Source organism: Silene latifolia, chromosome 11 (genome assembly GCF_048544455.1).
Source record: "Silene latifolia isolate original U9 population chromosome 11, ASM4854445v1, whole genome shotgun sequence".
Classification (NCBI taxonomy): domain Eukaryota; kingdom Viridiplantae; phylum Streptophyta; class Magnoliopsida; order Caryophyllales; family Caryophyllaceae; genus Silene; species Silene latifolia.
In genome coordinates, this window is record NC_133536.1 from 67,847,349 (window position 1) to 67,919,437 (window position 72,089).

The 72,089-nt window shown below is 38.5% G+C and overlaps 1 protein-coding gene across 1 annotated transcript; it reads left to right on the forward strand.

Moving 5' to 3' along the window:
* The first annotated feature begins 11,013 nt into the window (after positions 1 to 11,013).
* On the forward strand, positions 11,014 to 26,876 carry LOC141613514 (uncharacterized). Its single transcript, XM_074432253.1, has 6 exons — positions 11,014 to 11,209; positions 11,327 to 11,380; positions 14,487 to 14,733; positions 14,918 to 16,733; positions 16,832 to 17,613; positions 26,732 to 26,876. The coding sequence occupies exons 1-6, from the start codon at positions 11,014 to 11,016 to the stop codon at positions 26,874 to 26,876; spliced, it is 3,240 nt and encodes a 1,079-aa protein (XP_074288354.1).
* Positions 26,877 to 72,089: the final 45,213 nt, after the last annotated feature.

Sequence of the window (72,089 nt, forward strand, 5' to 3'; positions counted from 1 at the left end):
ACTCGATCGAGTAGCCTTGGGTACTCGATCGAGTAGCCGGTTTTACGGGGAGTTTTCTCGGGTTTTGTTAATTATGCGATTAAGGTATATAAGCTTTGTCGTCATTATTCTAAATCACTTTTGCAAAACCTAAATTACTGTTTAAGAGAGAAAGCAAGCAAGTTCTCCATCCTAATCGCATTATTAGCAATACCCGGAGTTTGGAAGGTCAGTTCTGAGCGTTGATTATACCGTTGAGTTCCTTGCGTCGAGGGTAAGATCTATGTACTCTTTTTATTGCCTTTCGTCAAGTTTCGTTAAACCCTAATTTTGGGATTGGGGGTTTTGTTGTAGATAATGATTGGTAGTGATTATGTATATGTATGATAGGAGAAGGATTTGTAGAAGAGGCTTTTTTTATACACATTTGTTGAGACCGTCGATTGTGTTCTTTGTTCGGGTAGGATTTCCTACTCAAAGTATTAGTCCCATAATGGGATGATTGTTGATGTGTTGAGATTGATTGTTTGATATAGTAATTGTATTGTGACGGTTGTGATTGTGATTGTGATTGTGATTGTGATTGTGGTCTCTGGTTCTCGAAGCGTGTCCTCGGCTGAGTGGGGTCACTTGCGGGAGTGGCTTCACGCCCTAGTTTCGCCTTCTGTGGAACCCGCCACAGAAGGGATGTGCACATTAATGGACAGGGTTATCGCTCACTATGTGGAGCGGGGATTTGGTGGGTACGGCTGCGGTCCCCCACTGGCAGGGCTGGTCCAGTGGACAGTCAGTGATTGAGACGATTGGAATTGGTTGGTTGTGTGTGTGACAGTTAAGCTGTCTGTGTATCTTATTGTTGATATATTGAGTTGTGTGATTAGTCTTCGACCCCGTTTAAATGTTTTAAAATGTGGTGATCCATTCGGGGGTGGTGAGCAGTTATTGAGCAGGTATGATATGACGCGTATGGGATAGCTGGGATGAGTCATCACGTGGCAGTTAGAAGTCTTCCGCTGTGTCAGACGATGTTTTATAGCTTTGATAGTTTTAGCAGTAGACCGTCTGAGAATCTTGTATTTCTTTTTATCAGTTTGGTATTGCTGTGTAATCACTTTAAACTTTATTTTCTTCTAAAGTTGTTTCGTTATTGTCTTATGAATATCACGCCTCGGGTAACCGAGATGGTGGCATTCATAATCTTGTGAATGAGAGGCTTGTAGTCCTGGGCATTAAGCCTGGTAGTCTTGATGGGTACCCCTAGATTTCTGAAAGGCAAATTGCCTTCAACTAGCCCAGAAACATGAAAAATATCAGACCTTATAGCTTCAATCACCCCATTAAAATAAACATTAGACTTTCCCGTACTCATCTTGAGTCCTGAAGTAGCTGAAAAAGTAGAGAAAGTCCTTATAAGTGTCATCATAGAAGATGCATCTCCCTTGCTAAAGAGGAGCAGGTCATCTGCAAACATAAGATGTGAGAGCCTCATAGGTTTGCAGAGGGGATGGAACTTGAATCTCAGGTTAGAGGTAGAACAATTTAGCAATCTGATATTCCATAGAAATGGTAATTAGCAGAGTAGATAGTGGGTTCCCCTGTCTCAACCCTATTTGTCCCTTATAAAAACAAAACATGTTCCCATTTAAATTAAGAGAATAGGTAGCAGTAGTGACACACTGCATTATCCACCCTCTGAAAATAGCTGGTAAATTAAGAGCCTGTAACATTTGATCAAGAAAATTCCATTCTATGGTGCCATATGCTTTCTGAAGGTCCATCTTGATCATACATCTTGGAGATACTTCCTATTTCTCATACATTCTAATAAGATCTTGGCATATGAGAATATTTTCCATAATGCTTATCCCTTAAATAAACCCACCTTGATTCTGAGAAATGATATAAGGTAGGACAAGGGCTAGTCTATTGCAAAGTAATTTAGATATACACTTATATATTATATTACAACATACTATCGATCTGTACTCTAGAATAGTAGTGGGTCTTGTCACTTTAGCAATGAGGGTGAGAAGAGTAGTATTGATATGTTTAAGTATTTGGCCTAATTGAAAAAAATCAGAGATAACATGAAAAACCTCATCTCCAACAATATCCTAAGAGTCTTTAAAAATCTAACTAGAGTACCCATCAGGGTCTGGAGCCTTATCATTGGGAATATGGAACATTACCAATTTAATCTCATTATGAGTTATAGGACTTAGGAGCTTATGAAAATGAGCCTCAGAACAAACCTTTCCTTTGTGAACCACATCCTTCTTAACATTGAGAACCTGAGTTTTGGACCCCAATAGCATATTATAGTACTTCAGGAGAGCCACCTGAATACCAGCTTCATCTGTACATAGCTTATCATTGTGGTCTTTAGTTTGTTAGATATAATTCTTACATTTCCTGGCCTTGATTATTCCATGAAAATAAGATGAATTAGATTCTCCCTCATTCATCTAGTGGGCTTTTGCCTTCTGCTGTAAAAATTTCATCATGGCTTTTTATATATATAAAAAAAAAACAGGAACTTGTTATGTGCTTCATATTCTTGTCTTACTAGTTCCTCATCTCCTGGGTATTGCACCAGCTGTTTCTGATTTTGAATCAGTTCAGTCTGAGCTATGTCTGACTTGTATTCTATATCACAAAACTGACTCCTATTGATATAATTTAAAAGACGTTTCAACAATTTAAATTTTCTAACCACCCCATACATCTTTGTCCCTCTTATATTCTGAGTCCAACAGTTAGTGACACAATCATTAAACCCAGGGGCTTTACTCCACATATTATAATTAATTAGTGATCAGTGTATGTAGTATGAGTGAATAATGGGTGATAATAATGGGTTTTGTGTATAATAGTGTAGGATATATTTGTGATAGTATTGTGTGGTTTGTATAGGATGAGACGGTTTCATAAGTCGGAATTGGGTCGTATTTAAGTAACTTTTAGAGATATGCTAAAATGTAGGTTTATCCAACATGGTTTAAATAATGTGTGTGTATATTTATGTGTCATTTACATCATTTGCATATTATGAGTTGTATTGCATCACATGGTAATGTTTGAGGATCTTTGCGAGTCTCTTATGTTGTCGAAAATGCATTATAACATGATATTGGCTTATGAGGACTCAAAAAGTCGGAATAACTGTGTAATAGAGGTCCATGACATGTTGAAGAGTGTTTCATACTTAGTCTAACTTTGGTGTGTTATTTTGCATATTATGTCATTATGGTTGTTGTTGTATATGTTGAGGACGTGATGTTGTTGAGGAGATGTAAGATGGTTGGGAGAGCGTCTTAAGCTTGAGTTGCCTCTTGGAGGTTCCCACTTCAAGAGGGATATGCACATTAATGACTTTAGTACGGAGGGACTCGTGTGGTTGAGGCACGACGTCTTATATAGGATCTGGTTGGCTTCCGGACCCAGTACGTCTGGGCGTGTCCCGGTACCTATTTGTGAGGTATGGTGTCGTTGGCGTGTCCTTGGCCCCAGTGGTTGTAGGTACGTCTGGGCGTGTTCCGGTACCAGTGTGGTAATTGTGTAATCGTTTCTCATTCATATCATTGCCATGTATATTTATCAATCATTTTATGTCTCATGTTTATTTATATGTTTAATTATTGAAACTGATGTGTTGTGTGTCTGTGTAAATTTTCGCCTATTTCCGGGGTGGTATGAGTCGATCCATATGATTTTCGATCATATGGGGAGCAGGTTAGTACAAGTTTATTTGATGTCACACGGGAGACGGGATGCGCGTTGGACTTGGAGTGGACCTACCTAGTTAGATGACTTAGATGGTAGACAAGTTGTATCAGGTCTAGTTCACATGTATCATTCACTTATTGATTCATTTGAAAATCACTAAACTTATTATTTATTTAAGTTGTTTCTTAATTGCAAATTCGATTCACCGCTTCCGGAAACCGAGATGGTAACATCCTCCCATTACCTCGCCCGGGTAAGAAGGGGGTATTAGAAAGTGGTATCAGACCGACTATTTTTGAATCTAAACCAATGAGCCAAAATGAACCTAGGTGTGTCTATAAAATGAACCAAACATGAGTACAATAGGAGGTTGGTTTTGGATGAGTAGGCGCCCTCATAGCAAAACTAGTGCCTATTAACTCGGTTGGTCACTACGTGGTGGTTATGAGTATGGGAGAACTTTATGTGGAACGTTTCAGGATTGTATGAGTATGTGATTAGCGTTAAGTTTCTTGCATAATAAAGTTGTTCAAATGATGTGTGAATATGAACTGAAGTTAGATGCTTGGATTAATGTACGTAGCATGTTTTGGGAATGATTAACATGTGTTTGTATGAGGATAATGATTCCGTTCTTTGGATTGATATTGCGTGCTAATTGAGTGTTTGTTAGTATTGTCGATAGTGTATGATTAGTAATGGATGTTGGTAGAGTACCTACTAGTTCTACGGTAGAGTATCAAAGACGGTAAGGGTGACGAATGGACTAACTCGGGTTAGTCGCCGATAGCCGGTGGACTCCCAAACCTTCTCTTCATGTTGTAGGGATATCATCATCCTAATTCAATCCGAAATTGCACGCCGTAAGGAGTCACTCGAGTGAGTTCGAGCCAGCACTCGACTGAGTGGCATGTCACTTGACCGAGTGGACCGTTCTACTTGACCGAGTTGGTTCAATCAAGGGTCTGAAAAAATTCTGGGATTGAGCACTCGACCGAGTGGACTCGGACTCGACCGAGTGCCTACTCGAGCTGAGAGATTACACGGGTTTAACCCTTTTCCTCATTTCTTATCTTATTCATCTTCTTATTTCACCTCACAACTTCTACTTCAAAACTCCCCAAAAATCATTTTAGCAAGCTCATTCTCCTCCTTTGTGCTTAGACTCAAGATCCTTACTTCATTTCACCTCCTTAATTCTTACCAATACAACAATGTAGGTGGTTATTCTTTCACTAGTTTATTTTCCCCAAATTGATTTTTCTAGATCTACACTAAATTACTCAAGTTTTATGAATTGTTTGCATTTTTTGGGTTAATTCATGTTAGTAATTAGCATTTCACATCATTATTGTTACTAGAAATTAAATTTTTAGGTTGAAACCTTGTACGCCATCGAAGAACTCGAAAATGCATATTGGAGTCCAAATTTGATTTTCTTGTGTCGTTGTTGGGTTTAGTTGGACAACAAAAGCCTAACCTTTATTGTTAAGGTTGGATGTTACGTTATATGTGAAACTTTCGTCTTAAAAATTTCCAAATATGACGACTACCTTGTTCATGCCCAAATTTTGATTTTTCATGTATAAAACTTGGTTTAATTGTACTATAAGACTACCTTCTTTGTTGATAAAGCTATGCAGAGTCTTAAAACAGAAATTTCGTCTCAAAATCTTGACAAATATTTCGAAATTCACTATGTATATGACCAAATTTGATTTTATATCTAAACACGGTTTAATTATGTCATTAAACTATAATCTTATAAGTATTGCTATGGAATGTTTTGAGACAAAGATTTTCTCATCTAAAAGGGGATATATATATATATTTTCGAAAACGGTAATGCAAATGTTAAAACTTTGATTTTTGTGTTCAACATGGTCTAAATGTTTCATGTAAATATTAAATTCTTCACCATGACGTCTTGTGTAGTCTTACAATGAGAAATTTTCCGTCACAAGACCCTTGAATTTTCGAAAATGGGTATTAAGTGTACCTGGATTTTTATTTTCATACTTAAATTCACACCTGAAGATTGTCTACTGGTTCTTCCTTCTTGCTAATAATGTGTTGCATTGATTTGATATAGAAAATTTGCCTTAAGATTTTCTTATTTCCGATATATGGAAGCATGCCAAATAATTTTGACTCCTATGTTCATCTTTGAAGTAATGGTATTAAGGTCAATAAAAAGCTTTCACCATTTATTTGTTTGGAATGTGACATAATTTACCCAAGACTTCATTTTTTTGGGAAAAACTTATTTTAGGTGAACCTTAATTGGATGAAAAGTTAAAAATATTATGTCAAACTTATTTTTAAGTGTTAGTTATCAACTTATTTTCAGGGGGAAAATTTCTATTCATTTCCAAATTATTCTGATGCTTACCCTTCCTATTCTATATCGTGTTGCGTGATCTCATTGTGTAGCATGTCAAGGAACACAAGAAATACGCGTGGAAGGAATGCTCGCCAAGAACTGGATGCACCACCCGCCATCACGGCTCCGGGATACCCGGGGATACATTTTGAGAGTGAGGTCCACAAGAATACCTTCATTGCTTTGGCCAGTGTACGGATGGTAGCTACTAGATGCACTTTGAGCACTTTGGAAATCGAGAATGAGGTACACGATATCTTTAGTGTGCTTGGTCTAGAAGGGTTATACAATTTGAGAGAGATAAGTTACCGTAATGATGTGACTCTTAATAGCGCACATTTAGTCCCCTAATTGAGCCTATTTTGCATACTATTATAACATTCCATACCCATTTTATTCGTCAAATGCTTTCTATTTTGCTTTCCTAGTGCATTTCGTATGTTTTGTAGGAAAGAAGATAATTAGGCGGAAATTTCTGTCTCCCGTGCATATTTAGAAGCTTTTTGACGATAATGGATGGACTAGTATGAAGAGAAGGCAAGAATGATGACCAAGGATGTAGGAATAAAGAGTATATAGAAGGATCATAGGCTTAAAAGCAAGGATGACGAGAAGGAAGCCATTACATAAAGAAATTGCTCGGGACCCAAACGAAGAGTTGCTCCTTTGGCTCTGAAAATATGCTAGATGAAACGGCGTTGAAAAATCAAGTGGTCTAGGCTTTTGAATCACTCCAATAGGACTCCGGATGAGGAAATGACGCCCGTTTTACGATCAGAGCTCAAATAGACAAGCTGTCCGCCAATCTGCGCGTCCTGAGACTCAAGACGCTCGTCCCTTGACTCAAGACGAGCGTCTCCCCTTCAAGACACTCGTCTTCCTTTCCTACTATCCGAGCGTCCCGCAGCCAAGACGCCCGTCTTGCAGCCAGACAATCCGAGCGTCTCATCCACGATCCGCTCGGATCACGAGACAGGACCTCCGTGCCAAGACTCCAGACGCGCGGGATGAGCATATTGTGGCAGGACTAGCAACGTGATATGCGCATCTCCTTCGAGAGGAGAATTTTCCTACTCAACACTTAGCAATGTTATTTACTAATCTACCCTTGCTTAACCTAATGATGTACCACTATATATACTCCATTTGTAATAATCAAAGGATCAAGTTTTCTTAGATTAATTCAAGTTCCCATAGTAGAAAGTTCTCTTAGATTAGATTAGGAGTATATTAGAATAGACTCATCTCAATCATTCCACAAAATTACACATTAATCTTTCCTTAATCATTGTTCAAGTTTATTTTTATTGGGTAATTGAAGATTATTGGGTTATTATTGAAGAATTGACAACTCTTCATCAATCAATCAAGTTCGATCTCTTCTCTTATTCTTTGCTTTATTATTTGGATCATCTCAAGTTTGGTATAATTCTTTTACCCTTTCTCTTTATTGTTTATTTCCTCAATCTCTTATCATGTTTACACTTGTTGTGATGATTGACACCATTAATGACATGTTTCCCATGATAATGAGTGAGTAGTTTCCTTAGATAGGGTTAATGGGTAATTAGGGGAAACAAACATGGGGAATGATTCATGCTTAATCTAATATGTCTTCATAATTAAATTGCTTGCTTGTTGTGATTTCAACTTATGCACATGTTATGTTTGATGAATTGCTAAGCCTATGAATCCTTGCATTTCTTACCCATCACCCATCTTTTCAATGAGACTTATAAGACATAAACCAACTCGAGTCTCATTAGACCATGCATATAGTTGAATAGGAAGGACTAAGTCGACTTGTAGATGTTGTACAATCTAATCGATTCGGCTCCGGGACCCAAACCTTCTTAGGGATTGTAAGACATACACCAACTCGATCTCATCACAACAATAAGTGCTTGCATCTAGTAGAGAACATGTTTGCATGATCAACTCCCATGAATCTCCTATGAACCCATGACACCCTAGTGCTTTTAATAAATTGTTTACATCTTTCCTTTTATTGTTTATTTTACTTTAATACTTTCATTAGTCTAGAACACAACTACAAACCCAAACAAATTGTGACACTAGCATAAATTGAGATAGATAGACTTAGAACCCAAAGCACACCGTCCCATGGATCCACCTCGACTTAACCACTAACTAGTTGTTTGTTGAGAATATAAATGTGTTTGATTGGGAGACACGACGACAATCTCACCCGATCACGTAACCTTACCCTCAATTTCTTAAGTTCCTGCATGTACCATAAGGCAGATCATTCCGTGAGCTTTAGGCTCAAGAACACTCCTTTTCAGTTGATTAGTGATGAGTTCGCAGATCACTTAAGTGTGGGGAAGAGGACCGCCTGCACCCATGATAAGGTGAGGAAGAGTATGAAAGCCACAAAGTTCTTTGGCCTCTACATTAGCAACAACCGTGCCTTAGTGAGTGCCATGAAAGTGAATGACGTAGAACACCCCGTTTTGAGGATTTTCCTACGCCTCATAACCATTCTTCTCTTTGGGAGGGACTACCCAAGCAAGATTAACTCCACCAAGGTATTACTTTTGAGTTCTTATCTCAACCTCGTTTATGAGCTGCACTTTTAATTTAGTGTCGTGTCCCTTGTGAGCTTAGCCTTTGAAAGAATGACTAAGCCAGAGAAATGCTCCTTGGATTATGGTGCGTTAGTTACTAGGTTGGCGAGGAGTTTGTTGAACTATGAGCCCGGGAAGTGGATAAACCTAGTGTAATACTACGGTTTTATGTGTTGTTGGATACTCTATCGAGTAGGGCTTACTCTGTCGAGTAAGGGAGTTTTGCATGCGAAACAGTGTTATGTCTGATAGGTACTCGATCAAGGAGGGGCCACTCGATCGAGTAAGCATTTACTCGATCGAGTAAGTTGGTTTTACGGGTTGTTTTGCCGGGTTTTGATAACAACGTGAGAATGATACAAAAACATATTGCGTCAGTTTCTTTTCACTTTTACCCTACTCTAACTTTCACAAAGATAAAAACAAAGTTACGTTGCTCTCATCTCTCTTATTGCTATAAAATCTTAAGGCTTGTGTCGTCGGAATCAAGGGTTCTTTACGCCGTTGAGACCGTCGCGTTGTGGGTAAGATCCTAGTATAGTTTTTATATTGTTTCATTGATTTTGGTTGAGACCCTAATTGCATAATTTAGGGGTTTTGGGAGTATTTTGATATTAGATGGTGATTGTATGATTGTATGATTGATAGGAGGTGATTTCGAAGAGGAACGTTTCTGATTTGCTGATTGTGATGATATTGGTGAATGCATTTCCAGGTAGGGTTTCCCTACTCAGTTATTGTTTACATGTATATTGGATAATTGGTTGGTTGTGATGGTTGATTAATGTGATTGATCTATATCTTATTGAATTGGTAGTTGTTGATGTTGTATTTGGTTGTTGTTGTTTGTCTGTGGTTCACGAGGTGCGCCCTCGGCTTAGTGGAGTCACTTGCGGGAGTGACTTCACGCCCTTGATTCGCCCCTTGTGGAACCCACCATAAGAGGGGATGTGCACATTAAGGAAAATGGGTTTGCGCTCGGTATTGATGAGCGGGGCTTAGGTAGGAGCGGTTGTGGTCCCCCCTGGCGGTGTGGATTACTCGTTGCGGCCGTAATATGGCAGGACTAGACCTTCAGGCTAGTCAGGTGATTGGTGATGTGACGGTGTTGGAGGATTGTATGTATTATTTATATTGCTTTATCTTGTGTAATCAGTAAATGACCTCGTTTAATTTTTTTAAAAAACTATGGTTATTCGTTTGGGGACGGTGAGCAGGTATGATATGGATGCACGAGGGATAGTTGGGATTGAGTCACCACGAGTCATTTAGAGTCTTCCGCTGTGTTATCAAACTTTACATTTCATTTAGTTGGTTTTGGATTTGAAACTGTTGTATTTCTTTTGACAGTTTTGGTTTTGGTTATGTATCACTTTAAACTTATCTATTAAAGTACGTTTTTTTATGGTCCTTTTGAAATACATTGCCTCGTGTGACCGAGATGGTAGCACTTTCATGTATTAGGTGGTCTTGGTAAGGCACCTTGGTGTATGAGAGTGTTACAAAGTGGTATCAGAGCGACGATTTTGGAACTTGTAACTAATGAATCTAATGAACCTAGGGAGTCAAACTAAAATGAACCCGGGTCGGAGTTGTTAGGAGCTAATGGAAAGACTTGGGAGACGTCCTAAAGTCGCGAACTCGACCTACAACTTTGAACCGGTCACTATGGGGTGTCATGGGATCACTATGTGTTTACTAATGTTCAATTGAATATGTTGGATGAGTATGTAATATGAAAATGTTTGATGAATGATTATGGTGGAATGGAAAATGTGGTGGAAAAGGTGAAGTAGATGTATATGATAAATGTTGTGGGAAAGCATGTTGCATGATGGAAGATTTATAATGTGGCATAATAGTAACATGTGAATAATATGTTTGCGTTTGTTGTATACGTATATATTTTGTTGCGAAAAGTTATTAAGTTAAGGCATGCGGGTAGTTAAAAAAGTTGGCATGACTCGATCGAGTGTGGGATACTCGATCGAGTAGGGTGGACTCGATCGAGTGGGCTAAGCTCGATCGAGTGGGTATATGCCAACGTTGGGCAGTAGCTGCTGTTTTGGGGAACTCGATCGAGTAAGAGGCATACTAGATCGAGTGGGGGCTACTCGATTGAGTACGTATGTAACTCGATCTAGTGCGTTTTGTTGTACGTTTTGGTCAGGTTCTGGAGTTGAGGTACTCGATCAAGTAAGTGGGCAACTCAGTCGAGTGACCTCTACTCGATCAAGTGGAATAGTTACTCGATCGAGTAGGTGTTGTACGGGTCGTATATGCTTTGAGTCGTTGGCTATGTGTTTACGTTTATCTCTCCTCATATAGCTCAAAGATATGCCGCCAAAGAGATCTGCCATGTATGCTAGGGCGCAAAAGATGAGTGTGGATGATATTGCCAAGATGCTTGAGTATCAGGATGCGCTTACTGAGGCCCTAAAGAGGTTTAAGAAAGACAAAGGTGCCGGGGTAGACTTTGCCAAGATGAGCACTATGATATCCCGCTTCAACCCAAAGGAATACATGGGTACTGGTGCGCCAATTTTGCTCGACAATTGGCATAGGGAGATGGAGAACATCTTGGGAGTGGTTCATTGTTCCGAGGACTTCAAAGTGTAACAATCTGCGTTCTACTTGAGAGATGCTGCAGGGGAATGGTGGGACAAGGTAAGGGAAAGTGCCCTAGATGTTTACTTGAATCAGGGTAAGTCAACTATACCATGGGTTGAGTTCTGGTACAGTTCGAAACTTTGTCGTCTAAGCTAACCAACCAAAACAATATTTATAAACTAAATAAACTACTCTTAGTAGAGTGGCAAGTAAAGGTCGGATCCCAAAGGATGAGTATTAAATTAAGTTATCGGTTGAAGAGAGCTATGTCTTAGGGTGTCATAAATTGGGTTGAGATATGAGATATCAAACTAAACTACTTAACAATGAAATGTAAGGAAATGAAAGTAAAACAAGTAAGTAAAATAGGGGTTTGTAAACAATAGTTTAAGGCACTAGGGTGTCATGGGTTCATAGGGGATTCATGGTGGTGATCATACAAACATGTTTACATAGTTGCAAGCAAATTATTGTTGTAGTAGAATCGAGTTAGTTTATCTCTTACAATTCCTAGGAAGATTTGGGTCCCGGAGCCGAGTCGGTCAAGACTGTACAACACCTACAAGTCGACTTAGTTTCTTCCTATTCAACTTTTATGCATGGTCTAATAAGACTCGAGTTAGTTTATATCTTACAAGTCTTGTTGAATAGATAAGAGATATATGCATACAAGGTTTTTAATCAAGCAATTTATCAAGCATAACATGTGCATAAGTTGAAACTACAACAAGCAAGCAATCTTATGAAAACATATTAGATTAAGTATGGATCTACCCCCATATTTTAGTTCCCCTAATCCCCCACTAACCCTAGCTAGGAGACTACTCACTCATGATTATTGTAAACATGCTAATAAAGGTGTCAATCATATTAGCAAAGTTAAACATGATGAATGAGTAAAGCAATAATTAAGCAAGGGTAAAAGGGATTATACCAAATTAAGGATGATCCAAATAATAAGTAAAGAATAATAGAAGAACACTTGATGAATTATGAAGAGTTGTCAAGTCTTCAATAAACCCAAATAGTCTTCAAATTATCCAACTAAAACTAAGAACACTTGAATGATTCAAGAGGAATTAAGATTTGATTAATATTGAATTGAGTGAATACAACATGATTAGTAATATCAAAAATTGATTAATGCTAAATTATAACTTGGTGATTAATCCCCTAACACAATGGGGTATTTATACTAAGTACAAGTATTAGGGTAACTAAGGGCTTAAATGACGATTAGGTCCCTAAGAAGAAGATTAGTGCTTTGCAAGTCTCATAAAGAGCCACCTGACTTGGCCTTGAAACAAGCTTGTGCTGCCCAGGGATCTGCTCGACCTGACTGTGAGACGCCCGGATTGAGGCTTGAGACGCCCGGCCTGAGTTCGGGACGTCCAGATCTTTGATCAGCTCTTCTTCTTCTTCTTTGACTACCTAAGGATCCGTGGGGATCGTTGGGAGGTCGTGGGGGTCTTCATCATTGCCCATTCTACTTCATTTATTCACTTAAGCCTTTAGTAATAATGATCTCCTCTTTGATGCTTGGTGATTAGATGCACTCCATTTAGCTCCACTTCGCTCCATAAATGCAAGGCTAGCAATCCTCTCCTACCAAGGACACAAAACCTCAAAGAATATGCGAAGTAGGGAACTAAAGATAAGAAACGACGCTAATAAGCACTAGAAAGCATAGGAACGAGGCTAGTTCGGGGACTAAATGTGCACAAATATGGGTCACATCAAATATCCCCAAACCGAACCTTTGCTCGTCCCTAGTAAAGAGGTGACTAAAACTATTACCCTTATTAATACTACTAGCCGATGTGAAACAATTAGCGGGTCTCACTCCGCCCTTTCAACTCACAACAAGACACCTATGAGGTAAGATGCCTTCTTACAAGGCAAGGTGGAGCTTGCCAAAATGGCGATACATCCAAACATTAAGCACATAAGACAAGTAATGGATGCATCTACAAAAGAATAGCCACTTTCCTCATCTAAGTGGCGGAAATCATCTAAAGGGGAAGCAATCTAAGGGTACACATTCCATTGTAGATATCATTTCTCCAAGCTACTAAGTCTAAAAGGATACAAACAAATCACCTCCAAGTTATGTCAAACTAGGGTACTTTTATCCCAAATCGCTAAATGTTGTTGTCAAGAGTAGGTTCCTTATGGTGTTAAAAACACTGTAGGATCGCGGAATTCTCCCTCTTGCCTAGACAAGAAGAAGGGTCGTCCCCTCTCCACCATGCAACAAATAAAGGATCAACAATGGATAAAAGGGATCAATATGCTTTGAGTTTCATAATGGTAGTTTTCTTTTGTTTTGTTTTTCCCCCAATTCCTTGTGGTTATTCGACTTTTGAGAACATTTGTTTACCATTTTTTTGATGTTTGGCAATTGCATACTTGGCAATTTCTTTGCATTCTTTTTGAACATTTTCAAAGTAACCCCATTTTGTAGCAAGGGCACTTTTATTGAAGCATATGCGTCTATTTTTGCTCCTCTTTTCATTGATGCAATTTTGCAAACTTTTTTGATTTTCACTTTGGTACTTGAACTCAAATTGGAGATTTTTGTGCCCATTCCCTTTGTATTGGTAAAACATGATGATAGAAATGAAAGAACGGTTGCATGGCATCAAGGGTCACCTTGGAATAAACGGTTTTCAAGGAGTCATCACACCACAAGGTACTCTTGACTAAGACTTAGTCCATGGGTCAAAAGATACTAGTATGACACATCCTAGTGTTTTGAGGGTATTCTAGCAAAAAAAGTCTCAAGGAGAAAAATTATCTACAAGGGCCTATACACACTTGCCAAGCTTCCCAACTACACATTTTCATAAAATGTTTCCTATTATACAACTACATGCCATGATGCAACTAGCATTTATACAACCTAATGCAAATGCTACTATCACTAGTATGCCATAAAATCTAAATGCAACTCCTATAATCACATTGGTTTGTACCGCATCAAACAAAAAGAAGACACATTGTCATTAACATATAAGAAGAAAAAGAAGGTTTGGAAATATCATACCATGTTAGGGTTGATGTTAAAAAGGTACAAAAGGTTTGGAGGCCAAAGGCAAAACCACAGGCCAAACCAGTTGTCTCTAGCACCAAAAATGCCCAGCCAACTCAGACACCTATTGCAAAACCTGTAACTAAACCTGTGTCTCCTTCTGTTACAGTGGTCACACCTATGGTGGAGCCAGTTGCAACAACGGAGACTCCAGTTATAGGTCAGGAAAGGATTGTGGATGGTCAATCAATGTCGAGGAGATTGATAAGTAAACTGCTGAGGAATGACTCTGGGGAGCCTAGACTATTTACTCCAAGAGGCATTACCTTCATGGATGCTTTGAATCTATCTATGCAAAAAGCAAGAACTGAAAGTAGAAGTAAACCGGGGTTTCAAGTCACTAGCTCTGAAAATGGGTAGCTTGGGATTTTGGAATGTGCGTGGTATAAATTACCTAAATAAACAACAAGATATTAGATGGTTTATTCATCAGAATAATTTAGGGTTATTTGGCTTATTAGAAACAAAAATAAAGGAAAGTAAGTGGCATACTGTTAGGACTAATATTTGTAGTGATTGGTCTCTTTGCACAAATAATAGTCACCATCCTGGTGGGCGTGTGTGGTTGTTATGGGATCCTACTCTCTATCAGGTGGATGTCCTTAATATTACTGAGCAGTGTATTCACTCTAAAGTGTATGATAAAATGAAGAAGGATTATTTCTGGTTCACTTTAATGTATGGGTTTAACAAGTTATTGGAAAGGGAAAGTCTCTGGGAGAGCATTAAAGTATATGGTCTAACTGTTGATGGCCCTTGGTTAGTCTGTGGGGACTTTAATAGTATAACTTCTGTGGATGAAAGAATTGGAGGTGTTGATGTCACTTGGGCTGAGATTGCACCAATGAGAGATATGATGAATGTCTGTAATTTGCATGTGCTTAAGGTGACTGGGTCTTTCTACACTTGGAATAACAAGCATGAAAGTGATACTAAAGTTTATAGTAGATTGGATAGGGTGATTGTTTATGATGAATGGCTCATTTTCTATCCTGTTTCAATGGCTCAATTTCTTCCTGAAGGTCTTTTTGACCATTGCCCGTGTGTTATTACACTGAATGAGACTCATATGAGGAAGAAGCCTGCATTTAAATATTTTAACATGTGGTCCATGGCTGCAAATTTTTCTGATGTGGTGAAAGATGGGTGGAACATTGATGTGCAGGGGACACCCATGTATAGAATTGTGAAGAAATTGAAGGGGCTGAAGCATCAGTTAAAGAAGTTGGATAAGGAGCAGTTCAGTGACATTGAGAACCTCACTCATGTTACTGAGCTCTCCCTAAAGTTTTTCCAGGATCAGCTAACCAGGGATCCTATGAATCCTGACCTCTGTAAAGCTGCAAGAGAATGTGCCCAGGATCTGGTTAACTTAACTAAGGCCAGGAATTCTTTTGTGGCTCAAAGAGCAAAAGAGAATTGGGTGAAAAATGGGGATGAGAATACTGCATTTTTTCATGCTAGTATTAAGAGAAGATGGGCTCATAATAGGGTGTATCAAATCAAGGATAATGAGGGGACCTTGTGTACAACACCTCAGGGGATTAAAACAGCTTTTGAGGAGTATTATATTGGCTTGTTAGGTTCTTCACGGAAGGTGACTTCTGTTCATAAGGGAGTAATTAGGTCTGGGAAGTGTCTTACCTCTCAGCATAAGGAGATACTTACCAGATATGTCACTGATGATGAGATTAGGACAACAATGTTTTCTATTCCTGGTACTAAAGCCCCTGGGCCTGATGGCTATAGTAGCCAGTTTTTTAAAGATTCATGGCCTATAGTAGGTAAAGAGATATGTGATGCAGTCAGGAATATGATAAGTTCTGGGAAAGTGTTGAAGGAAGCCAATAATACCATCCTCACGTTGGTTCCAAAAGTTGATGTCCTTGAAAATGTTACTCAGTTCAGGTCAATAGCCTGTTGTAACACAATCTACAAATGTATGGCTAAAGTTCTATGCTCAAGGCTAAGTGGCATCTTACCTGATATCATTCATCCATCTCAGAGTGCATTCGTTGCTGGACGGGATATTGTGGGAAATATTCTTATATGTCAGGATCTTATTAAGATGTACAACATGAAAACTTGTTCCCCTAGAATCCTGATGAAGATAGATCTCCAAAAGGCGTATGATTCAATTGAATGGAATTTCTTGCAAGAAATGCTACTTCATCTTCAATTCCCTACTAGTAGCATTAATCTCATCATGCAATGTGTGTCTTCCCCTTCTTACTCTCTGTCTCTGAATGGGGAAGTTTCTGGATTTTTTAAAGGGAGAAGAGGGTTAAGGCAAGGGGACCCTTTGTCCTCTTTGTTGTTTGCTATCTGTTTGGATTACTTGAGCAGGCTGCTTGGAGTGCTGCATCGTTTTCATGGCTTTAAGCTCCACCCTTTATGTGCTAAACTCAGTTTGAACCATCTGTCCTTTGCATATGATCTGCTGTTGTTTAGCAGAGGGACTTAACCTCTATTTCTCTCAAGTTGAGAGCTTTTGGCACTTTCTCCCTTGCTTCTGGACTGCATATGAATAATAGAAAATCTAACTTCTACTGCAATGGGGTAGGTGATACTATAGTGCAGGCTATAGAGATAGCTACTGGTATGAGGATAGCTAGCATCCCTTTCAAATACTTGGGGATAAAAATCATGCCTAAAAGATTGGGGGTCCTTGATTGTCAATGCTTAGTAGATAAGGTCACTGAGAGGATACAGAGGTTAGGGGCTAGGAAAATCTCTTATGCAGGGAGAGTAGTCCTTATATCCTCTGTTCTCAGCTCATTACATAGCTACTGGGCCATGATCTTCATGCTTCCTAAAATGGTCCTGAAGAAGATTGAATCAGTTTGCAGGGCTTTTCTATGGTATGGTAATGAGAATAAAGAACGTCCTTATTTGGTAGCTTGGAACCAGATATATCAGCCAAAGAGGAAAGGAGGACTTGGATTGAAAAACCTGTATCAGTGGAATATTGCTCTCATTTCAAAGTATGTGTGGTGGGTGGAAAAGAAAGCAGACCACTTATGGGTTCGATGGGTGCATGATATTTATATAAAAGATAGAGTATGGAAGGACTATGAACCTTCTATATGCTCTAGATGGGCCTGGAAACGTGTAATTGAGGTTAAAAACAGATTCAAGCATTTAATTTTTAATGAGACCTGGAGGGGGACTGATAAGGAGTATTCTGTTCATATGGGCTACTCTTGGTTGGCAGAGGAAGTTGCTGATGTTCCCTGGTGTTGGAATAAGTGTCCTCCGACAATAATGCGATCACAACTGTCGATCATGATGATCACATGTTTAAATCTCATTTTAAGAATAAATGTGGGATGTAATATTTTACAGTCAACTGGTCCACACATATCGGTAATGATTGGCTGACTAGAGTTTGACATTACTGTCGTGCGACGGTGGTGATCAGTTGATCCCCTTAGGTCATACCTATAAGGAAATACTCTTAATTGATTATTTAATTAATCGTATGCCGATACGAGTTAATTAAATTGCTTAAAATTGACGGATGATTTTGTGAGTAAAGTTAACGTGTCTTATTGTAATTTGATTAAATGAGATACGGTCTAAGTAATCGAATTGTTTTATTACTTAGATAAAATTATTGTTTACGAAACAATTGAAATTAAATGAATAATTTATTATAAATACAAGACGTTGTAATTTATAATTTTATAAACCATTTTGGTACAAGTGATTACGAATTACTAGTGGATTTTGTATATGACATATTTTATGAGTATGTTGATTTTTAATAGGTTAAAAATACATTACAAATTCACATGTCAAGTAACATGTCACATATGTCACAATTGACAAATGACAAAATAAAATGGACCTTCCATTTTATTTTGTATGTACCGAAATATTGGAGGGATTATTAGTGGATAAATTGTGTTGATTATTTTAATAAGAAAAAACATAATGATTAAAGCCCTATAGTAGCCATGCAAACCTATTTTTGTTGGGAAGAAAATGAGCATCATACATTGGCTCCCCTCCACCCAAGCCAACCGATTTTCTAAGAGAAAGGTTAGAGGGTTTTTTCCTCTATTATTCATTCACAACTTAATACATGTTTTTCTAGTGTAAGAAAATAAAATTCTCTCTACAATTTGTTGAAATACTTAGAGAAATAAAATCTCAAAAATCTCTTCTCTCTTGACCGAAATAAGAGAGAACAAATTAATATTTTGTGTCATTTTTAAGTAAGACTAATATTGTTACTAGATCATAATAATATTGGTTATTAAGGGTATTCCTTGGGTATATGCTTTTGGGAGAGGTTCTAATTTGAACCTTGTTCATCCATTGTTGGAAAGCTCAAGAACTAACAAGAAGGAGATCTTGTTAGTGCCCAAATGGCCGAAAATAAGATGGTGAGAAATTGATTTTTCCATCTCCATTTATTAAGTTTGCATGCATAAGATCTTGTATTTATTTTATGACCAACTAAATTGATTCATATATGAATATGTAAACTAATGAGATTATTGATTTCTAACAAGTGGTATCAGAGCCTTAGGTTGTTTGCATGCAAATCGGTTTATGGTTTTTCCGAGTTATAAGATTAACATACAAAACTAATTAATTTGGATTTATGAAGATAAACCTATAAATAACTTTGCATGTTAAAAGTTTCTGGTCCTAAGTGATTTTTGGGATATTTTGGTTTATTTATGGATTTTATTGTTCATTTTATATATTATTGGCATTAAAATGTGATTTTTATGATAAAAATGTCATTTTTGGACGAAAAAGAGATAAACTTCGAATTTTTCAGTGGTTTTTGGATATGTTTTCACATATATTATCTACTGATGGCCTGTAAATGTTCATGTTAAAATAAGTTGTTTTGCTCAAAATATGAATTTTATAATTTAAAATCGTATTTAAATGGGTAAATAGGTTAATATGAGTTATATTTCGAATCTGGTCATAGAAATTTAGTATGTTGTCACATGTAATTTTACAAGATGTGTGTAAAATATTTGGCTATAATGAAGTCTTTTTGCATGATTTATGAATTTTTGATGAAAAATCACATAAATAGTGACTATAATTAGTAATAATGCTAAAACATACTTCATGACTAAGGGAAAAACGCCACATATTGAATTTTATCATATATTTCAGATCTAAAAGTGAAAAGTTGATGAAAATAATTTTTCTCGTATTTTTATGGTCATATTTGTTAAAACCGATAAACCGCAACATTGTTTTTCTCGATAATTTTTCGAAATTTTTAACCTACGTTTTGAACATTATGAGTGTCATGGTATTTTTCCAGAATGTTCATGAGTTTAAATTTCAAATTTTGAAATTATTTAAAATTTTTATGATTTAATTTGAAGTTTATAGCATAAATTTTATATTTTTGGTCCATAATGAACAATATTAAGAAATCAAGTTGAGTTATTGTCAAAATATTAGTGAAGACTAATTTTTGAGTCCTAAGATGGTTAGGGTAATTAACTTGTACATAAATATGAATTTATGTAATTATTGTGATTTTAATAAGTTAAATCACGCAAATCCGTAAAAACCGATTAATATACGATATTGGCTCTTTAAAGGCGATTTAGCATAAAATTAAGCATGTTCATACATATTATAATGCTGCATTTTATTTATGATTGTCATATTTTAATTTCATGTAATTTTTGAATTATGTAAATTTTACTTAGTATGGCCTTAGTTTTAATTGGTATTACCCGAAATGTATGGGAATATCGATTCGGTTGTAATTATTGTGATCTCGTATCACCGTTTTGTAATTTAATAGATTTATTTTATTTTAATTACAAATGTATAATAGGAAATTATGTAATTTGTTATGTAATTTATTTATTCCGGAGATCCTTGAAGACGGTGCCACTTAAGAAGGCGATCCATTAAAGATGGTGTTACCTCGAGATACGTGCCAAAACCGAAGTTCAAGGGACCAATGGAGTTGGTTTCCGAATTTGTAATAGTTTATTAGATTTACTATTTTAGGAAGGCCATACTAGGATTTTATTTTTATGCTTTGCATTTTCTTTATATGTTTGCATGCATCGCTAAATCTCCATAACTAAACATGCATTTTTATAAATCGAGTTTATCGACCGTGTCAATTAAAATTATCGTAGTTCACCTCTTTAGTTCACTTAAAACGTGATAGATAATAAATTGACATGACCTCTCGCTAAAAATAAACAATTGAGACTTAGCCTTACCAAAAAGTAGAAACAATGAAAACCTATTTCATGAGGGAGTGCGCTCGGCCACACCGGGGTACAAACCTTGTTACGTAGGGGAAGTGGGTGATAAATGTGTATCCACCGAATTCATGTTGATAAGGGATGAATCGGCTACACCGTGCCCAAGTTAATGTGAATTTGGATCATGGACACATTTATTCGAAATTTGGGTTGAACTCAACAAAAGTATTCTCGACCATAACCGGATGTGTTTTGGGCTAAAGATAAATATTAATGTAATTTTATCGACCAAGAGTTCTAAAAGTAGAATCGATTAAAGAGTTAATCCACCGAGTTATATTGATAAGGGATGAATCGGCTACACCGTGCCCAAGTTAATATGAATTTGGATCTTGGAATCATTTATCATAGTTGGGTAGAGGTCACTATGTAAATGCTTTACTTGTTAAATTATTTACAAGTATTATTATAACGATGAATGTTTTGTTTTCATTATTCCGTTATCATATTGTTCTATTTCTTTACCTCAATTTATACGATATCATTTCGATTTTAATTCAAATCTCCATTAAAACGTTGTAACTAAAGACAAATTTGAAATTTTCTTCTAAAAACCTCGTATTATCCATTGCAAGGATCTCTTGTGAAGACTATAGATAAAAGTTATTCGTGATCAAAAGGGTTTTTGATTCTTGACTAACATATCTACTTATAATAAATTGTTTCTCATATGCTTAATTGAGTTAAGTACTTTGAAACGTTAAATCATTTTGGTAACTAGATTTGTTGGAAATCAAAATTGACCAAAATATCGCAACCACTTCAATGAAAGTTTTAAGACTAAACGAATGAATTGAAGAGTAGTCTTCATGAAATTCAATTTTGCTTCTCTAAGCAAAGACTCATTGAAATGAGTGGGAGCATTCTCTTAAACCGTTAAGAAAAGGATGAGGTTTAAAGAAGTAAAACTAGAATGGAATTGATACAAGGTAATGGTAAAAGTAAAGTTATTGAGAATAACGATACTAAACCTATCAATCCCGACCGATAAAGTTTCCATTGTCTTAATTGTTGGACGCTAGAAAGGAAACTACCCCCAAATTATTGAAGAATCAACAAGTTAGTTGTGGGACATCTAATGGGACCTTCTTCTTTAAATGTTTATTTGATTGACATAAATTTTGCTAGTACTACTTCGTCAATATTAGAAACCGGTGGTGGTTTTCATTATTGTATTTGATACATAGGATGATTAGAATATAACGACTAGCAACAATGATGTTGAGAGATAGAGTCATTGTGTACTCAATCTAGTTTTTGGGTTTAAAGTTGTACTTAAATATGACTATTTAAGTGCATTAACTCTAAATAAGAATATAAACTTGTTAAGATACAAAAGAGGTTTCACTTTTGTGACCCTATACACCATGATTTGATGTATGGCTAGCCCATTATCAAGGTGATTATATTCTAAACCAAACTAGAATGACATATCATGTAGATGATACAAGACTCAAATTGGTAACTAAAGATTAAACCTTAAATTATGGAATGATGAACGCAAAGAGTTATCGAGTACTCTTGGAACCATTAGATTGTTAATCTTATGGTATATGCGTATCTTGTATTCAAAGCAAGATGTCTCGTGCTTTTGGTTGAAAAGGAGATCGAGGTTGTAAATCATTGATCCAGAATAGGTTAATCATTTTCTTTTACCAACAATTTAAGTTGACACTAATGTGTTCACTTAATAAGGTAAATAGAGAAATCTTTGAAGAAGTTCAAAGAGTTCCATAAATCACGATCTTGTCGTGATGGGATTATCAAAGTGAAGACTTTGATATAAGCCAAATGAAATGTGATATAGTATCACAAGTTAATCTCTCTTAGCACACATTATGGGATACTGTGTGGTTGGATAAAGAAATCAAACCCTATTCGATATAGTTTGAACTTTAATCAAGTTACTTTGAGTTACTTGATCCTTTTGGGGATTTTATCATTTTGTCTAAATTATTTTTCCACTAAATCTAAAACGAATCATATGAGATATGAAATGGTAGGGTACCATGCTTGTAAGTTTTCACAAGAAACAAATGCTCATTTTTTCTTACAATAATCACGAGTACAACGGGTTTGTGGCTCGTGAAGCTGTCTTTCTAGAATAAAAGTTTATTTCTAGAAGACAGAGTGGGAGAAAATATTCAAGAGCCACAAAAGAATTGTGTCAAAAATTGTATGAAAGAGCCACAAAAGAATTGTGTCAAAAATTGTATGAAATTGTATGTCGCAAGAAACTGTATTTTCTTGGCTACATGACGTTGTTTCTTCGAAACCTAGGAGGTTAAATTCATCACTTGTTGAAGATGATGAATTCATGTTACTTTTAAGAAAGTAAAGAGCTTACAACTTACAAAGAAATTGTTTGATTCAAGTTACTTCTGGAATGTAATGAATATATGACTTACATGAGAGTGTTTAAGTCACAACTCAATACAAGGCTTAGAGCCATGAAAATCCGAAATAAATTCCAAGTGAATTGTTAGATATCAAAGATTGATTGGTGGCAAAGGGTTTTGCATTAGTTGAAATGCTTAAGTCTATTTGGATCTTCTTAGGGATTGTGTTTCATTATGAGATATATAGTGAGTGAATCTAAAACCCACTTCTTCAATTAGAAAGTATGTATTCAATACATATCTTGAGTTTTGTAGATTCTTGCAATCCTAAGATAATGTGAAACTTAAGAGAAGGTCTTAAGTAGGACATCAATTAGTTGGAATCAATGTTTTGATCATGTTATAAAACTTTTCTCGATAAGTCGAGAAGTTGTATTTATACATAGAGTTTAGTGGGAGTTACGGTAATTTTAATTAGTCTTATATGTGGATGACATATTGATCATTGGGAATGATTTAAGACTTTTGGAGTATTATAACACATCTTTAATATCCGGATTTATGGAGATAAATCTACATGATATTAGCGTCAAATAAGAAGTCTTATGTTGATAAGATTCATGATTAGTTCAATCGAGTTGAACATATTTGATTGATTCCATTTGCTTTCGCTGCCGGATCAATTAAATGAGTAATGATGTATAACGCTTCATATACTTTGAGTATGATGAATTGTTTCAAAATCGAATTTAAGTAATAGTTACCAAATAGCCATATAGATTATCCTTAAGTGCTTGGAGAAGCATTAAGGGTGTAAAGTTAAGTGTTTTGATGCAATTCACTAATTTGTGTAAGGGCTTACACTAATGACTGTTGAGATTGTATAAGGTTTCGGACAAAAACCGTATTCAAAACACCTAAAGATGGTTAAGGAACCATTGTGGCTATGTTATTTAAGAAATGGATTTGTTAGAATCGTTCTAGGCAATAAAGAACAATGAGAGATGCTTACAACGGAAATTGAGTACAATTTCAATCATGAGATGTGCAAGAGGATGGATCTCGCACACTGTGAAAACAGTGGGAGCTATTCTAAGGCTAGAGAGCTTATGTCTAGATTGGATCTAGACACGTACTCAGAAAGTTTTGTAATGCAAATGTATACATTACAAAAGAAAACGAGTATGTAGTAAGGTTGAGTTACGTACAAGAAGTTGATAAAACCTACTAACCAAAGCCTTCTCATGGGCTTAACATGATGAGTCATGTCATATGTCATTTCAATTACATTGAGATGAACAACTACATATAAGATGAAAATAGATTATAAAAATATGAAGTAGTAATCAGGTATTGACTATTCATATGTGATAATCACATTTGTCGTTCGAGTTTTTAAATCTGAAAACTCCTTTTATACTTTGTTACATCCAAACGGGTTGTAGAGACAATATTGAACCCCATTAAAGTGAACCCGGATTAACATGGTATTCGCCCATAGTCACTTGTATGAGGTGACGTCTCGAAGTGACTAGAGTGTGATGTGATTGATGGCAAGTTCAAGTGCCATAGAGTCATGTGAGATGACTAGTCGATCACATAGCGGATATTAGGAACACTTTGTCGGGCCTTATGACCGCTTATAGAGTTCTGGCAAATTTATATAGCCTGGTCGTGGCGAGAGCTACTATATTATTCTAATGAGTCGATTCTTTTGACTAAAGACTGTTCGCCTAAGGTGGCACAGTTTCAGATTAACTTTGATTTATGTTACTACGACCTTCGTAAATGGGGTCAAATGGGCATATTTTGGATTATGATGGTTGTGGCTAGTCGAAGGGAATAGTGCGATAGGAATTGTCCACCCCCTTGTCAGGGTTAAAACAATATTTCAGGCCACTCAAGGAGTAATGAACTGGAAATGCGTGGCCACGCTCGGAAGGTATCTATGGTATATAACTCCGGTCAATAAGTTATTCTCCAGATCGAGGAAACCACTCTAGATATGTTCACTTGCAAGTACGACCTGAAAGACACCTTGCATTGAGTGGGAGATAGTAATAGGATAAGAGAATTGGTGACGCACACTTGTCGAGGACAAGTGGGAGATTGTTGGAATAAGTGTCCTCCGACAATAATGCGATCACAACTGTCGATCATGATGATCAGATGTTTAAATCTCATTTTAAGAATACATGTGGGATGTAATATTTTACAGTCAACTGGTCCACACATATCGGTAATGATTGGCTGACTAGAGTTTGACATTATTGTCGTGCGACAATGGTGATAAGTTGATCCCCTTAGGTCATACCTATAGGGAAATACTCTTAATTGATTTTTTAATTAATCGTATGACGATACGAGTTAATTAGATTGCTTAAAATTGACGGATGATTTTGTGAGTAAAGTTAACGTGTCTTATTGTAATTTGATTAAATGAGATACGATCTAAGTAATCGAATTGTTTTATTACTTAGATAAAATTATTGTTTACGAAACAATTGAAATTGAATGAATAATTTATTATAAATACAAGACGTTGTAATTTATAATTTAATAAACCATTTTGGTACAAGTGATTACGAATTACTAGTGGATTTGTATATGACATATTTTATGAGTATGTTGATTTTTAATATGTTAAAAATACATTACAAATTCACATGTCAAGTAACATGTCACATATGTCACAATTGACAAATCACAAAATAAAATGGACCTTCCATTTTATTTTGTATGTACCGAAATATTGGAGGGAGTATTAGTGGATAAATTGTGTTGATTATTTTAATAAGAAAAAACACAATGATTAAAGCCTAATAGTAGCCATGCAAACCTATTTTTGTTGGGAAGAAAATGAGCATCATACATTGGCTCCCCTCCACCCAAGCCAACCGGTTTTCTAAGAGAAAGGTTAGAGGGTTTTTTCCTCTATTATTCATTCACAACTTAATACATGTTTTTCTAGTGTAAGAAAATAAAATTCTCTCTACAATTTGTTGAAATACTTAGAGAAATAAAATCTCACAAATCTCTTCTCTCTTGACCGAAATAAGAGAGAACAAATTAATATTTTGTGTCATTTTTAAGTAAGACTAATATTGTTACTAGATTATAATAATATTGGTTATTAAGGGTATTCCTTCGGTATATGCTTTTGGGAGAGGTTCTAATTTGAACCTTGTTCATCCATTGTTGGAAAGCTCAAGAACTAACAAGAAGGAGATCTTGTTGGTGCCCAAATGGCCGAAAATAAGATGGTGAGAAATTGATTTTTCCATCTCCTTTTATTAAGTTTGCATGCATAAGATCTTGTATTTATTTTATGAGCAAATAAATTGATTCATATATGAATATGTAAACTAATGAGATTATTGATTTCTAACACCTGGAACCCTTGGATTCAAAATAGGATAATTCTCCCCAAGCATGCGTTTTTTATATGGCTGGTTGCTCAGAATAGATTGTTAACCCAAGATAGACTGATGAAAATGAATATTGTTCAAGGAAATTGCTGTTTTCTGTGTGGTGTAGCTGAGGAATCCATTGATCATCTTTTTTTTTGTATGTCCTTTCAGTCAGCATTGCAAGCATTAGATGGCAGCATGGTTAGATTGCCCTATCCCTAACCAGTCCGTGATTTCTTGGTGGATAGGATACAGAGACCGGTCCCTGTTAAGGAAGCACATAATTGTAGCTTGTATGGCTCATGTCATGTATAGCATCTGGTATGCTAGGAATAGATGTCGACTTGATCATGTATTACCTTTACCTGCTGTTGTTATAAAGCAGGTGAAGATACTCTTCATTTTGCAACTGAAGTCTAGCTGTATAGGATCCAGTAATAGGAGCGTCCAGTTGTGGATAACACAGTTGGAATGAGTCATGTATTGAGCTAGAGAGGATATCTTTGGCTGTAATTGTTTGTTGGGCATTAATATATCACTTACATTTCCCAAAAAAAAAAAAAAAAAAAAAAATTTCATACCATGCGGTCTTCATATTCCTCATGCCTCGAATGTGGCGTAGTCGGTCCAATGTGATAAGAGTGAACAACAAACAACAAATATATACAATATATACATTTCTACACTACAAAAGGGAAGAACATGTTTTTGGATTTTTGAAAATTTTCAAATATTTATCATTTTAGAATTTTTGAGTTAGATAGTGTTAGAATTCCCCATCCCCACACCTAAAATGTGAAAAGATTCTTAACCCTCTAATTAAACTCTTTTAATTATTGATCTAAATTTCTCATAGTTTAGATGTTGATCTAGTACATGCATAACATAATATAAATAGAAAAGAAAGAATAAAGTTCCCTACATTGTTGAAATCGATTTTAGGGCACAAGTGAGGACTCCTTCTCACTTCTTCTTGAGCTACAAGTTAATGGATGATCCTCCAAAATCCCAATAGTAGAGATTCTCCTCTTGATGGCACCAAGACTTCCCCTTAAATCTAATAGTATATTAACTAAATATATTATTAGAACCCTTAAAATATAATCTAATATAATTTTATTACTACTTTAGTAATCTAAATAAATTAGATTTTGAACAATATTATTTTAAAACTTATTTTAGAGGGATGGGAGAAGTAAGAGAGATTTTCTAAAAATGTAAGAATGACATTAAGAGAATAAGAACAATTCTTATTATTTTCTAAAAATCTCATTTAATCGCATTACAATAAGATTCATATTCTTACTCACATATGTAAATTGTTCAATTTTAAGGAATTAATCAATCTGTATCAATATACATTTAATTAATTTATCTATTAAGAGAATCGTCCTTTAGGTGTGACCTTAAGGGATCAACTGATCACCACCGTCAAATGACAGTAATGTCAAACTCTAGTCAGCCAATCATTACCGATTAATGTTGACCAGTTGACGTATAAAAATTGAATCATCCCTTCATGTATTCTTATCATGAGTTTTAATAATGTGATCGCACTATTGTTGAGGACACATACTCCAACAAAATGGACATTGTTCTCAATGGACAAAAATATAGGGAATTGTGCAAATGCAATGAATGAAGGATGCACGATTCTATACTAGATACAAACTATATGTGAAATATTTACATGTGATAAGTATATACTAGTGATGCAAACTAAACTAAACTGTATGATGCATGCTTTATATTGTTCGGAGAGCTAATTTGAATTAACTCGCATTCCTTATGACTGAACTTCCCCAAACCAGACAAAACACTATTGCTAGTGCAAAAAGAAAGGGAAGTTCATTCACAAGGCATGAAATGCAATGCATGAATGAAGATTCTCATTTTAGATTCTTATAGTGGGAGAAAAAAGATAAACACCTCAATGTGACCGAGGTGGGAGTCCTTTGAGTGGTGCTAGGACTCCAAACTCAAAAATACCAAGAGTCCAAAGTGACTCTCGAAAAGATACAAGTTAAATATTATACAAGTCAAGGAAACATGAGACAAAAACAAAGCAAAAAGAGGGGTAGGAGACTTACAATGGAATAGGTCAATACTAGCATAAGTTATCAACCCCACATTGTAGTGCCCTCCTTCAAGCTTTGGCAACCATCAATTGTCGCTCATCGCGACATCATCGTCATCGTCTACCTCCATTGATCCGGAGGTTTCACCATCATCTTCTTCATTTGAACTTGAACCTTGCTCTTCTTCCTCATCATCTTGGCAAGACCCACTACCTTCCCTACTCTTATCATCAACTTCCTCCTCTATCCTTGTTTCCTGGTCATCCCTTCTTCATCTTGAGAAGCATTAGGAAAGAACATTTTCCTATCCACCCAATTTGGCAAAGAACTCGAAGGATCAAGGAGTCCTTGCCTAGAAAGATGGTAAAGGGGTGGATATTGGGGTAGTAGGCATACACCCGATCACTGTATGGTTCTTTATGCAGATGTTGCATTAGTTGGGTCAAGTAGTCATTGCCCGCCATAGCATTACTTGATTTGAACTCGTGGTAGGCAAAGGGATATGGTGGTGTAACAATGGAGGAGGAGGGCTCTTCTCTTAGATTTCGTTGTTGTTTGATGATGGTCTTGGCTTGCTCGGAAACGGGAATAAGGTAGTTGGTTCGGTGGGTGGAGATGTGACAAATCTTGCTTGGTACGACAATGGAATTGGCATTCTTGATGAGCCATTCATAAGTATGGTCTAAGATATCATGCATGACCCATTGAAATTTGGGGATCAAATTGCTCATATCAAGAAGGTGGCTTCCTTTAACTGATTTATAAGTGTTATCCTTGTTGAAATACGGGTTAAATGCCTTGCCAATCTCCTCACCAAGCCTCCGTTAACAATGAAAGCCGCGCCATATTTCCCATTTTTAATATCCAACCATCTCTTGATCAATAGTTGAAGAACATTGTACTCACTTTTGGACTTCCCACTAACATTCAAGAAGGACTCAAGGTAAACGAAGTCTAATTCCGTCAACTGATTGGCTTCTTTTCTAGCAATCAAAGTGTTAGCCACGAACTTAGCCAATACCTTATACCTAGAAGATGAATGTACAAGGTATGGCACTCCTTGAAAGTAGTGAACTCACGACCGGAGATAGCTTGCCAAAGTGGTTTAGCGTCAAACTCCAAAGGTTTCTTGTTGAATCGGTCATGGTTCTTAAGCCCAAACACTTTACCAAAATCACTTTTGTGCATTGTTCTAGTCTTGTTTTCATAATCTCGAGCCTCAATTTATACCCCCTCAAGGAACTAATGAATTCCAATGTCAAATAGGGGTATGTCAATTCATTCATTTCAAAGAGGGTGGTTAACCCCATATACTCGAAGAATGCCTTTGTTTGCTCAAGGACACCCAATTTACTCAAAGCATATTGACATATAAATTTTGTAGCTAGAATATTTTTCTTGGCTAGGGATTCGAATACAAGCCTATGCTTATCGGATATGAAAGTTACCTCCGGATAATTCTTCAATTGTTCCACCTTCGGGATAGAAGTAGTAGCTTCCTCGATAGCATTGATGGTTGATGGAGCTTGCTCCCTTTGTTGAATCAAGACCAATGCTTTTGATGCTAGAACTTGTTGTCTTTTGGAGAAAGTTGGTGTTTTTGTTGCCTTGATGCCTCCTTTAGTCCTTGCCATTGCTATTCTCCTTTCAAGTTGGTATCAACGAACCAAGTTTATGCTTGAATGCTCCTTTCTTCTTCAAGTTTCAATTGAATGCCCAATCAATTTGGGGATTTTCGGATTTCTCCTAACCCTAGAGAAATTGATTGATTTTGTGAAGAAATTGTTGTTTGAATGGTCTTATTGTTGATAAAGGAGTGGTTTGTTTTTTATTTGAGCAAGTTTGGACTTGATTGTGGTGACTTTGTATGAGGGAATGTTATTTTTGGATGAGGGTTTGAAGGTTTAAGTGAGGGAGATTATGGTGTTTTGTGTTTGAAGAAAGGAAATGAAATGAAGAAGGGGGGTGAGTCCTGTGTTTTGTTGATGTAGCAGATAGGGACGGGTAAAGGTGGAGTCGGGCGGATTTTCATCCAGTGAAAAATCAACAATCTGCTTGGCTTTAGAGACAGGCGTCTTGAAGGCAAGTCGGGCGGATTTCTGTCTGGCTCGCTCGACTGGAGGCTGAGACAGGCAGATTGTCGTCCAGTTATGGACATAGCCACCTGCACGACCAACCAAGTTGTGGGCATGCAACAGTCTCTTTCAAAGCCACACTTGGCGGCGTAAAAAATGCTTTCGACCGGATTGTTTTATATCGGTCGGTTTCGTCTCGGCAAGGGTCTCAAAATGATGCAAGAGATGTTTGGAGCGCCACCAAGCATTTGTGGGATGCTTGGAAGCCGTTCGAATCCACTTTATACCTAGGTCAACCAAGGCAAAAAGCGGTGTTTGACATAGGTACTAAAGATGAGGAATCGTCCTTCTTTAGCATCCTATCTCTAAAATGACTCTCGTACGCCCTGGATAAGGTCGTCCACAATCCAAAGTTTCTGAGTAAGAGGAGAAGGTACGTATTGGGAAGCCCTTTAATCGGACACCCAATCCCGTCCGCGGTAGCGGCCTCTACTAATCGATCTTGGTTGGTTAAATGCAAAAATTGATAAACCGGGTAAATGCATGAATGCGCATCCACAAGTTTGAACCTAACATGTGACCTTTCTATGTCGGTTGTTTAATCCAAGTATCAAGTATTTGATGTCAAGTTGGATTTAATGTTGATTTGTATGCAAGACGGAACTTAAACATCCATTTACCAAGTTAGGTTTATGGTGCATAACGTGATCCACTTGTCTTAGTGATGTGACTCATATTTGAGCACATTTAGTCCCCGAATTAACCTCGTTCCCATGATTTCTAGCATATATTAGGGTCATTTCTTATATTTAGTTTCCCATTTTGCATATTCTTTGAGGTTTTGTGTCCTTGGTAGGAGAGGATCGCTAACCTTGTATTTATGGAGCTAAATGGATCGCATCTAATGATCAAGCATCAAAGAGGAGACGAACACTAGAGGCCTAAGCAAATAAATGAAGTGAAATGGGCAATGATGAAAATATCCTTGCATCCCCAACACAATCCCCGCGTATTGTTAAGGAGCCAAACAAGAGGAGAACCCTGTGCCACGATCCGAGCAGCCTGAGCTCAGGACGAGCGTCCCAGTGCCAGGATCCGAGCGTCTTTAGCACGGGACGAGCGGACCGAAGAGCCAGGATCCGAGCGTCTCCAAACCAGCCCAAGCGGATCCTCTTACAGGACAGGCCATGCTTCAGGCAAGGACGAGCGGATCTTGGTGGGAGTTGCAAGAACGATCCGTGCATGTCCCTCGGGAGGAGCAAAATTACCAAGTTTCTCTTAGGGTCTTTATAGTCATTTAAGCCCTTAGTAACCCTAATCCTTGTACTTAATTTTAGTATAAATACCCCATTGTACTACCTAGATTAGTATGTCATCTTAACCATCTCTTAATCAATCTCAATCAACTCTTAATCTTACTCTTAATTTAGTTGTAATACACATTTCAATATTAATCACATCTTAATCTTTCATTAATCTCTCAGTTGATCTTAGTTTAGTTGGGTAATTAGAAGATTATTTGGGTTTATTGGAGGATTGACAACCTTCCATCAATCATCAAGTTTACTTCTATTATTCTTTGATTTATTATTTGGATCATCTCCATAGGTATAATCTCTTTTACCCTTGTTTAATTATTGTTAATCACATCATTTATTCATCATGTTTTGCTTTGTTAGTATGATTGACAACCTTATTAGCATGTTAAACTTTATCATGAGTGAGTAATCCTTTAGCTAGGGTTAATGGGGAATTAGGGGAAACAAACATGGGGATTGATATATGCTTAATCTAATATGTTTTCATAATTAATTTGCTTGCTTGTTGTGATTTCAACCTATGCACATGTTATGTTTGATGAAATTCTAGACTATGAAACCTTGCATTTTTTTACCATCCGTTATCTTTTCAATGAGGCTTGTAAGACATAAACCAACTCGAGCCTTGTTAGACCATGCATAGAGTTGAATAGGAGGAGACTAAGTCGACTTGTAGGTGTTGTACAGTCAAGACGACTCGGCTCCGGGACCTAAATCTTCCTAGGGATTGTAAGATATACACTAACTTGATCCCATCACAACAATAAGTGCTTGCTTTTAATTGAGAACATGTTTGTATGATCTATTTCCATGAATCCCCTATGAACCCATGACACCCTAGTGATTTTAATCAATTGTTTACAAACCCCTTTAATTACTTTACCTTGTTTTCATTAGTTTACATTCATCTTGTTGATTAGTTTAGATTACACCTCATCTCAACCCAATTTGTGACACCCTAAGAAATAGCTATTTACAATTGAAATCCTAAATTAATACCTGTCCCTTGGGATCCGACCTTTACTTACCTCTTTACTAAGAGTGTTTTGTGAAGTTATAAATATTGTTTTGGTGGATAGCTTTGACGACAAGATTATCACGCACCAAAAATGGCGCCGTTGCCGGGGTCGGTGTTCAATTTATTTGATTTTCGTTAATTGTTTTTAGTTGTGTTTTTCTTTACCTTAGGGAAGTCAATCTCCTCAAGGTTGTTCTAATTGCTTTCGAGTTGTTTGATATTTTGCATGACTAGGAGATCACAAGGTAATTTATTACCTATTGATTTCGAGATTGAAAGGACCTTAACCAATAGAAGAGTTGCTAGAGGTACTTCAAGAGTTGTAGGTATTGGTGAGATTGTGGACATACAACCAAATAACATTGAGTTTGTCAACCCTTTTGCAAGAGAAGGAGAGAATAATCCAATTCAAAACCAACCACAAAATCAACCCACAATGCCTATATTTTCATCTCATTCCGTACCAACCGAGAAGAACCTACTAAACGGTACTCCTACACCACCACATTTAACCGGTAATTTCATTGCCAAATCCGCATTCATACAACTAGTTGAGAGAAGTCAATTTGGAGGGATGCCTAGTGAAGACCCTCATTCACATATGGAGACTTTTTGCGACTATTGTGATGCAATTTCTCAAACCGGAGTTACTCAAGACCAAATCCGATGGGTATTGTTTCCTTTATCTTTGATCGGTACCGCAAAGCAATGGTTGAAGAGCCTACACAAGGCTACCCTTGGTATTGATTCATGGAAGAAGCTAGCACTTGTCTTCTACAAGAAATTCTATCCTCTGGAGAAGACTAACAAGTTGAGAGCCCAAATCACCGGGTTCCAACAAAGGGACGAGGAATCGTTATATAAAGCATGAGAGAGATTTAAGGACACTTGTCGTTCTTGTCCACAACATGGGCTTAGTGAGTGGTTCCTTGTTCAACAATTTTGGAACGGCTTATATGAAGACTCACGTAATGTGCTCAATATGGGATCCAATGGGATGTTTACCGAAGTTGATGACAATCAAACATGGGCCAAAATCGAAGAGATGGCGGTTCATAATTCCCAATATAGTAGGCCTCGAAAGGCCACTAGAGAAGGAAGGCATGAGGTAGATTCCATCACGCAATTGGGTGCTCAACTAAGTGCTCATATCAACACCATCAATTTGAAGTTTCAGAAGGCCATGGCTAAGCTTGATGAAGCTTCCAAATCACCCAAACAACATGTCAATGCTATGGTGGCATCATCCTCAATTCCAAGTGGAGTATGTGAGAGTTGTAGAACTTTGGGACATGAGCAAAATGAATGTAGGGGAACAAATGAACAAGTGAATGCTTTCCAAGCATACAAGAGTGGCACCCCTTATTCCAACTACTATAATGAGAATACCAAATTTCATCCAAATCTTATCATACAAGAGCCAAAATGTCCAAAACCCCCAACCAACATACACCCCACCTCCAATGAGAAATCAAGTTCAAAGACCCTTTTCAACCAAAGCCAAGGATACCAAAATCAATCTTCCTACAACCAATCCAATGACCAAGGCTTTGATGTTCAAAAAGCGGTCCTCCAAATGCAAAAGAGCCAACAAGAATTCTTCACCCAAATGCAAAAAGATAGCCAAGCCAATGAAATCACCATCAACAACATACTTGCCCACACCAAAATGTTAGAAACCCAAATGACTCAATTAGCATCTTCTAGCTCTCAAAGACAAAAGGGGAAATTACCGCCTCAAGGTAATCCCCCAAGATATGAGACGGTGAGTGCCATCCATTTGAGGAGCGGTACAAGATATGAGAGGCTGAAGAGGTCAATTGATGAAGGTATTGTGGATGCTAATGACAAGCAAAGAGTTGTGGAGAACTCTAAGGAGGTAGATCCCACTACCAATGAAATTTCAAAGAAGAAGAATGAAGAGAAGGCTAAGGAAAAAGAGCCTATTGTGATTAGACTTCCATTCCCAAGTCGTCAAGCTAAGCCTAAGTTTGATGAGCAACTTGGAAAGTTCATGGAAATTGTAAAGAACTTAGAAGCCTCAATCCCATTCACGGAATAGATCAATCATGTTCCGGCTTATGCAAAATACATGAAGGACATTCTTACCAAGAAGAAATCCATCCGAAAATTAGAGACTATTGCCTTTACCAAAGTGAGTAGTGCTATTCTTCGAGGGATTTCCCCTCCAAAGCTCAAAGATCCGGGAAGGTTTTCTATTCCATGCACCATTGGCGACACTACAATCAACAAAGTATTATGTGACCTTGGAGCAAGTGTAAGTGTCATGCCATATTCGGTATGTAAGAGGGTAGGAATGGGAGAGCTCAAATGCACCAACATTACTCTTCAAATGGCGGATCGATCAACAAAGATACCTCTAGGGGTATGGGAGGATGTGCCCGTGAGAATTGGCAAATTCTTCATTCCGGTAGACTTTGTCATTGTAGACATGGAGGAGGATTCCAACATTCCTATCATTTTAGGAAGACCTTTCTTGCATACCGCGGGAGCGGTAATCGATGTGAAACATGGAGAGCTCACACTTGAAGTAGGGGACGAGACAAGCACTTTCAATCTTGACAAAACAATGAGAGCTCCCCGACTACATGAGCCATGCTTCATGATCGATTATTATAGCTGAGAAAGTGATAGAAAGAAGTTAGAATCTCTATGCAAAGATAAAACCATGGATAAAGAAACACCACCCATATGGAAGAAGAAAGTGGATGATCTTCAAGTAGCTCTATTCAGAGAGCATGGAATTTTTAACAACAACAATGAGAGCTTGAATAGCTCACCCAACATGACAAGTAATGAAGAAGGCCTCATTGGCCATGACAACAAGAAAGAAGAGTTCCTCTTGTCAACTCATGACATCATTGGGGAACAAGCTAGTGAAGTTTGTGGTCTATGGGATGATGAATTTGAAGGATTAGTCAATCCTTATATTGGAAATGCTATGTGATACGTGCATAATATATAGTCTTTTTAGCCTATTTCAGCACGTATTTCTATGCATTTTTATACTGTTTTTATAGTATTTTGCCCCGAATTGGCTACTTTGGTTCGTTTTGTCCATTTTGTAGAAATGAACGCGAAAGTAGTGGAATTGTACCCTTTTTCGTCCTTTTTGCATGCATTTAGAGGAGACGGGATTTTCCAGAGTGAGATACTGCGTTAGGAAGCGTGTTGGCACGGTTTACGAGGCAGCCGGGCACGGACTTGATCTGATTTGAAGACAAAGGACTCGATCGAGCAGTTTTACCACTCGATCGAGTGGTCTTTACGTCCCCTATTGGTCGATCGAGTAGTTTTCTACTCGATCCTTAAGTTGCTGAAAGTTGAGTTACTTGATCGAGTAACTATCTACTCGATCGAGTAGATTATGCTGAGGTTTTGCTCAATCGAGTGGTTTTATTCCACTCGATCGAGTGGTTTTATTCCACTCGATCGAGTGGTTTCTGCTATTATGGGCTTTAATCAGCCCGTGTGTTGATTTATTTCGCAAAACTTACTTACTTTTCTATTTAAGCACGCTTTACTAGGTCATTAGGACTATCTAGCTTTTATCTTAATCAGTTTACATAGAGAACTTTACTACGTTGCTTTTTCCCTTCCACTGTAACCTTGTTCTTGGATTTACTTTGCTCGGATTTTGTGTTCTTTACGCCGGATTCGCACGATTGTAATTCTTTTCTCTTCTCTTAATAATATTCAATTTTTTGTTGCTTTAATTTCTTGTTGCTTCATTTATTTCCTTTGCCCTAATTTACTCTTTATGCGATTTAATTATAGTTTTAATATGTTGAATGCTGGGAATTTATCTGCTGTTAGTTTCGATAGTTTAAATAGCGATATGAGTAGCTAAACTCCTTTCATGTTGGGATTAGGGGATCTGCGGTAGGAATGTGACGATGTAGTAAATGAATTAGATGAATTAATTATGAGATTCTGTCACCATAGCAATTTAATTGTATTTATCGACTTAGTTGAGTGCACACTTCTGAGTCATCTCTTTAATCTGGCTAAAATTAATCCTAGATCGAAAGATTGGACTAAATAGGCCTGCTATGAACAGTAGACTACCCTGACGAGAATGAAAGTTAAGTTAGTGGTATTTTAGGATAGAAAGTGGACCGAAAGGACCTTTCCACATCCGTCTTACATTAATTCGACTGAGTCATTTACAGCTGAGTCACTGGACTACTGTAGTGAACCGAAATCCCGACATGTCCCTCTCTATCTGATAGTTTAAACTTATTTCTCGCCTTCACTGCTCTTGCCTTTATTTCTCTTCCTTTAAACTTTTTAGTTTAGAAAACAATTCAAACAACCCCCCCCCCCCCCCATTTGTGACCAAATAGACGGACTTCTACAGATATCTTGCCTCCCTGAGGAGATCGACCTGACTTCCCTAGCTATATAGTTAGTTTAGTTAGTTTATTTTTGACAGGTACACGACAGACGTGTCAAATTTTAGCGCCGTTGCCGGGGAGGCAATTGGCCTATTTGTTTTCGTTCCGTTTATTTTATCCGTCTCAGGGAATTTTTATTCCTTGAGGCAGTTCTTATTTATTTCCTTTCAGTGTTGTTTATGCCCAGGTCAAATAGGTTTGAGTTAGTTTCAGCTGATTCAGAACCAGAGAGATTATTCAGGCATAGACTCCGTCTGCAGAGGAAATTACAAAAGGAAGACTTGAGTACTTTCGAGCCAGAGCTACATCACTCTTTTTTCAAAGAAGACAGTCCGATTTCTACAGTAAAGATGCCTAAACTTTCTAGTCATTCAGTGCCCAAAGCCACCTCGATTCCAAAGGGTTTCAATCTTCAGATGGAGGATGGGATTACATTTGACATCCGTCCTTCTTACATAAATGGGGTGGAGAGAAACCTTTATAGAGGAGTGGCAGGTGAAGACCCGAGGAAGCACATGGAGATTTTTACAGATTACAATTCTACTATCCCCGCCACTAAGGGGCTAACTCAAGAGAAGATTAAGGAGGTTCTATTTCCTTTCTCTTTGGTGACTCGACCGGGGAGTGGTCGATCGACTGGACCGCACTGGCTGGGGTTACAGATTGGGAGTCTCTTGCTCTTGCCTTTTACAAGAGATATTTCCCTCCACAGCGCACCAATCTGCTGAGGGCCAAGATTACCAATTTCAGGCAGGCTCCCGATGAGACTTTATATGAGGCGTGGTCCAGATTCAAGAAATTAGTGAGGTCTATTCCTCACCACGGTTTTGACCCATGGTTTATAGCTAATCACTTCTACAATGGACTGTATGACTAAGAGCCATACTTGACGCGTCATCTAGTAGGAGATTCCAGGAGAATACAAATGATGATAAGGGATGGTCCCTTATTAAAGAGATGGCGAATTATAGTGCTGAGTATGGAAGCCCGAGGGATAGTATTAGGACAGTTCATGCAGTAGATAAGCAGGTTGTGGCTCAGCTGGAATCCATGAATGCTAGATTTGACAAGTTGGAGTTACAAGCTGCTGGGGAGCCTCAGACGGTCCATGTTCTTACTATAGGAGAGACCGTTTCATGTGAGAGATGTGGGAGTAATGATGGCCACACTGCTATTGGCTGTCTTGTGGAGAAGGAACAAGTCCTTGCCTTTCAACAATATAGGCAAGGAGGGGGTTCCTATTACAATAACTAAGGGGCAGTCCATCCCAATTTGAGGTGGACTAGTCAAAATGTGCTCAATCCTACTCCTCCTCCGCACCAGCAGCAGCCGTATGTTCCTTCACACAAGAATCAACAAGGCTTTCAGAAGCCTCCTTCCTTCACTCCTCCTAATCACGGTGCATCATCTTCCGATGGGGTGAGTGAAATTGGTGAGCTTAAGTCTATGTTTTAGTCCTTTACGAAGCAGTGGCAACTGAGTGATCAACAGAAAGATGCGTCCATTAAGGCACTTGAAACTCAAGTTGCCCAACTAGCCACGAATCAATCCACAAGGAAGCAAGGTCAATTACCGACTCAAAATGAGAAGAATCCACATGAGACGGTAAATTTCATCAATCTGAGAAGCGGTCGTTCATATGAGGGACCGGAAGTGTTGAAATCAGACCCGAGGAAGGCTGTAACTGATGATGAACAGTGTTCTGTCGAAGAAAATGAGCTCACGGCAAAGAAAGTGCTCGATCGACTGGTTTCTGGAGGTCGATCGAGCAGATTTGGAGATGAAAGTGCTCGATCGAGTGGTTTTTCTACTCGATCGAGTGAACAGGAAAGTGAAGCTGTTCGATCGAGTGAAAATTCCACTTGATCGAGTGATATTATTGAAGATTCTACTCGATCGAATGGGTATATTGGTCGATCGAGTAGTTTTGATGACGGGAAGCTTGTTCGAGAGCCTGCTAGTGCTCGATTAAGCGAGAAATCACCAGAAAGACCTCGTTCGAGAGGTAAGAAGCGTCCAAAGGATACATAGCTTGCTCCGGGTGATACATTGGAAGAGAGAAACAAGGGACTCAAGATACCCATCACGGTTCCCTTCCCGAGGCGGCTGCAGAATACTAAAGCTAATCATCAATTCGGCAAATTTGTCGAACTCCTGAGAAGCTTAGAAGTCACTGTGCCGTTCACTGAGTTGCTGACAAAGGTACCCTCTTATCTTAAGTTTATGAAAGAAATTTTATCGTGTAAGAGGACTATTAGTGATAATAAGACCGTAGCTTTGACTGAGGTGGGGTCAGCCCTATTTCAAAATAAGTTACCTCCCAAACAGTCAGATCCGGGTAGTTTTTCAATTCCATGTCATATCGGTACCCATTTGATTGATAACGCGCTATGCGATTTAGGCGCTAGCGTGAGTGTCTTACCGTTGTCTCTGGCTAAGAGACTTGGTTTGACAAAGTTGAGTTGCACTAACATGACTGTCCAGATGGCCGACCGTAGTGTATCACGACCACTAGGTATAGTAGAAGACGAACCTGTTCAGATCGGGAGGTTCTTTATTCCCGTCGATTTCGTTGTCTTAGACATCCCCGAAGATGCACACACCCCTATTATTTTAGGGAGACCATTTTTGTCTACTGCCCGTGCAGTAATAGACGTCGGGTGTAAGACTTTGACCTTTCAGGTAGGGGACGAGGAGCTGATTTTTCATCAGTCTAAGTTCCGGAGGGCTCCCATGCAAGCTCAGCCTTGCAATGCCCTCTCTTCTATTGACTCTATTATTGACACTCCAGATGAAAATTTGGAGTATTGTGCTGCTATTGTTAACCCTCCGCCTCAGATTGAGAGCAAAAAGGAGGAAAGTTCGTCTGTTTTCCTTGTTGCAGGTACAGATGAAAGCAATGAAGGAGTTGTCAAAGGACAGTGTGCAATTATTGTCAATCAAATTGGAGATGATGACGCTATAGCTGGTGATAAAGGAGCAAGGACGAGGAAAGTTTGAGCTTATGTGGATGTGAACTATTCCCCTCCTACTATTTTAAATGATTCAAAATCAAGCTCATGGAAGTTGAAGAGGACAGTCAATGTTGCTGAGATGACGTCCTCCAGTCAAGAGCCCTCCCAGGGGCTACTGAATTGCATTGGGAATTGAGCGGGGAAATGCCCCGTGTAACACCTTGTAATAAATAATTTTTGAATTCTCCGGTGAATTTGTTTTATTGCTTTTAATAAGGACAATTAGTTTTTAGACAGTTTTTAGCATAGATTTAAGACTATAGACTGTTCGTATGCGTATTTGGTATTCTGGGATATTTTTGCACGTGTTTTTATGCAGGTTTGGGGAATTTTTACGCATTCCAAAGGAAGAAATGACGAAATTAAAGAGCTTAAGCGAGAAAAGAGCTCGATCGAGTACTTTTTGTACTCGATCGAGTGAAAAAATGGTCGATCGAGTGCTTCTTCCAGTCGATCGAGTAAAGCAAAAAAGGGGACTTCTCGACCGAGTAGAATTCTACTCGATCGAGTGAATGGGCCATCAAAGTCCTCGATCGAGTAGTTTAAAACCACTCGATCGAGTGAATTGCAAAAGGACGCAGGGAGTTGTTTCTAAAACTCTTTACTTTTGATTTCTAATTTCATTTTCCCCATTATTTCGTCTAACCCTTCCCTAATTGCGATCAAAAACTCCCCCAAATCCCCATTTTTATTGCCCAACTACCAAATCCGTCTCCTACAAATTGTTGCTTGCTACTTAATCCTTCAAAGCCCCTTAATTTCCCCTTGATTAGTGCTAGTTTACTCGGTTTTAAAGAGGGTTTAGGGTTTGCGGTTTTAGATCGAAAAATCGCCTTTTCTTGCTTGTTCTTTGAAGATTAATTGCAATTTGTAGGTTGTTCTCGTCAAGTAAGTGATTCCTCTACCTTCATTGCATTTTAATTTAACTACTTTTGCATTTTTATGAGGTAAAATGGAATTAGGGTTTCGAAATTGTTGGATTTGTCGAATTTTTCGACTTAAATTGTTTTTGTTGCCCTTACTTGTCTTACTTGATGATCTATCCCCATTCCTCGCTGTTGTTGCATGATCAATTCGAATATTGCGCGAGATTTCGCGATTAGGGCTGTTTCAGTCGAATTTTTCGACTGTCAGACGAGTTTATATGCTTGCATGACTTAATTAACCCCAGTTGTTGTTTAATTGCTGCTGTCAATACCTACTATCCCATTCCCTATCACTGTTTACACGCTATGATTCGAAATTTTTGAGGATTGTTGGGAATTTTGTGCTGTAGGTCGAAATTTTCGACTGGTAGGGGAGTTTTCAGGCTTATCATGTTGGTTTTCCTTCTGTTTAAGCCAGTGTTAGCCACTATTTATCTTATCATGCCCCCTGCCTTTGTATACATGATGGATTCTAGCTCACTACCTTCTACTAGCACCACTTCTAGCCCATCCTTGAGTGAGACGGTGGCCTCTGCTGCTGCCACCGTCTCCACTTTAGTGAGTACTGCAGCCCCAGTGTTCCTAGTTTCAGCTGCAGGTACAGTTTTCACTCCAGCTAGCTCAGCTGCTAGCTCAGTTTCGGCTGCCACTTCCTCTACGGCCACCACCACTGCTAGTCTTTCTTCTTCAGTGGTGGCCACAACAGCCACTACTCCTACACCAGCCGCTACTTTCACGCCTGTGGTGGACTCGCCAGCAGCCGCAGCTGCCTTTAGAGCAGCTCTGGTTCCTCACACCGTCACTACACAGGCTTCTGCTTTGGGTTCCAGAGGCTGGGGTCGTAGACAGTCCCGTTCTACGCCAGCTCCAGCCACCTCTACTTCTGCTACTACTTCTACTGCAGCTGCTGCTCCTTCTACTTCGGGCACGGTCACAGTTCGAGGGGACACTTCCCTCGACTCTAACCCAGATTATCCGCTGGTAACTTTCGTCAACGCTTTACATCGCAAGAAGTTTTATAACCTGCTAGGCTGCGTGTTTGTACCTTCCCGATTTCTAGAGAAATCGGCACTTGTGAGACTCGGCATTTACGAGTCGATTTGTGACTTACTATGGGGCACGGGGATGGCCGGACTCAACACTATGAGCGGCCGTACTTTTCTGGAGCTGAGCCTTGAGTTTCTCAGCTCCTTTACCTTCTCCTCCGGGGCACACGATGCTGACCCCACTAGTTCTTCAGTGTCCTTCCGGTTGTTTAACCGGACTTTTCCGATGACCTTAGAGGAGTTTGGTAGGAGACTTGGCCTTACCTCTACAGGAGAGACTGCACCCCCTAGGAGGGTCTTTCGTCAGCTTTGGCGGACCCTGGCCCAGACCACTTTTAGGGAGCGAAAGCTCCAACAGGTCCACCTTCCCCCTGTCCGTTGTTTTCTTAGATTGATGGGGAGCACTATTTTCGGCCGAAAGGAGCCAAACAACATCAATAACACCGAGCTCTCCATCCTGGGCGGTTACCTGAACATCGACTGTGAGGGTCCTTTTACCCTCAACATAGCTTACTTGACCGTCCAGTAGCTTCAGAGCCAGGGGCTGAAGGAGATGGGAACTATTGCTTGCGGTGGCATAGCCACCAGTCTTGCCCGTGCCTTCTTCCCCGTTTGGCCTCGTGACTTGCAGTACCTCGAGGGAGAGAGGCTACTGAGTCTGGATGCCATGCTTTCTCAGCATTGGCTGACCCCAGACTACCAGACATGGAAGATAGACGACTTCCTGCCTGTAGACTTACCTTGTGAGACCCTCCCCCGTCTAGAGCCCCTGCCTACTGTTGCTAGGGGTGCCCGACTTCCACCACTGCCTGACTATCACCTTCCACGCCGACCACCTCCCATTGCACCCGCCGCCAAGAAGCGGCGTCTTGAGAGTGGAGAGGGGTCCACACCTTCAGGAAGTACCCAGCCTTCCGAGGCTACTCCCATCCCGACCCCTACTCCCACTACTACTACCACTCCCACTCCCACTGACCAGACACAGGCTCAGCCGGTCCTACCGGCTACTTTCGTACCTCCTCCACCCTTTGTGGCATCCGCGGTCATGGACCAAGGGCGCCGTGACGGTTTGTTGCTTGAGATTGCAGAGCGACAGGCTCGTATGGAGAGGGACTTAGCTTTGACCTTACACCCTCTGTACGAGTACCACTTGAGGCGACACCGTCCGATCTCAGAGGGTTGGCCACACCCTTCCTTCTTTCGGTACCCAGCTGAGGGGTACCCGGAGTCTGCTAACGAGGAGGAGGACGAGGACCCAGAGGTGGCAGTGGAGAGAGCTCGAGCTGAGGAGCAGAGGAGGAGAGAGACCCTGAGTTCAGGGTGGAGGACGTTCGTGACAGCGACGAGGAGGCTGACGAGTAACTACTGGTCTACTGACTTCCCCAGTTTTCTGGCTGGTTTGGGGAAGTTCGTATTTTGTATGTATCTCTCACTCTTTTATTTCGTCTCCTTTTATTTATTGCTTTTATTTTCTTTTGGTTGTATATTCCCGTTCCCCTGTATATATCTGCTGGTGTATGCTGGAGGACAACGAGGGCGTTGTCCGTTTTGGTTTGGGGAGGGTATTGCATCCTTTTGAGTCTGCATTTGCATTTGTTTTGCATTCACGTTTATTTTTCAGCTTGCATTGTTGTTTATTTTCATAAAAAAATCAAAAAAAAAATCCAAAAAAATTAGAAAAATTTCAAAAATCCAAAAATTTCACGTTTATTTTTGCATATAGGTTGAGTCGGAACGGTAGATTTCCATGATGATAATGCACTATAACTTGTCATTTTACTTGAGCCTTGCACTTTTATTGATAGTTATTAGCTTTGTCATACGCATAATGTACGAGTTTCTGTTCAAATATAGCTGACTGTTTAGACTTGACCTAATAAATTGGCAAACTACTTGATAAATTCTGAGTTTTAGAGCCATAACTGGTGACATTCATGACCAGTTCATTAGGAATTGAGAGTAGTACTCCTTGCATAGCATGTTCATCTTTTTTGCACTTTTATGACATTCAATTTCTTGTCAAATGCACATATTCGGGTTTGTGGTTGGTGTCACATGCAGGGAGGTGCTTGCAAATTTCCCTTTCCTTATATTTTTCACCCATTTAGCTTGACATAAGACAAAACTTGCCTTTTTGACCCATTAGCTACATCCCAAACTAAGCCTGCCTAGTCAAGCTAGTTAGTATGTCTTTTGTGGTATGAGTTTCCGTCTGCAGTTTGGCCCGTATCTCTTTTGTATGGAGTTGGTGTAAGTATAGAGGAAGGAGGAAAAAGAAAAGAAGGAATTGAAAAAAATTGAAAAAGAAAAGAAACAGGAAAATGTGAAAGAAAAGAAAAAAAAAAGATAAAAATGAAAAAACTAGGAAGCTGGAACGTGAGAAAGAAGAAAAAAAGAGAAGTTTGAAAAAAAGTTGTTTTGTTTCAGTTAGTTCATTCAGACGGTATTAAAAAAGGGAAGTTTGTGACCGTCTGACTCCTCCATTCTTATTCTATATTTTTGAGGAGATTGTGTTTGAGTTTAGTGAGCTGTGTGCCAAATGAAGGGCACTTGTACTTAGTTTTTCAGTCAGTTGAGATTTGGATGGTTTATTATGGTTGTAATACTGCGTTTAATATTCAATTTGGTGGGTGCCTTACATACTTTTGTATATGCGTTTCATAATTCGTTTGCGTTGGTTGGTAGAGAGGGTAAACTTCGGGACGAAGTTTCTTTTAAGGAGGGTAGACTGTAATACCCCGTATTTTATATAATCGATTAAACGGATATTATTATATATTAGTATTATACATTTTATATTGGTTGCATCGTAATATCGTGAATGTTATTAAGTCGGGTTTATATCGTATATGTTGAGTCGGGCTACATCACATTTTGTCTTTTGGGTCAAGAATTACCCATCTACATTTACCCAACGACCATACCCGTTTAACCCATTTGCCCTACCCGGAACATGTAACCACCATTTACCCTAAATCTAATCTAAGAGCCGCTCTCCCTCTCCCCTCTTTTCATTTTATCATTCATAAAACCATTTCTAAACCTAGAGAAAGGGAGAGGAAGAAGAATTGTCGAGCCTTTCATTTGATTGAAGATTTCTCATCGATTCCAACCTAATTCGATTTCCCTGTTTGTAAGTCGATTTCATTCCATTGTTTATACTGTCTTAAAGTGTTCGTCTTCAAAAAGTTTGAAAAGAGAGTCCTGTTTATTTGATGTCTAGTTTATGCATATAAAATCTCGTAGTCAAATTCTTTATGGTTTGTCCTAGGTGATTTATTTATGAACATGTCGCTGAAAAGTCCGCGAATCTGATTTGGTTGTGGAAAATGATTTGAAACCCTAATTTTTATGTCGATTCAGTTATGAGGCTTCTTCATACATCATCTTTGTATAGTCTAGATGATAATAAGATTTGGAATTACTGCAAAATAATGGTTTTAACTCGTTTTATGAATCAATACTTTTTATGCGATGGTTTATGTCAGTTTTTGGAAATCAGTCTGAAAACTCTTGATAAGTTTGGAATTTGAGAAAAACACGTTAGATATAATTTGTAGCTAAGACTCATGGGGTTCCAATCCAATTGGCCTTGTATCAATTTGATTTTTCTGGAATTAGTTATGTATTTTATTCCGAGTCTGTCATGTGCTGGAAAATCAGGAAAAATCGTGTTTGTTCTTTAAGTTGATATTCCTATTAAGTTATGATGAGTCTAGGTTATGTGCATGATTATTTGATTGAGTAGGTGGTAATTATACATAATTATGTTATGTAGGTGATGGATATGTGAAGGATCATAATTGATTGCTTGTGTGCTTGGATTGCGAAAAGGTAGGGAAATACACTTGACTTATTATCGTTGTTGTTGAATTGTGTTGACTTGTTTGTGTTTCATATGACCAAACGTTGAACGTTGACGTGATTCGTGGTTGTTGATTCATGTTATGATTCATATCCTGGAATGTGCTTGATTGAATTGATCGTATTGAGTATATTATCACAACATTGTGAAGGCATGATTCTATGATTTACCAGTTCAATGATATACATATTGTGTTGCATTAATTTCTTGAGCATTCATATGCATTGGAGATGGAGGATGTTGTGGTGACGTGGTGTGGTGATGATGATGTTGTGATAAGGCCCAGGTGGGTTCTGCAGGACTTGCCCTGGTGTCCTCAGCTACGAGCTGGCAGATCGGCTACGGTCGATATATAGTCTACCGGGGATCGGTATGGCTGGGTTGTACGGGTTATGAGATATGAGTTGAGATGGAGGTGGAGGTGACGGAGGAGCATGCATATCATATTTTTTTGTTTCATTGTATTCCCTACTCAACCTCGTGGTTGACCCTGTGTATTCGTGAACACCTGTGATGACCCAAATATTGGCGAGCAGACTTGACAGGTTTATTAGATAGGATGGGAGCTTGATGGGCGTGAGACACTGGATCAGAAGACTTAGTAGCTAGATCATCATTTAGAAGACTTTCACTTTTATTTATGTTAGTTCTTTGTAATTTGATGTAAATGAGGTTTTATAAAAAAGTTAAGTTAAAGAAATTATGTAATTTGCCTTGGAGTTTAATTTGTTATTCACTACCTCGGGAAACCGAGATGGTAACAGTCCGGTTTATTAGGGAATGTCTTGCTAGAGGCTCCTTTATAAATCGGGGTGTTACAAAGTGGTATCAGAGCGAACGATCCTCAGGCCTAAACCAATGAACCCAATGAACGTAGGATGTGTCTAAATAAAATGAACCCCTGGGAATAAACTGTTAGGAGCTCACAGTGCGGTTAAGAAGGCGCCCTTAATGCGTGCTCTTTTGCCCTCTCAGTTTTGAACCAGGTAACCCGAGAGAAATCGAGTGAATGGGGTAGTTAGAAGGAAAACCTTGGATATAATCGAGTGGGTGTACACCTTAAGACCCATATATTCTAACCTCTCTGCAGGACAACGTTACGGTAAGTATTTTGTATGAATGATGACGTGATCATATGATGTTGTGGAGATGAGAAATAAATTTTCGTGTTCAGGTTGATAATCAATGAAGTGTTGGATTGTGGTAATCGTGAGCGTAGAAATAATTGCGAATTGATGATATTTATCTGGACGGATGTTGAATGACGTGTTGATAGTGCTATTATGTCTAGCGATATGCGGTTATGTGATCCCGAAGCCATGCTAGTATAGTATTGTGATAGTAATCAGAAACACTATTGAATTGCATGTTTCTAGTCATAGCAATCGTGATTTAGATGTAAGGAGTAGATCGAGATGCGAAGGGATTCTATGGGATAGATGTTTACGTAAGTACAAAGTGTGAGATTTAAGTTGGGATGGGTTAGTATACATAGTATGTTCATAAGAGCTTGTAACATAGTAAAGAATGACCTAGTGCTGAAACTCGTTTTGTTTGATTTTACTCTTTAATTGACCTTACTGCCATTTCTTTTCTGTTTATTGCCTATGGATGAAAATTTTATGGGAGATAGCCTCGGGAGTTATGTTCATTTGGCGTTGGTTTCATGCTTATAAGATATACGGATTAGGATTAATAAATATTTTAGTGGGCTGTGGTCAGGAAGTTCCTGTACAGTGATGTTTTGACCAACGATTTTGTAAAACTCCTCATTTAAATTGTATTAATAATTTTTGCATAATTCCAACTCCATCGATTAGAAGATTCGCATATGTTTTCAAATTGATAAGCCACGAAAATTCTTGATATTTCTATATTAAATGGTAAGTTTTGCAAACTGACCCAAGTTTCGGACCAATTGCTGTCACATACTTGTTTGGACCAACTGAGTTGTAAAATCCTTTAAAAATTGAATTCTTGAGCTTTGGACCTCATTCTTTTTCTCACGAATTATTACCTCTCTGTATGTTATAAAAAGTAATATAACTCAAGTTTTCGTTGAACGGTTATTTATTCGTGATTTTTGGAAGTTACAACGTGAATCATAACTTTTAAAATGTGAATTCTATGTTGAGTTTTCATACAGTTGTTCGATTATTTCATGAGCCTTATTAATGTGAAATTATAGTGTCCTTATATGATGATGGTAGCACACATATTCATTGGTTATGTATCTTAACAAGTGATAAAAAAATTAAAGTTTAGTTTATAACATTGTTGGCATGATAGTATGTGTGAAATTGAATAGCTTAATCTGATCCTTAATCGAGGGTGAAATATTTTATACGAGTCCAGTTGTTGCATATTTTATATATGTTTGGCATGTTGTAATATCTCTGGTGTGTTCATCATATTTGTATAGTGGTCGGATATATATAAATATAAAACTATATTGTCATATCTTGGTAAAGTTGGTGGCATTAAATGTTAACTTGATTGTTCTAATATACTCGCGTGAATATTTATAATAATTATGTTTAAATGTTTACACATGGATGGTAGTAATGAGTATGTCTAAATGTTCACACATGTAGGATGTCATCTGAGTTCTCATGTCTTTTATGTGAGTCTGTGTGCCTATAGTTATACTTATTACTTTCATTGCATTAATTTATTTCAGTTGAACTTAAACTTATGATATGATAATAAAATAGTGTTGTTGTTCCTTATTGGATATGTTCATAGTTGTATTGTCATGAAATGCTAAGGTGATTGTTGCAATTGTCACGATATTTGAAATATAGTTGATATAGTTACGATATAGTTACGATATTTGAAATATATTCTCGAACCGTCGAATTATAATGAGATAACCCTTTGATGATTCACATGTCATGCGTATGTTTAAATGATAGTCGTTATAGTTACGTTTAATTGAGCCGCGAGTTGCCTATTTGTTCAAACCGTGCAAACCAGAGAACTTGTTCACCTTACTAATCTTTTGTCATAGATAATGTTTTACAAGTTATATGATGGTATATGTACATGTTTAAGTTGTTTATGCGATATCTTTTTTTTTTTTGAAAATGAATTATCTTGAGTTGATGGATACAATTGAATGGTATGGTTGCTAAAATGTTAAACATATGTGTGATATGGAAGTAATTTTGTTGTTATTGTGAATCATATAACTATTAATACTCAATTGTAATTTCAGTTGTTTGACTTCTACATTATTAAGTTAATTACTCATGACGCACAGTCGATGGTTCCGTAAGGAGTTTAACTGGGAATTTTTCCGATCTAAACTAATAATCATCTTATATTGACTATATGGTTAGACTCTTGTCTAGTTCTTATGGCGTGATAAATCGTTTTAAAATTTAACATGTAATTGAGTTGGTACTTATACTTTTGTGTGACCATGCAACCTGTGATAAATAGATCTGTAATAAAGAGGTAAAATTTTGATTGAACACAGTTAATTTGTAGTTACTTTCTTTACATTATGGTACGAATCGTATGCTTTGATGAGACGTCACCAGGGAATGTGTACTATCTAAAAAAGGTCTCCGATTAAATGTTGTAGTCGTGTTAGCCGTGTATATAACTGAGTAAAGAAGTGTGACTAGAACCCTGATGTTGAGGTAATAGTCGTTCATTAGTAAAGATAGGACTGAAATGAATAAGATGAACCTGTAAATTATGAAATATGAGTCGACACCTAAGCTTGTATTGTTTGAAGGAATTGAATTAAGTTTATCTGATTTTGAGTTTCGTAGTAAGCTGTAAATGGATTCTATGGAGGGCTCTGTTATAAGATTTATGTTAAGAAAGTTATTCACCGTTCAGTATGAAAGTAAAAGTTTTGAAAATGAAGTTAAATTTTGTCGTGTGAGTATAAATTCGGAATGAGATTTCCAGCTAGTGTCTGGTTGTATGGTTTCATGATATTTGCTAGTCTGGAGGAATGAAGCTAGAACGGAGTCATAAATAGTGGGTTAATTTAGTCATGTTGTTCGTTCATGTAGTGAATTGGTGGGTTGTGGTTAGTTACGAATGTCAAAACGGGAAATGTAATGTGGTGATTTAAGTGAGTTATGTGTTAACATGGTATGTTGATATTAGCATGATATGTAATGAATATTTGTAAAATTGATGTAGTTAAATACATTTAATATTTTATGTCATTGTGTTGGGTGCAGTTTAAATATATTTAACACCAAGAACAAAATTTTATGTATGATAGTCTTGTATGTTAACTTTCCAATATCGCTGTTTACTCGCTTGATTGACTCGACCAATAAGTTTGTAAAATTTGCCAATCAATGTGCGTTCGTCATTCGTGAATAAATCCCAAACCCTTTGTTATGAGGATTAAAAATATTTCTAGGATGATAAGTCTTTCTTGGAAACTGGTTGTCTTCATTTTATTGGTGATTCGTGTCTTGACCTAAATCTGTACGAGTTATGTAAAGGAAAGTCATTTGGACCTATTAGGTTACAAATTTTCATAAATCGATTTATTAAGTTTTGACCCTAATTCTTTTCTTATGTTGATTGATTCCCTATGTTCCTAAGGTATGAGATTACAATGATTAGTAAAATGAATAATTACTAATGATTTTTACTGGTAACCTTGTAAAGCATTGTTCCATTCATAATTTGATTATTCACATGAATAAATGTTACCAATATTTCTTGGAAAATATCTTTGCCACGAGAATACGCCGGATAGGATTATCGTGGTATGTTACGTTAGTGATCTTGCTTAGTAACCTTGATGAAACGATGTTATTTGACATGAACCATATGTGAGCACCTAGGCATCTTGAGAGAGCTTGTATATTGATTGTCTTTAGTAGAGATTAGTAACTTGAGCGTGAGTTGTGAATCTTTTATCCTCTTTCAGTTGTTAGCAGTAGTTTGAGAACTTTTGTTATAATAATGAAGGTTACGGGGACGTAACCATGTTTAAGGAGGGTAGGATTGTAAAATCTTTATACTTTCATGTGTGATTTCTTAGTTTGACTATATTGGTTATGCGTTGTGTGGGTTATGTTGGAGTGTTACATGATGTGTTTCTGTTATGGTTAAACTTCGGGGACGAAGTTTATTTTAAGGAGGGTGGAATGTAATACTGCGTTTAATATTCAATTTGGTGGGTGTCTTACATACTTTTGTATATGCGTTTCATAATTCGTTTGCGTTGGTTGGTAGAGAGGGTAAACTTCGGGACGAAGTTTCTTTTAAGGAGGGTAGACTGTAATACCCCGTATTTTATATAATCGATTAAACGGATATTATTATATATTAGTATTATACATTTTATATTGGTTGCATCGTAATATCGTGAATGTTATTAAGTCGGGTTTATATCGTATATGTTGAGTCGGGCTACATCACATTTTGTCTTTTGGGTCAAGAATTACCTATCTACATTTACCCAACGACCATACCCGTTTAACCCATTTGCCCTACCCGGAACATGTAACCACCATTTACCCTAAACCTAATCTAAGAGCCGCTCTCCCTCTCCCCTCTTTTCATTTTATCATTCATAAAACCATTTCTAAACCTAGAGAAAGGGAGAGGAAGAAGAATTGTCGAGCCTTTCATTTGATTGAAGATTTCTCATCGATTCCAACCTAATTCGATTTCCCTGTTTGTAAGTCGATTTCATTCCATTGTTTATACTGTTTTAAATGTTCGTCTTCAAAAAGTTTGAAAAGAGAGTCTTGTTTATTTGATGTCTAGTTTATGCATATAAAATCTCGTAGTCAAATTCTTTATGGTTTGTCCTAGGTGATTTATTTATGAACATGTCGCTGAAAAGTCCGCGAATCTGATTTGGTTGTGGAAAATGATTTGAAACCCTAATTTTTATGTCGATTCAGTTATGAGGTGTCTTCATACATCATCTTTGTATAGTCTAGATGATAATAAGATTTGGTATTACTGCAAAATAATGTTTTAAACTCGTTTTATGAATCAATACTTTTTATGCGATGGTTTCTGTCAGTTTTTGGAAATCAGTCTGAAAACTCTTGATAAGTTTAGAATTTGAGAAAAACACGTTAGATATAATTTGTATCTAAGACTCATGGGGTTCCAATACAATTGGCCTTGTATCAATTTGATTTTTCTGGAATTAGTTATGTATTTTATTAAGTTGTCATGTCTTTGGAAAATCGGGAAAAATCGTGTTTGTTCTTTAAGTTGATATTCCTATTAAGTTATGATGAGTCTATGTTATGTGCATGATTATTTGATTGAGTAGGTGGTAATTATACATAATTATGTTATGTAGGTGATGGATATGTGAAGGATCATAATTGATTGCTTGTGTGCTTGGATTGCGAAAAGGTAGGGAAATACACTTGACTTATTATCGTTGTTGTTGAATTGTGTTGACTTGTTTGTGTTTCATATGACCAAACTGTGAACGTTGACGTGATTCGTGGTTGTTGATTCATGTTATGATTCATATCCTGGAAGGTGCTTGACTGAATTGATCGTAGTGAGTATATTATCACAACATTCGAAAGCAGGCATGATTCTATGATTTACCGGTTCAATGATATACATATTGTGTTGCATTAATTTCTTGAGCATTCATATGCATTGGAGATGGAGGATGTTGTGGTGACGTGGTATGGTGATGATGATGTTGTGATAAGGCCCAGGCGGGTTCTGCGGGACTTGCCCCTGGTGTCCTCAGTGAGTGGCGGATCGGCTACGGTCGATATATAGTCTACCGGGGATCGGTATGGTTGGGTTGTACGGGTTATGAGATATGAGTTGAGATGGAGGTGGAGGTGACGGAGGAGCATGCATATCATATTTTGTTGTTTCATTGTATTCCCTACTCAACCTCGTGGTTGACCCTGTGTATTCGTGAACACCTGTGATGACCCAAATATTGGCGGCGCAGACTTGTGGGTTTATGAGATAGGATGGGAGCTTGATGGGCGTGAGACACTGGATCAGAAGACTTAGTAGCTAGATCATCATTTAGAAGACTTTCACTTTTATTTATGTTAGTTCTTTGTAATTTGATGTAAATGAGGTTTTGTAAAAAAGTTAAGTTAAAGAAATTATATAATTTGCCTTGGAGTTTAATTTGTTATTCACTACCTCGGGAAACCGAGATGGTAACAGTCCGGTTTATTAGGGAATGTCTTGCTAGAGGCTCCTTTATAAATCGGGGTGTTACAATGGTCATGTTAGGAACTAGCTTGACGCTTTTACCTCCACATTTCCATAACTTGTTTTGCCTTTTCTCACCTGAACCTCACTATTCCCATATTATTTGTAAGCCCTCGGCTGTGACGGACATTATTGGTTGGAGTGTGTGCATTAGTACTTGAATTGTCTTTCATTTTTGTTGCATGCATGCTATGTAGGTCGTAGTTAGGTGAGTGACTGTCTTTTCTTCTCTCTTTTACATATAACATTCACCCTTTTACTTCATGAGAGAAGAGTGACCACGAGAGAGTCCGATTTTGTTGGTCTTGCAAGGTCGATAGGTTGGCTATATTTCTAAACAGCTTATAACTCGTTTGCGTATTGACTGCTTAGCTTTAACTGTTAGTTTTTGTTGCATTAAATTGGTTCAAGTAGACAAGTTAAGCTAGCTTTGAGTAATCATTTTCGTTCCATTAGTTGCATTTTAGTTTACTCGAGGACGAGTAAAGGTTCGATTTGGGGAGATTTGATACGTGCATAATATATAGTCTTTTTAGCCTATTTCAGCACGTATTTCTATGCATTTTTATACTGTTTTTATATTATTTTGCCCCGAATTGGCTACTTTGGTTCGTTTTGTCCATTTTGTAGAAATGAACGCGAAAGTAGTGGAATCGTACCCTTTTTCGTCCTTTTTGCATGCATTTAGAGGAGACGGGATTTTCCAGAGTGAGATACTGCGTTGGGAAGCGTGTTGGCACGGTTTACGAGGCAGTCGGGCATGGACTTGAGCTGATTTGAAGACAAAGGACTCGATCGAGCAGTTTTACCACTCGATCGAGTGGTTTTTACGTCCCCTATTGGTCGATCGAGTAGTTTTCTACTCGATCCTTAAGTTGCTGAAAGTTGAGTTACTCGATCGAGTAACTATCTACTCGATCGAGTAGATTATGCTGAGGTTTTGCTCGATCGAGTGGTTTTATTCCACTCGATCGAGTGGTTTCTGCTATTATGGGCTTTAATCAGCCCGTGTGTTGATTTATTTCGCAAAACTTACTTACTTTTCTATTTAAGCACGCTTTACTAGGTCATTAGGACTATCTAGCTTTTATCTTAATCAGTTTACACAGAGAACTTTACTACGTTGCTTTTTCCCTTTCACTGTAACCTTGTTCTTGGATTTACTTTGCTCGGATTTTGTGTTCTTTACGCCGGATTCGCACGATTGTAATTCTTTTCTCTTCTCTTAATAATATTCAATCGTTTATTGCTTTAATTTCTTGTTGCTTCATTTATTTCCTTTGCCCTAATTTACTCTTTATGCGATTTAATTATAGTTTTAATATGTTGAATGCTGGGAATTTATCTGCTGTTATTTTCGATAGTTTAAATAGCGATATGAGTAGCTAAACCCCTTTCATGTTGGGATTAGGGGATCTGCGGTAGGAATGTGACGATGTAGTAAATGAATTAGATGAATTAATTATGAGATTTTGTCACCATAGCAATTTAATTGTATTTATCGACTTAGTTGAGTGCACACTTCTGAGTCATCTCTTTAATCTGGCTAAAATTAATCCTAGATCGAAATATTGGACTAAATAGTCCTGCTATGAACAGTAGACTACCCTGACGAGAATGAAAGTTAAGTTAGTGGTATTTTAGGATAGAAAGTGGACCGAAAGGACCTTTCCACATCCGTCTTACATTAATTCGACTGAGTCATTTACAGCTGAGTCACTGGACTACTATAGTGAACCGAAATCCCGACATGTCCCTCTCTATCTGATAGTTTAAACTTATTTCTCGCCTTCACTGCTCTTGCCTTTATTTCTCTTCCTTTAAACTTTGTAGTTTAGAAAACAATTCAAACAACCCCCCCCCCCATTAGTGACCAAATAGACGGACTTCTACTGATATCTTGCCTCCCTGAGGAGATCGACCTGACTTCCCTAGCTATATAGTTAGTTTAGTTAGTTTATTTTTGACAGGTACACGACAGACGTGTCACTATGACCTTAGACTAAGGCTTTGTTGATCCTTGTCTCACTTTGAGTCGGGCCATCATAATGAAGAAAACAATGCACAAAGATCTATGCAAGATCTTTATAATGAAAATGAGCAAGCCTTCGACTACTTCTACAAGGTGTTGAGCAACATCAATAACACCCTGGCTTTGCCCCCTTGACATCTCATCCAAGAATGAGAGTTTGGTGGAGTCCTCCCTAAACCACCATTTGTAAATATTCAAACCCCTTAACTAGCATTTTATTTCCTTTATTGCATCTTTGTCATTTTTGGATTTGCATTTTTGTGCTCTGATCAAGATTTTTGACATGAGAGCAAGTGAGTGAGGTATTTTAACGTGTTTTGATGTGTAGTGTTTGATCAAGTTTGGGGATGGCAAATGTCTAGGCAAACCAAGCCTTTGTAGTGCACCCACAACATTTAACAAAGGGGAAGAAGAAAGAATGACATGGGAAAAGGAATCCCCACGGGCAGAACTAAGCTCGTGGGAGCTGAAGAGGATCAGAGCATCCCCAACACCAATCCGAGCGTCCTGGCCTTAGGACGTGGGAGCTGGGACAGTTTAAATTGAAGAAAATGTCCTGTAAGGAAATCTACGCAGATCAGCCTCAGGACGCTCGTACCCATCTTTAAGATGCTCGTCTTCGCATCAATCCACGCGTCCTGGGAGACTCCAAATTTATAAAATTTCGCTGTAAGACAATCTGCACGTCCCTAAGAGAATCTGAGCGTCCCAGAAGAAATCCGCTCGAGCTGAGACGCATCCGCACATCCTGGCACTGGTTTGCAACTTCAGGAAATCCTGTAAGACGATCCGCGCGTCTCGAGTCTGATCCGAGCGTCCCAGACCTATACTTAACCAAAACACGGGACAACACTCTTCCTTTCCAATTCATTTCTGTCTTTCAAAAACACAAACACACACCTTTTCTCCCACTTAAACCCTCAATCAACCCATTCAAAAACACCAATTTCTCAACAAAACTCACCACCATCCAAACAAAACTTGCTCAAAAAATGATTAAAACACTCCTTTATCAACAAAAGACCATCTAAACATCAAATTCCTCACAAATTGAATCAATTTTCTAGGGTTTGGGCAAAAATTCGAAAATCCTAAATTGATTGAGGAATTGATTGAAGTTTGAGGAAACAAGGAACATTCAAGCAAAATCTTGGTTTGTTGATACAAATTTGAGAAGGAGAATACAATGGCAAGGACCAAAGGCGGAACCAAGGCACCCAAAACTCCAAATTTATCAAAGAGGCAACAAGCTCTTCTTGCATCTAAGGCTTTGGTAGTGATCCAACCAAGGGTGGAAATCCAAGAAACCACAACTCCTATCGAGGAAGCTACCGCACCTACTCCGGTTATAGAACAATTGCCAAATTTTCCGGAGGTAACTTTCTTAACCGATGCTCATAGGAATGCATTTTTATCCCTTGCTAAAAAGACTATTGTGGCTACCAAGTTTATTTGTCAAGATGCCTTGAAAAAATTGGGTGTGCTTGAGCGAACTAGAGCATTTTTCGAGTCCATGAGGTTGTTAACCCTCTTTGAAATGGAAGAATTGACTTACCCTTCATTGACAATGGAGTTCATAAGCTCCTTAAAGGCGTCTAAGATAGAGACTCGACATTATGTGGAATTCCGTCTTGAGAACAAGAGTAGAAGAATGGCTTTGAGTGAGTTTGGTAAAGTGTTTGGTCTTTTACAATATCATGAATTTGAGAAGAAGCCTTTGAAATATGATGCCGCACCTCTTTCGAAAGCTATTACCGGTCGAAAATTTGACTCTTTCCGGGAGTGCCATGCTTTGTATGTTCACCATCCGGGCATAAGTGTATAGCACAAGTTTGTGGGAAATACCTTAGTTGCTAGAAAAGGCACCAATCACTTCACCGAGCTTGATTTTGTTTACCTTGAGTCCTTCATGAATATCAATGGAAAGTTCACCAAAAAGTACAACATTCTCCAACTATTGCTTGATCGGTGGCTTGAGATTGATAATGGGAAAGATGGAGCGGCCTTCATTGTAAATGGAGGCTTCGTAACGAGGCTAGCTAAGCACTTTAACCCGAATTGCAACAAAGATAACACCTACAAACCGATTAAAGGGAGCAACATCCTTGATATGAGCACTATGATCAACAAATTCCATTGGGTCAAGAATGACAATCTTGACAACAAATATGAGTGGCTCATCAAAGAAGCTAAGCCCTTTGTCTTGCCTAGCAAGATTTGCCGTATCTCCGTCCGTAGAGAAAACTACCTATTGCCCATCTCCAAGGAAGCCGAAGTGATAATTAAGCAACATAGGGAACCAAATGCAAAGCCCTCTTCCTCCACCATTGTGACTCCACGATATCCCTTTGCCTACCAAGAATTCAAACCAAGTGGCTCCAATGTCATGGTAGGCAACGACTATTTGACCCAACTAATGCAACAAATGCATAAAGAAGCTCACGAAGACCGGGTGAATGCTTACCGTGCCCAATATCCACCCCTACTACATCTAACTAGGCAAGGACTACTTGATCCTTCTTGTCCTTTGCCCAGTTGGGCGGATAAGGAGGCATTCTTCCCAAATGCTTCTCAAGATGCCGAAATGGATAGTCGGGTGGGTAATGGAAATGAGGTTGTTGTTTTTGAAGACGGGGAAGGTAGTGATTCATGCCAAGAAGAAGAAGAAGAGCAAGGTTCAAGTTCCAATGATGATGATGAGAGTGGTGAAGCCTCCGGGTCAATGGAGGTGGATGATGAAGAAGATAATGAAGAAATTGATGATGAAAGTAATTATGATGATGGCAGCGATGAGGCCGGTGATGATGATGTCGCAATGAGCGACAATTGAGGGTTGACAAGCTATTTGGAGGATGCCACATATGCAGGGTTGATTACTTGACTTCAACCTATTCCATTGTGAGTTTCCTACAACTCCCTTAGCTTTGTTTATATCTCTTGCTTTAAAATTTTAATCTTGATCATTTGTTTTGAGTCCTAGCAACACTTAAAAGACTCCCACATCGGTTCTATTAAGGCGTCTCATTTATTGTTCCCACATTCGAAAATCCAAAATGACAATTAGAATCATGCATTGCATTCTTGCCTTGTGCATGAACTACCCTATTTTGACACTAGAAATAGTGTTTTGATTTGTTTGGGGAAGTTCAAACACAAGGAATGGGAGTTAATTCAAATTAGCTCTCCAACCAATAAAATCATGCGTCATATAGGGTAGATTAGATTGCATCACTTATATATATATATATATATATATATATATATATATATATATATATATATATATATATATATCATATAGTTTGCATATTAGTGTAGAAATCATGCATTTCCATTTAGCTTGCATTGCATAATTTCCTATCGTTTTGGCCATTGAGGATAATGCCCATACTAGTGTGGGGATGGGAAATTCTAAGTTAACATTTAAATCAAAAATGATAAAAATTGAAAAATTTCGAAAAACACAAAAATATGTTCTTTTATTTCATAAAAACAAAAACCATAAAAATTTAAAAAATTTGAAAAACCAAAAACATGTTCATTCCTTTGTAGTATAGAATTGTATATTGTGTATATATTTGTGTTTGTTTGTCCTCCTATCACATTGGATCGACTACGCCACATCCGAGGCATGAGGAATATGAAGACCGCATGGTATGATCTTTTCAATTGCTATTTTCCTCTCTATGTTAATGACTATGTGGCTTTATTTTGGTTGATGCGATATAAACCAATGTGATTTTAGGAATTGCATGTAGTTTATATGACATACTAGTTGATAGAAGCATATGCATTAGAGTTGTATTATATGTTAGTTGCATCATAGCATGTAGTTGCATTTTAGGAAAAATGTTTATGAAAACATCTATTTGGGAAACTTAACAAGTGTATATAAGGCCATTGTAGATACTTTTTCTTCTTGAGACTTTGCTCATTAGAATATTTCTAAAACACCCTAGGATGTGTCATGCTATATCGTTTGACCCATGGAATAAAGCCTAGTCAAGAGTACCTTGTGGTGTGATAACTCTTTGGCTACCGTTTATTCCAAGGTGACCCTTTAAACCATGCAACCATCTTCCACTTCTATCACATTTTATCAACAAAAAGGTAATGGGTACAAAAATTATTGATTTGAGTTCAAGCATTCAAAATGAAAAACAAGAAGTTTGCACAAATTGCATCAAAGAAAAGAAGAGTAAAAAATCAAGAACTCCTATGCTTCAAATAAAAACACCCTCGTTACAAATTAAGGTGACTTTGAAAATGTTCAAAAATGCAAAAGTTTAAAATTGCCAAGCATCAAATTGCCAAACATCAAAGAAATGGCAAAAGAAATTGTTCTCAAAAATGTCAAATACCGCAAGAAATTGGGGGGAATAACAAAATCAAATGCAAACTCCCATTATGAAACTCAAAATACATTAATCCCTTTTTCCATTTGAACTCACTTTTGTGCATGGTGGAGAGGGGACGATCCTTCTTCTTGTCTAGGCAATAAGGGGAATTCTGCGATTCTACAGTGTTTCTAACATCATAAGGAGTCTACTGTTGGCAAAAGCATTTAGCGATTGAGGACGAAGGTACCCTAGCTTGACATAACTTGGAGGTAATTTATTGGTATCCTCCTAGGCTTAGTAACTTAAAGAAACCATATCTATAATGGAGTGTGTACCCTTAGATTGCTTCCCTTCTGGATAATTTCCGCCAATTAGATGAGGAAAGTGGCTATTCATTTTTGTAAATGCATCCATTACTTGTTTTGTGTGCCTAATGCTTGGATGTATCACCATTTTGGCAAGCCCCACCTTGCCTTGCAAGAAGGCACCCTACCTCATGGATGTCTTGTTGTGAGTTGAAGGGGCGGAGTGAGACCCGCTAATTGTCTCATATCGGCTATATTAGTAGGCTAGTTTAAATAAAGGTCATAGTTTTAGTCACTTCTTTACTCGGGATGAGCAAAGGTTCGGTTTGGGGATGTTTGATGTGACTCATATTTGAGCACATTTAGTCCCCGAATTAACCTCGTTCCCATGCTTTCTAGCATATATTAGGGTCATTTCTTATCTATAGTTTCCCATTTTGCATATTCTTTGAGGTTTTGTGTCCTTGGTAGGAGACGATCGCTAACTTTGCATTTATGGAGCGAAATGGATCTAAATGGATCGCATCTAATGACCAAGCATCAAAGAGGAGACCAACACTAGAGGCCTAAGGAAATAAATGAAGTGAAATGGGCAATGATGAATAGATCCTTGCATCCCCAACACAATCCCCGCGGATTGTTAAGGAGCCAAACAAGAGGAGAACCCTGTGCCACGATCCGAGCGGCCAGAGCTCAGGATGAGCGTCCCAGTGCCAGGATCCGAGCGTCTTTAGCACGGGATGAGCGGACCGAAGAGCCAGAATCCAAGCGTCTCCAAGCCAGACCGAGCGGATCCTCTTACAGGACAGGCCGTGCTTCAGGCAAGGGTGAGCGGATCTTGTTGGGAGTTGCAAGAACGATCCGTGCATGTCCCTCGGGAGGAGCAAAATTACCAAGTTTCTCTTAGGGTCTTAATAGTCATTTAAGCCCTTAATAACCCTAATCCTTGTACTTAATTTTAGTATAAATACCCCATTGTACTACCTAGATTAGTAAGTAATCTTAACCATATCTTAATCAATCTCAATCAACTCTTAATCTTGCTCTTAATTTAGTTATAATACACATTTCAATATTAATCTCATCTTAATCTTTCATTAATCTCTCAATTTATTCTTAGTTTAATTGGGTAATTAGAAGATTATTTGGGTTTATTGGAGGATTGACAACCTTCCATCAATCATCAAGTTTACTTCTATTATTCTTTGCTTTATTATTTGGATAATCTCAATAGGTATAATCTCTTTTACCCTTGTTTAATTATTGTTAATCACATCACTTATTCATCATGTTTTGCTTTGTTAGTATGATTGACAGCCTTATTAGCATGTTAAACATGGTCATGGGTGAGTAGTCCTTTAGCTAGGGCTAATGGGGAATTAGGGGAAACAAACATGGGGATTGATCTATGCTTAATCTAATATGTTTTCATAATTAAATTGCTTGCTTGTTGTGATTTCAACCTATGCACATGTTATATTTGATGAAATGCTAGACTATGAAACCTTGCATTTTTTTACCATCCCTTATCTTTTCAATGAGGCTTGTAAGACATAAACCAACTCGAGTCTTATTAGACCATGCATAGAGTTGAATAGGAGGAGACTAAGTTGACTTGTAGGTGTTGTACAGTCTAGACGACTCGGCTCCATGACCTAAATCTTCCTAGGGATTGTAAGATATACACTAACTCGATCCCATCACAATAATAAGTGCTTGCTTTTAATTGAGAACATGTTTGTATGATCTATTTCCATGAATCCCCTATGAACCCATGATACCCTAGTGCTTTTAATCAATTTTTTACAAACCCCTTTAATTGCTTTACCTTGTTTTCATTAATTTACATTCATCTTGTTGATTAGTTTAGATTACACCTCATCTCAACCCAATTTCTGACACCCTAAGACATAGCTATTTACAATTGAAATCCTAAATCAATACCCGTCCCTTGGGATCCGACCTTTACTTACCTCTTTACTAAGAGTAGTCTGTGAAGTTATAAATATTGTTTTGGTGGATGGCTTTGACGACGAGATTATCACGCACCACTTAGTAAGACGTTTTGAAAATACAATGTAAAAGAGCAGATTTGTCATCTGATCCGTCATGTATTCGGGTTAAGCAAAGTCGAGATCGTCCTAGACAAGTGCTGAAAGGAAACAGGGTCTGCATTAGGTAGCCTATATAGGCGCGAGCCATCAGGCGATGCAAACAGGCTTGTCCTGATTTGAAAGTTGGGAAATAATTGGCATGTTTAGGTGCGAGTCAGCAAACGGTTGAAGGGACGTCTTCTGACTATTAAAAGGTTTGTAAAATAGTTTGAAAAGAGGGTGTTTGAACCCGTCTTGGTTTGAAAAGGTCGTTTCGACCGCTTTTGTGTTGATATCAAGAACGAGACTTGAATAATTGTCATTGCATTGACAATATTCGATGTCGGGTTCGATTTTGCAAGCTTGACATGAATAGTTTTGAAAAGGATTATGAACTAATTGTTTTAAGTTTATTTGTTTGTGATTAGTCAATACTTATCATCGAACTCGGGTTTAAAATCGACATGGTATGTGGAACCAAGGATGACTTTGTATTTATGACTAATATATTTGTTTTGAAAATGCAAAGAAATGAAATAAGAAGGTTTTAAAATACCTTTTAAAATGTATTTAACCAAATATTATCACCGAGACATGGATTAAACCGTCATGGTATTAGGAACCAAGGGTGAAAAATGTTTTGTGGTTAAAAGTTTATCATGAAAAATGATTTAAAATTCTTGAAATGGTAAAAACCGATTACAAATAAGAAATGAATTAAAGAGGAAGATGAGACCAAAAACGGCTACATTAAGGCCTGAGAGGGGGTTTAGGCGCGAGTCCTCCTCCTATACAAGTAGCCCCTGTCTCCGGCCAAAATCCGGTTTTGGCTCATTTAACCTATGTTTGAATCATGTTATGTGTGTTTTAGCATGTTATAGTCATAAAACAGATGAAAAACATGATAGAAGAGGATTTTTACACCCTCATACTTACATGCTAGGCTTAAGACGAGAAATTGACGAAACTGTATCAACTTGTATGGTCGGAAAATTCGGTTTGAAAAACCGTTTTAGCAATGTAAAAAGAGTGTTTTAAGTTTGGTAATGGTGTAGTTGGTCGAGATGGTCGGTCAAGTGATTTAATGCACGATGACGTTACCAAACAATGTGTAAGGCTTGTGTTTTCGATCGGTAGGTCGAAAACACGTGTCGGTTTGTGGCTTGAGAAGTCGAGTCTAGAATTTTAAAGGAGAAATGAGGGGGCAGACACTCACATAATCTCAAATGGTGGCATTTGAGAGGTATTTATAGAAAAATGGGTGGTTGTGTGCGTTTTGAGCGACGTGGCCGCATGGGCTGCTCGAAGAGGCACGAGCCATTTCGCGGGTCTTCGAGTTGTCTTGTCACTATCACGCAATTATAATCATGAGTTGTTCTATCCTATGTTTTGGATGACATGATTTGTACTTGACCATGAAGCATTCCGGGAATACTTAACATGGAAGTTTTGGAAAGTTTTGTTTTTTGTGTTTGACTCGGTTTGACTCGTTGTTGGAGTCGGGATTTGAATTTGGAGTCGATTTTTGGTCCGGTGTCGGTTTTGACTCTAGTTAGTGTCATTGTGACCCCGTCATTGATACCCGTCGTTGTGAGTACCAAAAATAAGATTTATAATTTCCTATTAAAACTAACCTAGGCTAGTGGTAACAGGGTCGAACCACAAGGAGGCGAATGTAATTTTTAATTGTCTAATTTAGTCTAAGGTAACGAAAGTGGGGGTTGATTTGAGTTGGTCTATACTAATAGCAATAAAGGACAATAAACTAAATAAACAGATAAAACAGACAAAAGAAGGGGTACTAGGATGGTCGGTTCACTATAGTTTCGGCGGCAGCAAACTAAGTCGGTTTAAATCAAACACGTGAGGCGGGAAACAAGAGGTCCTCTCGGTCCACTCTTAACCGATAGCATCTTTCGATCTTGCTATAAGTCCCTAATATCACTAATACTGACTCTCGTCCTGAAAAGTGACTAATAATCTAAACTTTACCTATCTTTCGATCTCAGCATAGTTTAGTCATTTTAATTGGTGGTCAATCGACTGTCCCTATCTCTCGATCTAATGGGTCAGTCATATCCTAAACATTCAACTAGTCGTGTGCACTCGATTTGTCGAATAAAGAATTAAAACAATTAAAACGAAGGTAAAACCTCACGAGGTCAGTCGATCGACCAGGTATGGCAGTCGATCGATTGACACGCGATTCAAGCCGTGTTCATTATATTGCCGCCTACACTATAATTCCCCTACATCCTAGCACGAATAAATTAGCTACTCATACTAGAGATAATAACAACAATAATATCAAAGATTGAAACTACGGAATTCATGCTTAAACGATTAGGCAAATAAATAACATAAAACGATAAAATTGGCTTTTGGAACCTAACTAGCAATTTCTATACTATCTATGCGATAAAGTAAACTGAAATAGAACAGAAAGAATACCGAAATTGCAGAGGAATTGTAACAGACTGATTAGAAGTACGAACGAAAATCCGATGCAAACCAATATTCCAAACCCTAATTATTGTTTAAAGAACTGTATGTAAAACTAGATAATAATTCGATGCCCTATTCTGATGTTCTAGGTTACGTTATATAGCAAACTACGTAACTTTTATTTCCAAAACCTAAACACAATGGGCTTCAAGTTTCCCAATCTTTTAATTCTCGTCTGAAGTAGCGTCTTGGTCGATCGACTGCTGGGACCGGTCGATCGACTGGGACACAGTGTACAGTAGCTTCTAGATCTCGTGAGTTGGTCGATCGACTAAGGGCACTGGTCGATCGACTGCTTTAGCTGGTACTTGACTTCTATAATCTCGTGGATTTGTCTTTTGGGCCTTGAAATGCGCACCAAGCTCGTTCCTTAAGTGAATACTTCACGTCAAATGCAATGCAGGATACTCGGGGACGGATTTAGCTCAATTTCCGTTGAATTCTTCGCATTTCTGCAATAATGTACAAAAACACGGAAGTAGACGGAAATAGGAGGAAATGTAGCATAAACTACATGAATGAGCTCTGAAATGCGTGGAAAATAGGATGTAAAACATCATATAAAAGACACGCATCAGTCATCATGTATTAAACACTCCAGGTACTTTTGAAAAGTTTTGTTTTCGAAATCGTTTTAAGTTTTCCGACGTATAGTTGTACAAAACTGTCGATTAAACGATGCGATTCTTAAGCATGTTGTAGTCCGATAATCATCGCGTGTTTGTTGGAGACTCGACTGATACTGGGTATCTAAAGAGCCCCCACTCTGACTGAGGCTTGGACAGGGCGAAAGTCAAGTATAGACCCCAGGTCAATCGAAGATTATAACCTGGAGACCGAAGCGACGTCGAGGCAGCTCGAAAGAATTCGGGCCAAGGACCTGCCGTCGGGAATGGCGACGCCAAGGCGACTCGGGGATATGAGTCAAGGAACTGTCGTCGGAAATAGTTTAGAGTCTTTCGACTGTCTGTGCGGGTCGTTTAAAGTCCGTTAGACTACGTACGAAGGCTCGCCAGCCATAAGAAGGAGTTATACCTAAGGCATCTTCGGGATATGTCCTTGAGTCGTTTCTTATTTGCGGGCAAAGGCTCGCCAGCCGTGTTGCGGATATGATAAAGCTCGCCAGCCGCTTCGCGTATATGATGGGGCTTGCCAGCCGCTTTGTGGATATGATGGGGCTCGCCTGCCGCTTTGAATCTGCGTTGTGAGGCTCGCCAGCCGCTTTGAATATGCGTTGTGACGCTCGCCAGCCATGTCGAATGTGCGTTGTGAGGCCCGCCAACAATGTCGAATGTGCGTTGTGAGGCTCGCCAGCCATATTGAATGTGCGTTGTGAGGCTCGTCAGCCATGTCGAATGTGATGCGTTTTGAGGCTCGCCGGCTATGTTGAAGGTAGTGTGTTTTGAGACTCGCCAGCAATATTGAAGGTGGTGCATTTTGAGGCTCGCCAGCCATATTAAAGGTGGTGCGTTTTGAGGCTCGCCAACCATACTGAAGGTGGTGCGTTTTGAGGCTCGCCATCCATGGCGAGGGTCGAATGATCGACCGGGGGAAATAGCCATGCTGGACGGGCCTATTTAGAGAGGCCATTGAGTTAGTGGGCTCCATGGGTAAGCCTCCGATATCCTACTGGGGAATCTCGGTGTTTATATTGGATGTTTATGGCGCCAGAAAGGGATAGGCTCGTGAGCCTCACTCCCGTGGTTGGCGGTGATTTTGAATCTCGATGGGTGGTAACAGTTTTTATTGCCGTTTGTTTTGTAGAAAAGGGCATATGTGTATTCTGCCATTTGATGTGTGTTTGGGGATAATGGTTTTGATTTCGTCTCCCCATGATTTGAGATTTGTGAAGGGTAGTGAATTTCACCATCCTGTTCGAAGGTGTGGCGGTTTTTAATGTCGTTTGTTTGAGATTTGAAAATAGCGAGTTCCGCTATTTGTTTTTGTGATTTGAAAATGTCGTTGAGAATTTTGTGAGGATAGTGAATTTGAATTTCACTATTTATTTTTGTTTGAAAGTGACGGTTATTAATGCCTTCGTTGAAAATTTGAAATTTGTGGAAATAGCAAATTTGAATTTCACTATTTTGTATTTGTTTGAAAGTGACGGTTTTTAATGCCATCGTTGAAAATTTGAAATTTGTGGAAGTAGCGAATTCGAATTTCACTGTTTTGTTTTTGTTCCGGAAATAACGGTTTTTAATTCCGTCATTGAAGTTTTGTGAAAATAGCGATTTTGAATTTCACTATTTATTTTTGTATTTGAAAAATGACAGTGAAAATTATGCGAAAATAGCGAGTTTGAATTTCCCTATTTTGTTTTTATATTTGAAAGTTGACGGTTTTTAATTCTGCCATCGAAATTTTGTGAAAATAGCGAATTTGAATTTCACTATTTTGTTCTTGTATTTGAAAGATGACGATTTTTCATTCCTCCGTTGAAATTTTGTGAAAATAGCGAATTTGAATTTCACTATTTTGTTCTTGTATTTGAAAGATGACGTTTTTTAATTCCGCGGTTGAAATTTTGTGAAATAGCGAATTTGAATTTCACTATTTTGTTCTTGTATTTGAAAGTTGACGGTTTTTAATTCCGCCATTGAAATTTTGAAGTTTGTGTGGGAATTGGGCCAAAGCCCGAAATTCCGCTGAATAAAGCAGGGAATGCCTGATTGAGGCGCGAGCTGTTTTGCGAGGGAAGGAGGCTTCCCTGTTTCCTGTAAAAAGACGCGAGAATAGAACGCTCCCCATTTCATCGTCTTCCTCAACACAACATCACAAAAACCCGATAAAATCGCCATTTTTGATCTTATTCCTTGCTTGTTTTCATGCCATTGTCATCATGGCATCTCAAGGTATGTAAATCCTCTTGAATCCATTTGAATTTGTTTGTCTTTTTGTTAATTGAATTAGGGCGAAACCCTAACCCTTCGAAAATCGATTTGTGCGTTTTTGTTTATCCCTTTTTCGAGTGAAATTGATGATTGCATTAGATTAGAAACCTGTTTAGGAGTATAGGGGTGCTTTTAGTTTGCATTTTGGTTCCCGTTCCCGCTTCTTAGACTCGAAAAACGTGAATGAGACGAAAAACCGTCTTATTTCACAAATGCCAAGTTTGTTTGCTTGAGTTGTGTGCCCCACTACGTTGTATTGTAGTCAGGGAAAACCGTTTTTTCCATATTGAACCTTCGTTGGGTGTTGTGGGCAAAATTTGAGTTTTTGTCGTTTTGTGACGGTTTTATGTTTGATGAAATAAGCGTCTGTTTGAGCTCAAACTGACCCAGTATGTCTTGAAATGGAGGTAGTTTAGGTCACTTTGAGACGTGATTAAATCACGTTGTTTTGTTGTGGTCGTATTTTGAATTTTTGACCCGTTTGTGTCCGAATTGGCGTAAAATTGCCTTTTTGAGCTATGAAAAAAATACCTAGTCATGTCGGGAATTTTTTTGGTTATTTACGGGCCTTGTGTGGGCCTTGAGGTGTTGGGTGGTTTTTGAAATTTTTGTTGTTGTTTTGACTTGTCTTTTGCTTGAAGAGAAGGGGGCGAGCCGGTTTTTTTGTGCGATTTTTTATGAAGTGTTTTTGTTGGATGGGTTTTGGCGGGTTTGCCCTTGTTTTATTTTGCATTTGCAGGTAGTTTGTTGTTTTTTGGATTTGTTCATTTTGTGCCGTCGTAATGCGGAAATTTCGGCTGACGTTTTTGGTTTGTCCTGATTGCAGGGGAGTGTCCTGGGCCCACTGGATCCGTTGCTGAGATTTTAGAGGTCTTATCTGAGACCGGGCCGATTAGTACTCCGGCGAGTGTGCCCGAGACGGTGGTAGAGGACGCTTCCGAGGAGGAGGAGCCTACTAAGGAGGCTGTTAGAGCCGAGAGAGGTTTGGGGGCTCGTCAGGAGGCCGTTGGTGCTGAGGGAGCTACGGGGGCTCGGGAAAAGCCTGGTGTTGAGGCTGTTAGTGCTGGGAGGGCTCAGACAGGGTCTGAGGCTGGTACCTTTGGGAGGAGGGTTTGCACCACAAGGAGGAGGGGTCCTCGACCCACTAGACGAGAGCTTCAGAACGTTGCGAGGGTCGTTGAGAGGCCTCCTCGTCGTCGTATGGAGTCTCGTGGGGGAAAGAGATGGAGAGTGGAGACGGACGCGGATGACGTCTTTGTCGCGAACTGGGATGCTAGACAGGTTACGGCTCCGCAAAGGTTGAAACTGCGGGCGGTGCCTGCTTGGGCTGAGGGCTTTGACGGTAGCTAGCTGTTGTTGCGTCTAGACACTCACATCTCTTACCGTGATCACGAGGGCTTGGTGAGTTTACTGCTTTGTCGAGCTTTTGTTGTTTTTTTTGTCTCAGACCTGAATAGGTATTCTGATGCTGCCTGTTTCCCAATTTCAGGAGAATGCTACCATGAGGACCTTCTCAGGCTTCCCGACTTGCATGGGTTTCTATGACGTTCTCAGGGCTGGTACGAGGGCGTTGATAGAGAGGTCGGCTATGGGGCCGTTGGTGGCTGCTTGGCATGATATTCACAAGGCTTCGATTAGGTCAAACCAGTGTCTGATCCATGCCATGTTGAACCGTTACTGGGATACGACATCGTCTTTCCACATGGAGTTGGGGGAGGTCGGTTTCACCCTGGAGGACTTTGCCATGATATCGGTCTTTCCCTGTGGTGAGACGCATGTCGGGTTCCCGGAGATGCCGGAGAGAGTTTCTTTCGCCGTGGTTACGGGTTTGATCGGTAAGGTTTTGCCTGCGCCGACGGACATCACTCCTTTCCTGATAACGAACTCCTATGTGAGGGACCACTTCAGGGGGAGAGTGGAGGGCTATGTTCTTGCACCGTTGGCGAGTCCGGAGGCAGAGGCTGAGGATGACGCGCAGGAGGTGCGGTTGTGGTACTTTTTGGGTACCACGTACTTTGGTGACAAGGGTGAGCGCTTGTCGATCAAAGTACTTACTATGCTTGATGACCTGGATGCCTTGGGTCAGTTTGACTGAGTGACGCCGGCTATGTCGAGTTTTACCCGTTACCTGCACGCTGCAGTTCGTCCGGTGATGGGGGACGGGAGTTCTCCCGCTTTGGTTGGTCTCGGCCTCATCTTGGAGGTACGGGCATTTTTTTTGTTTTGGTTTTGATTGATTGTTGAGTTTTTGGCAATTTTTGAAAAATTGGCTGATTTTTGGTTGATGTGTTTTGTTACAAGCTTGGTTGTATGCTTACTTCGTCCCCCTGTGCCTGAGGACGACGGGTGACATGCCTTCGGCTTACTCTGATGTGAGGGGTTGGACGGTGGCTTATAAGAAGTCGACCAAGTCTACTTACGTGGACTGTAGGCGTCGGATGAACGCCCTCAGGGTTGGTGATGTAAGTCATTGTTTCTTATCTCTTTTGTTTTGTACAAACAGATAGAGATAGGATGACTAGGTAGCCTAGAAAGCCCCAATTAGTTGATTAGTTTTGACTTGAGTACAGTTTATCGGGTGGCCTTGGGAGCATTACACAGGCATACCGGCTGCTGTCAGGGAGCGTCTGCGACCTCGCAGTTGCCAACGCTTGTACCTCGAGATGGCAATCGAGCCGGTTTGGTACCTGGGCAAGCTTCTAGCACGCCAGTGTTTTAATGAGATCTTTGTGGTGCCGGTCGATCCACCTACGGAGTTGTTCCAGGAGTCGACACCCGTCGAGGTTGAGGAGCACCTTCACGGCCGTGGAGGTGAGGAGCTGTTGTTACGGGAGGCCGACTACGACACCTTCCGCTTGTCGAGGCTTGCTTGGTACCCGATTGAAGTATGTTTTCCTCTATTCTTTGTTTCCATTGCCTCTTTTTGTGCTTTGGCGGAAGGGTTTGTTACCTTCGACGTGGATTCCTGTTGCAGGGTGTCGACGCACTCTTGAGGACCCATCCCCCAGCTTTCCCGACATAGACCACCTTTCAGGGCGCGGGTGAGAAGCTACAGCTGTGTCTGCCAGAGCCTGCAGGTGCTAAGATAGCCGATGCTGGCATGAAGTTGAGGTTGACAGTTCTGAGGGTGAGTTTCTGATTTGAATACTCCCCCTTGTTTGTATTTTGCCTTGCATTTTTGTTGTGTTGAAGGACTTTTCTGGTAGTAGGTGTCGACCGCTAGTCATCAGGCTTTGTGGGGGATGGCTAACCGGTGGAGGGCACTTGTTGGTGACCTGGCTGCGAGGGAGTCTCGGCTTGCTCATGAAGATCATAGATCCATATTAGACTCTCTAAATGAAAAACAAATTATCTCATAATATGTTATATTAGCGATCTATGTAACATGCATGCTAATATAAAAGCATAATAATAAAGATTAAGGAAATACAATTTCCTTACATTGATTTTGATGGTAATATGGGCACAATCTAGATCACCTATCTAGATTGTTCTTGTGCTAACAAAAGATGGATGATCCTCGTAGAACAAATCTTCAAATTAGAAGATCTCCTTCAATATGCACCCAAGAACTAAACCCAATTATCTAACAAGTATTAACTAGAAACTTGTTAAATTTAACCCTTGATAATAATTAAATATTACTAACAAACTTAGTGAATATTTATTTAAATTACTAACAATTAGTAAGTGTTTTTATTATTTTAGAGAGATGTAAGAGCTTTTAACACTTTCTATCACATGCAAAATGTTCAAGTGTATAAAATGAACAATTGATGGAGTGATAGAGGGGGGGGGGGGGGGGGGGGGTTTGGTGAGAGGGTGAGTGGAGTGTTTTCTTTTCATATTATTAGTATGCCCAATGGTGCATAGTTTAGAAAAGAACAAAAGTATTATGGGAAGAGAAAATGTGTAAGTGGAATGATTTTGTCTAAAGCAACACATAATCCCATTTACACGATTTCCATGACCCATTTACGGGTCCATATAGGTTCTTATATTTGTCGCATAAATATGAGTAATTTTACATTAAACATCGTTTTATGTTTAAATGCATCCCGATTAATTTTGTCCAAAATACTCCGTAAATATACGTGTACCGCTACACATATTATTTACGTACTAATATTAATCACATTAATCAATTAGTACAATTTTAGTGAATTAACTATTAATTAACTAAAACCCGTCTCATAAAATTTATTATTCAGTTATCGCATAATTAAATAAAAACTGTCGCGCCTTGATTTCGCAACTCGAAATCTCTCTAAAAGATCGACTAACCTTTTAGTCAATAAATCAAGGGAATCAATAAATTGTATCTCATACAACTAATTAGTTGTCAATTGGGGTTTGTTCCTTTAGGTGTGACCGAAAGGGGTCAGTTGATCACCGCCGTCTCACGACAATAACGTCAAACTCTAGTCAGCCAACCGTTATCGATTTACGTTAATAAACTGACGAGGATCATAAAATAAATATCCTGATGATAGTCCTTTAATGAGATTTATAATGTAAACGCACTATTGTGGAGGACACTAACTCCAACAA

Excerpts from the sequence above, each read along its gene's own strand:
- LOC141613514 (XM_074432253.1), top strand. The coding sequence starts at position 11,014 with ATGCCGCCAAAGAGATCTGCCATGTATGCTAGGGCGCAAAAGATGAGT. Across the intron at positions 11,210-11,326 it reads AAAGGAATACATGGGTACTG|GGGAATGGTGGGACAAGGTA; the intron begins GTGCGCCAATTT and ends GAGATGCTGCAG. Across the intron at positions 17,614-26,731 it reads GAAGTTGCTGATGTTCCCTG|GAATAGATGTCGACTTGATC; the intron begins GTGTTGGAATAA and ends CTGGTATGCTAG.